Genomic DNA, 72,089 nt, shown 5'->3' on the forward strand with positions numbered 1-72,089 from the left:
AAATCACTTTATCCACACATATATATAACCTTCCCCTTCCAAACCTTGTTAATATATGCTATATCACATGAAATGCACTATCGGCGTTTTTATTTCCTTTCGTAATCCTTACACAAAGGATTATCACACAATATGCCTTTTCCTCATGTTTACGGGTTTTGAACAAAACCGAGGCTAAAACCTCATCACAATCACTATCAACTATCGGGACCTCCACAGTCTTAACACATATACACCATCCCCCTTCTCCAACTCTGATCTTTGACTATCGGAGCAATAACACATGCTTTATGTTAAAAGGCATGTACCATATAACTATCGGAAATATTAACTATTCGACAATACAAAGGAAATTCCCCTCTGAGCAACATACACAGACCTCAAATACTATAGACCGGCGACTATGATTGTCATCGGGTCCAATCACTACTTACTCCACACTTCTGCTGCGCCGAAATCTGATGGGTCCGAGCCTCGATATTCCGATAATCACTATCGGATATTGCTCATGCACCTGAGCAAGCAGAGAAGGTGGCCTCAGACAGAGTGCTTGGTCTTGTCTCTTTGCCTTCTTCTACTCCTTGGTTTGTCTTACCTTGACTGGTCTCTCTGTTTTATATTGGTTGCCCCCTCAATCACTCTCTCAGTATCTGAATCCTTCTGCTTTAAACCTCTGACTACCCAATCACTGATCGGGTTTGTCAGCGATATCGCCACATCGCTCGTCGGAGTATGCTGGGCTTATTATCGCCATCCCTTGGCACCTTTGAAATTCAATTGCAATTTCAATCATAGTCATTGATCATTGATGATCCAATGGTTGCTGAGTATCAATTCTCGACTTCTCCGCTTGCCCCTTTTACTTGGAATGTTACACTTCTTTCTTCAATTTCTCGATGATTTGGCTTCTCTAAAGGTTTTGGCCTTCTAATCATTCGCAACTCGCTCTTCCTTCTGAGATTAAACTCCTCACACTCCTTTGATCTCTATCCTTCTTGTAGAGCTCTAATGGATTCAATGATCGATTTCGATTATTCTGAATCGTGCTCCTCTTCCTCTGCTTGTTATTCAGAACTACACCTTCCACTGCTCAGCTTCTATGAGCTTAACTCTTAAACGCATCATCGCTACGCCACTCCTCCAGAGCTTCCTCTATCTCTTCACTTGGACTTGAAATTCATTGTGATTCCTCTGAATCACTCCATCCCTCTGCGTCCTTCAGAATTCTGCCTACAACCTATAGAGCCTACAAATTCATAGTAAATCATTCATTAAATACTTCTATATTCTGACACAGACAGGAAATAAAATCTGTATATATTAATTTAAAAACAAATATTACATTCGAGACTCCTCAATCTAACTCACAAAAATACACAAGCCAGATTCTACTATTGGTGGCCTCTTCCCTAATTGAATGCGCAGGTTCACTATTTATAAGAATGCATTGGATTGGATCATTGGAGGATCCAATCAACCCTCTAAAAAAGCCCTAAAGCTCGCTACATGCATGCATATTTGGCAGATAAGTCTCCATGAGACTTTATCCATTCCATCTTTTCCTCTGTTTTAAAACAGAAAACTCTTCTTATCAACTTCCCATTTAATGCCTAAAAGCTCTCTCTTGTTCCTAGAATCATGGAACAATTTAAGAGTTGGATTTGACTTCTACCACTCATGTTCTCATTTATTTATTTTGAGAGCATTTACATATTCTCCCATTATCTAATCACACTTAAAAGCCTAAATATTACATTGACTTCAGACTTAGGAAAACTATTTCCTAAAATGCTTGACCCCCTATGTCTACTATTTATAATGATTTTCCTTGGGCTGAATGCTCCTGCATTAGACTCCCAAAGTAGAAAATATTCATGATCCCCTGATCATGTGTCTTCAGATCTTTATCTTCCTGGATCCCATACTTTGTTTTATAACTATCCAGATGCTTTTTCCCTTTGCTGTTGTTGTATGTATACTATCTTTTTCTCCATGTTCTTCTTCTTGTCAATTAGCTTCAAACTCTGATTTATCATCCTTCCAACTACTACTATTTTTCTCCATTTGAAGTGCTACATCATCAGCTGCCATATTTCTTCAATTTCTATGTCCAACATATCTTTGGGCTGGTCCATATTCTGCTCCTTACTTCTTTCTCTTTCTTTGTGTTCCAGGTTACTTTTGTTGTCTTCTATGCTAGCTTTGCTTGCTGCCATTATATACATTGCCTCCACTTTCGCTGTAGACATTGCCTCCTCTTTTGCTTTACTTGTTATGCTGACTCCTATGTTGACTCCTACTTGGCTTCCTGCCATTTTTCTTTACTTGCTTCATCCTTTGGTTTACTTGCTACCTCCCTATCATCCTTACCCTCTTTCATGATTAAATCATGATTGTTCAGCATTTTCTCTAGCAAATTAACTTCTCTATTCCATGGATTGAGTTCTTCCATAGAATTCTCTTCTTCTCTCATCTTTATTTGGTTGTTCACCTGTGCCAAATCTCCTCCAGCACTTGCAACAAAACTTGCATTCGTAAAACACTTGTTAAAATTAAAAACATAAGGCTCTTGTGCCTTATCTTCCTTTGGCAACAATTTAGTTTGCTACTTTTTTTTCTCCCTCTCCTATGTCAACACATCAGTATGCTGATTTGAATTCTCAATCTGTCTTATCCAATTATTAAGTTTTTCTACACTACACTCTCCATTGTACATGGGCAGGTCAAACATTACATCTAGCTTGAAGAGTGGTTTCTTAGATGTATGTTTGCAATTGCGATTAAAGTGAGGGGAACTATCACTTGAAGAACAAGAGGGAAGAGGCTCTTCTCCACCACCTTCGTGATGTTCTGATATATTTTCATCGACATATTTCTTCTCATGCCTAAGTGCCTTCTCATACTCCGAAAACAACTTGTCCACTTTCTCTCCCATATTCTAGAATACCTTACGAAAATTTTGTTCCTCTTCCCAATGAGCTTCTTCATTTCTCATGTTTCTTCTTCGTTGTGCACATCTTGCTTTAGGATCAAAGGACATAAGAATTCCTTCACCTTTCTGCAGCTTTTTCTAGGTTAGCATATGCTCATGCAATTCGAATCAACAAAGGCCTACTCTGATACCAAACTTGATCCAAGATATTTTACTTATAGATGCATTAGAATTACATGAAAAAGAGATTATAAACCATGGAAATTAAAATCACAAAAGACAATGCGGAAATAACATGATAAGAAAGAAACCATGACACAAAGATTTGACTACGGAGTTTGTCCAATTTGTACTACGTCTTCGGGCCGTGTTCAATTGTGGGGAGGCCTTCTTTAATTAAATGGAAAAAAAGGAGATAAAAGTACAAGAAACATTCAATTACATCCCTTATACCTCCAAGCTGCAAGTTGGACAAAGAATGGAGATCCCAACTTCAGAAATAGAGAGTACCATCGAAATCCTCATGAAAAATCGTGCAAAAATGCTTATCTGAACACCCAACCTAGATAATTAGGCTTTTTTGCAACCTCTCAGAACCTCCTTGCTACTTAACGTGAGGTTCTGACCCCCGCTACTAGCTTTGGTTACTGCTGTGTACCATGTTATGAACTATCGGCAAGTCTCCTCCCCTCATCCTATGCAGACTGTCCAATATATATATGCTGGAAGCTAACTCCTCAATTTTCGTGTTGTTCCAAACAAATGAAATGTTTTGGATGGTGACTTTGTTTCAGGCAGAGTTTCTTAGGACCATGAATAGTATATAGCAACAACCATTTCAAACATGGAAAAACAATCCACAGACTATTTAGCACATTAAACCTCAAATGTCAGATGAATACAAAGGATCAATGCACACTTCTTAACCGGCAGCTTTATCGGCGCTAATAACCCATCACAAATCGTAGTCAGCGTTTTCCATCGGCATACAGACCCAAGCGTTTACAATAGGTACCCTTCGATGACAGTGAACTCGAAAGGCTATTAAACACAACATATAAGATATCGGGTACGGAAGCTCATATCGCAATCAACAGGAACCAAGGTTGGTACAATATGTGACTATTTTCCCTAAATTTGTGAACTGCGATATCACAAATCGCAACATGATTCTATGATTATGATATATCGGATCGTAACCTAGATTTCTCTGGGGGATGATTCTTTTAACCTTTCCCTTTTTGCGATGTGTGATTGCGATATTGGAAATTGCAACCTGACATTACGATTGCAATATATTACAGTGTAACCTTGACTTGCTTGGGGTCGATTTTCTTTAACTTCGACTGCTTCATCTTGTGATCTACGATATGAGGGGCCACTTGGCGCTTCCCCATTCATTGAGAGTGTCTGCCACGTCATCTTCCTCCTTCCACCTATCCAAGTCAAACTTGATCTTTGAGTTGCTCTATCTTCTTCATATGAACTCAGACTTGAGCGTCGTTCACACTATTGGAATTAGGATGAGTAGCACTCCGATCCGATGCTAAGTATATAGAGTTTCTTCCAATTTGATTTTTGAGCCTTCTTACAATGCCATTCATACTTTCTAGAGATCTACTTTGATCAATGACCATGACCAATAATGAGAGGAATGCAACTATTCAACCAAGAAAGAAAGAGAACAAAGCCAAACACTAGATACAAAACTCAGTCAATGACTCTATCTTTGATACGATAGCTGGTGCATTGAAAACAAAATAAGGTTTGGAAATATTGAAAGTTATATATCAAGGCAATGATACAATAAAGACCATTAAGTTGCAGACTTTGAGAGCATAGTTTGAAACCCTAAAGATAATTGACATAGAGAATGTGGACCATTTCATGACTAGAGTCATGAGAATAGTTAATGAGATCAAACGCATTGGTGAAACCATTATAGATTATAAGATTGTTGAAAAGGTCCTTCGAATCCTGCCCACAAAATATGACATGGTTGTAACAACCATTATGGAATCCAAATATTTTAGCATTTTCTTAGTAGAACATTTGAGTGGATCACTTACGGTAAACCAAACAAGACTCGACTTGGTAGAACATTCCATGGCACATGCCTTTAAAGAACATCTCTCTCTTGGAAGAGGCAGAGGTAGAAAATATAGACGTGACAATGAGTGAGTCAAAGGCCAAGACAGAGGAATATGAGAAAATCATCATGCAAAAGATAAATGGAGACCTCCATGAAACCAAACACAGAGAAGAAGAACATGGAGAAAATTCAATGTTCAATTATATTACTGCAAGAGATTTGGGCATTATGAAGATGAATGCAGAGGGAAACAATCAAATCAACATAGAGGAAATACCCATCTCTCCAACAATGAATGATAATTCTCCGAGACGATGTTTCTTTTATACCATTTTCCTAAAGACACTCAAAGCTAGGACCTTTGGTTGCCGGACAGTGGATGCGACAATCATATGACATGAAACAAATATCTACTTTCTTATCTTGATGCTTCGATAACATCATAAATTATTCTTGGAGATAGTTTATGTATTAAAGATGAAGGGAAAGGTATTTTCCATGTTCTCACGAAACATAATAAACATAAATACATACCCAATGTTTATTATCTTTGACATCTGAAGCATAACCTTATTAGTATAGGTCAATTTCTGGAACATGGTTATGATATAATATTGCAAGGGAACACATGTCATATCTATGGAAAACCTCCCAATAGAAGACTGATAGCAAAGGTTAGAAAAACAAGAATAGGATGCTTCCATTGACTCTTAGAAGTCGAAAACTTTCATAGTGTTTTGTCCGCAATGTGTTAAGAATAGATGAGTCTCATCTATGGCATTCTAGGTATGGGCACATTCTGTAAAAAGAGTCTAAGTCTACTTTATAAACATTCTATCATTATTTGTCTCCCTGTTGTGAATGAAAAAGATTATGATTGTGAAATTTGTGTTCTAACAAAGCATAAAAGTGATAACTTTTCGAAATCTTCCACTACAACAAAGGAGCATTTAGAGCTAGATATGTGTCCCAATGCAAACACAATCCATTGGTGGTATTTTTTATTTTCTAGCCTTCATTTATGACTATAGCATGAAGATATGGGTTTACTTTCTGAAAAATAAATCCGATACCTTCTCAAGGTTCAAAGAATTAAAAGAAGAAGCAGAAAAGGAGAGTGGAAAGCCTTTAAAAGTCCTCACTTCAAACAAAAGAGGAGAACACAATTCTAATGAATTCAAAACTTTTTGTCAACAACAAGAAATAATCATGTGGGACAAAACAAGATATACTCCATTGCATAATGGAGTAGCAGAAAGGAAAAATCAGTCAATCATGAACATGGATGGATGTATGCTTCGTGAGAAGAAGTTTTCAAATGACTATTGGGATGAAGTAGTTTTGACAATAGTGTATGTTCTCAAAAGATCTCCAAAAATGAATGTCTAAGATATAGTACCTAAAGAAGCATCGGATGGTAAAATGGTAAAGGTATCTCACTTTAGAATTTTGGATTAGTAGAATTTGCACATGTTCTAGAGAAACTAAGAAGGAAACTTGATGATAGGAGTGAAATATGTATTTTAATAGGTTATAGTGAGCAGTCAAAGGCCTATATACTTTAAAATCCAGTGACTAAGAAGTTTGTTTTAGGTAGAGATGTTAAATTTCATGAAAATAAATCTTGGTCTGATCATATTGATGAAGCTTTAAATCAGGTTGTCTACCCACCATAACTACCAAGACTATAGGTTGAAGAAGAACCACACCACTCAGAAAGTCGTACATCTTCCAACAGTGAATCAATAGTGATTCAAAATCTTCAGAAGACAATAAGAAAAAAAGAAGCGTCAGAGAAATATATGAGCAAGAGAATGAGTTTCATTAGAAGAATATGTTTTCCTTTCTTTCATCAGAACCAACCCATTTTGAAAAATAAGTTAAAGAAAAACATTGGGTTGATGCAATGAATCAAGAAATTGTTGCCATAGAGAAGAGCTACACTTGGGAATTAGTTGATCTCCCAAGAGACCAAATGAAATTTTTTGTAAAATGGGTATATAAGACGAAGTGAATGAAAAAGGAGAAACTGAGAAACATAAGGCAAGGCTGGTTGCCAAAGGATTCTCACAATTGTTTGGTATTGACTATGGTGAAACATTTGCTCGAGTAGCATGGTTAGACACTATTAGAACTATTTTATCCACAACAACTGAACACAAATGGAAGGTCTATCAACTAGATATAAAATTTTCATTCTTAAATGGTATATTAGAGGAAGAAGTTTGTGTGGAGCAACCTCCTAGTTTTGAAGTTCCATGATAGGAGCATAAGGTATAAAGATTGAAGAAAACCTTGTATGACTTGAAATAAGTTCCAAGTGCTTTGTGCAGTCACATCAACACCTATCTCATAAAAAATGGTTTTCGCACAAGCAGCCATGAGCCAACATTGGATACCAAAACTCATGAATGTAAAACTTTTATTGTATTCATTTATCTAGATTATCTTCTTTATACACAAAATATGATGTTAGAAGACTTCAAAGAAATAACGCAAACTAAGTTTGATATGATTGATCTAGGAGTCATGAAATACTTCTTAGGCATTGAAATTCAACAATTTTCTAATGGCATTGTTGTTTGTCAACAAAAATACGACACTGACATCATCCAAAAGTTCAGAATGACCAATTGTAAACTAGGTGATACACCAATTTCTCAAGACACCAAGTTGAGCAAAGAAGATGCAACACCACAAGTTGATCCCACAATGTATAAAAGTCTAGTTGGTAGTTTGTTGTATCTCACTACAACTAGACGTCATATCATATTTGTTGCTAGTTTTGTCACTTGATTTATGCAGTCACCTAAGATTTTTCATTGGAAGGTTGCAAAAATGATCTTAAAATATATTACAGGACCAGAGTCTATGATTTGTTCTACACACATTCTGAAAATTTTTCACTTTCAAGTTATAGAGACAATGATTATGCCGGTAGTTTAGATGATCACAAAAACACCTCACGGTATGCTTTTCATCTTGGAACCAATTTGATTGCATGGGCATACAAGAAACAGTCAATCATTTCAATATCTTCTGCAAAGGAAGATAATGCAGCTACAGATTCAGCAACTTTTCAATTAGTGTTGTTGAGGAGATTATCGAAATATATTTCAAATGTTCAAATGGATCCAACTCCTATTTACTATGATAACAATTCAACAATTTTTTTATTATCAAAAAATCATGTTTTCTAGAAAAAGAGCAGGCACATTGACACACATTTTCATTTCATCCTTGATCTTGTCAATGATGGAGACATAGTACCTCCTTTATGTGGTTCCAAAGTTTATCTTGCATATATTTTCACAAAGCTATTGGACAAAAAAATATTTGAATTTCAAAGAGAGCAATTAGACATTGCAAGTGATTCTACTTATAATAATTGAGATTAGGAGAATATGTTGACATATTAATCTCACCTTGTCCTAGGTGGCATGCACATATTCACTTCTATTATCTGCTAAGTATCCTAGTCAATCCAAATTTACTTTAATTTAGTCTAGTTTCACTCTAATGATTTATTCTTGATACTTTCTATATAATGTATTTAACCGTTTTAAATATTTTTAAATTTAAATATTAGCAATGGGATTGCCCTGCGTTAGACATTTGTTCATACTTTTGAAGCTAAACGAATTTATTTCATAAATGCAGCACACGTCTCTGTGCTTATATGCTTATATTTATATTCTGATAACATAATATGCGAAACAACTGAGACTAGAGTCTCCGTTTAATATTATTTAAAATGGATTTCACATTTATATAATGTTTCATTTTCCTAACTGTTAAAATTAATAAAATATTGACGCTCTGGTGACATTTTTTAAATTTACGAATGGGGAAGATATGTATTGTTCTTTTAACAAAACATTTCAGTTTCAAAAATAATTTATTAATATTCTATAATTACACCATCGTTTATCAGTAGTTTTGCTTTAGATAAAAATTAGATCCTATATTATTACACATTCTTTCACATTATTCATGTTTCTCTTTTTTAAATGTTATCCTTAATTCGCTAGTTCTATTGCATTTTATTTAACTATGTTTAATTATATAAATGTTTGGTTTTTAACTTTTTTTTGTTTATATAAAATTTTATAAAGTATTATAATCTTCAATATTTATTTGAAATAATCATATATATAATAAATATTTTTTTAGTGAATGAATAAATATTATTTTAATTTATTATTTTTATCTTATAATTAAAAATTTTTGAATCCAAAAATCTAATTAATGTGATGACAATACTCACAATATTCATTTTCAATTCTTAATAAATTTTCATATTTTCTAATGATGACATATTTCTTATTTCTTATTTTTTTTAATGAGCAATTCTGTAAGATCATGAAGCTTATGTTAATTTTTTTTTTAACTTTGACAGAAATTATTTCAAAAATATCAATTTTTTTTTTCAATTTTCATTTTTAATTTAAATTTTAAAAATAAATTGTTATTAATGATAAAAATATTTTTTTATTTTTTCTTTTTAATTAATATTTTTATTAAATATATTTTAGATTTAAAGTTTTATTGTTAAATTATTTTATTTTAAAAGATATATTCTTATTAAAAATAATTTAAATTTTTATTATACAATAAAATAAATAAAATTTTCAAATTTGAATATAGTTAAAATTATTACAAATTTAAATTTATTTTAATAAAATATATTTCTATTTATAGAATATGGAGATTAACCAAATCTAAATCTATCATAGAATATGGAGATTAACCAAATCTAAATCTATCTTAATTCACATGAAAAAAAAATCAAATTCCTAATATACAAATTCTTTTTCCAATTTAAAGAAAAAAAAAATTAAAATTACACTCAAATATAATTTTATCGTGAAAATTTAATATATTCAAGTTTAAAATATTTATATATAATTACTTAATTTCAATTAAGTTATAATATTTCAAATAAGAACTTCATCAAATTATAATTATCTATATATATATAATTTCTATTAACTTATACTATTGCAAAAAGGAATATTGTATATATATATATATTTAAAACATGCCATGTTTTATGGTTATGCCTCTATATCTCAAAATCTAAGGTAAGGAAGAATGAAGAATTATTATTTTTTAAATAAATTTGTTTGTGTTAATAATAATGAAGAATGTTCTTTTATGAGAAAAATTAACTATATAAATCACAGGTTAATCATTCTGGTTAAGAGATTAATCAATATTTTTTCTTAGATAACAATGGTGACTAACTAGAACAAATGACTAGAGATTTTGCTTAATAATTGTTATAGCTCAATAAATTTTTCTTTTCAAAATTGTACATCAAAATCTAGACACAACTAACTTATTTTTATAAATTTTTATTTATAGAATAATCCACTTAAAAAAATTAAAATTCTATTAAACTTCTATGAGCAGGAAGATTTTCTTTTCAAAAACCAAAAAAATTTACACAATAGCTAACTTCAAAGCAAAAAAAAATCTTGAAGATCATCTTTATATATACTCTATAATAATTTTATATATACGCTAAATTCCTATCTGCTTATTTATATAATATTTAAAATGCAGAGGAGCCATTTGACATGGAAAAGGTGAATGTCAATGAAGGTCGTCTTATATTAATGTGTTATATATCTATCTATCTATATATATATATATATAAAATAGTAAACTCTTACGTCAAATAAAACAATAATATATAATGTTATAAATTTTATATTAATATATTAAGTTTAGATAAATATAATTTTTATATTCTATTTATTTACATAAAACTACGTAAATTGAAGAGATGTTTGAGAGAGGAAGGGTGATAACCTTGAAATGTTTCCCTTTTTTTTTAGAAGAAAAAACTATATATATTATATGAGACATATAAAGTTGCTGTGATACATCCTCGCGTACCTGCAATCTAAATTTTTACAAAATTCAAACTGCCTGTGATCTACATAGAGAAACATATATTTATGAAGCTAATCTACAGCTATCTGATACCAAAATTTCTATATTGGGAACTGTCTTGCAGATAGAGAATTAAAAATCTGGTAAAACAAAATCACTGATCTGATAAGTAGTATCATCTGATACTATCTCAAGATGCCAGTATCCAGGAGCGGAAGATAGACCCATTTTAGAGAGGGAATCAGCTATAGAGTTCTTATCCCTGTAGATGTGATGAATAGAGCACTGCTCCATGTTGCTCCAATAAAAGTTGATTCTGTCACGCCATCCGGATAGATGCTGAGCCAGAATGACATTTTTCCTGTTAACCGAATCTATCAGAAGCTTAGAATCTCCATAGATGGCCACCTGTGGTATGCCAAGGAATATACAAAATTTTAAAAGACCTGTGAGAGCCATGGCTTCTGCCAAATTGTTGGAACCCTGTCCACCATGCCAGAAGGAAGAAAAATGTGATTTTTCAGATATCTTTATGTGGAATCCACATCCACATCGACCCCTTTGAGCAACCCCGTCAAAAAATGTTGTATGCTGTTGTTGAACAGTAGGAGAAGATCTGGCTGAGGGATTGCAATTGTTCTTTGTTTTCTTCGGTGGGAGCGATTCCAGATATACAGAAATTGAGTCAAATGATTTAGCAAAAGAAATTTTTGAGTTGATGAAGATACATGAGTTCCGCCATTTCCATATAAACCACATGGATAAGATACAAATTCTACGCCATAGGATATTTCACTTACTGCATTCTAAGAACCATCCCTGGATCAAAACATTCATATCTAACTTGAATCCATAAACTCTTTCTAACTCCTTCCATATGAGATTTGATTGCTTGCATTTCAGAAATAAATGTAAATTTGAATCCTCATCTTCTCTGCATAAAGAGCAAAAGTTAGGTCCGACCCATCCCCGCTTCATTAAGTTCTCCCATGTCAGATTTCGATTGTGAAAAGCGAGCCATGAGAAGAGGATCATCTTCAAAGGGCAGCCATCTTTCCAGAAGATAAGAGGAAAAATTGGAGATCCAACAGAATTCTGTTTTATCAGCTTCAGGTAAATACCTTTGACTGATATTTCCTCTGCCTCCTTAGGGATATTCCAGGTTAAGAAATCAGAGTCTCTTGTCCTGAAGAGTCCGCCGATCTGTAGCCTCATCTTAACGCTAATCCATTGTTGTGCAAGCTCTTGAGGAATATGTAATTCTTCTGGATCTTTCCATCGAGGTATTGGGCCGAGCCACTCTGCTATCAGCCTGTCCCAATAAAAAATACCAATTCTATGGAAGTGATGAAGAAGTGACTCCTGTATTTCAATATTCTTAGCTCCGCAAATGAATTGGTCTCTACCTATAATGATCTTATTTCCTGATTGAAAGCACCAAATCAGGTGCTGCAAGCAGAGTGGCTTTATCCTTCGGAAACTACGCCATATTGGGGGTCCCTTAACTGTTCCAATAGAGCCTCTACGATACCAGTATAGAAAATTCTTATTTGCAAGATATTTCAATTTTATCAAATGACACCATGGCCCATCACCTTGTATAGCTCTCCAGAAGGACTTGCACAGGAGGGCTCTACCAAAGTTCCTCAAATCTGATAGCCCCCAGCCTCCCATCGACTTAGGTAGGGAGATTCCAGCCAGATTTATAAGATGAATTTTATGCTTGTCAGCATGACCCCCCCAAATGAAATTTGCTGAAAGACTGTTCATCTTGTTAATAATACTCACCGGAAGATGGAAGAGGTGCGCCCAATAAACAGAGAGTTGATTAAGAATAGATTGTACCAAAATAATTCTCCCGGCCAAAGAAAGGCAACGATACTCCCATCCAGAGATTTTCCTGTAGAATCTGTCCACTAGCCAGCCCCAATCGGTTCTCTTATAACCAATCGCTTTGATTGGGAACCCCAAATATTTAATGCCGCTGCTGAAGTGATTAGATTTTATACGAAACAGATCTGTTAGCCATATAACGTCTTCCATCCTGAGATCCGAATGGTATATAGCAGATTTGTCTTGGTTCACCAGTAGTCCCGTAGCCCTTTGAAATTTATCCAATATCATGTGAAAATGCATCCAAGTTGACCTGCAAAACATGGCAAATAATAATATGTCGTCTACAAATAAGTTATGGGACACAGATATATCCCTGCAAATTTTTAGTGGCTGCCATGCTTTCTCTTTAACAGCCTTCTGAATATGTAAACTGAGAGAGTCGATGGCCAATATAAATAATAAAGGGGAGAGTGAACATCCTTGGCGCAGTCCCCTCTCTGCACTGAAAAAAGGAGTAGGAGTACCGTTTATAATAATAGCATAGTCCACAGGATCGACACAATTCATAATCCAGGTGATCATATTGCTCCTCAATCCGATTCTTGCCAATAAACATCTGATATATCCCCAGTCTAATGAATCGTATGCTTTTTTCAGGTCTACTTTAAGAAGGACCGCTTCTTTTTTCTTTGAGTGAATTGAGAATAGGGCCTCCTGAGTAACAGCTACAACATCATGGATGCTTCTTCCTTTAAGAAAACCATACTGATCTTTTGATATAAATTCTGATAATACACCTTTCATTCTTTCGGATATGATCTTTGACATGATTTTGAAGCTGGTGTTACATAATGAAATTGGCCGATAGTCATTAAAAGATTGAGCTTCCTTTTTTTTATGAGGGTTATATAAGTGGAACACAATTGCCTGCTGATAATTCCTTTTTGTCTGATCTCCTCCAACATCTCTAATAGATCCTTCTTGATATGTTCATAGAAGTGAATAAAAAATTCTATAGACCATCCGTCTGGTCCGGGGCTCTTGTCCCGGCTGAAGGATTTCATTGTCGCCAATAATTCTTCCTCTGATATAGGCTGGAATAGCTGGTCATTCTCATCGTCATTAAACATCACCGGGTAAACATCAATACCCCATAATATATCCTGAAAGCTACTATGTTCTTTCCTTTGATATTGATTTCTGAAATGAGATATGGCTTCCTTTGCAATGTCTTCTTGGGAGTCAAGAAGTACTCCATTCTCCGCCTTAATTTTCCATATGGCATTATTGAGTCTTTTGGCATTTGCAAATCTCTGGAAAAACTTCGAATTTTTATCACCCTCTTTCATCCATAAGGCCCTGCTTTTCAGGCGCCAAAAAATTTCTTCCTTCTTCAGATACAACAGCTTCTTTTTATGAAGACTCTTTATGTATTGTCTCCTTTCAAAAGATATGGAATTATAATCTAAAGATTTGACTGTTCTATCTAATTCCATTTGGATGTCGATAAGTTCTTTACTATCTTGCCTTCTTTTCAGGTTCTGCCATTCTTTTACCACTTTCCGGATATTTATCATCTTTTCCATAAAAATCTGCTGATGAGATATGGATCTGGTATTAGAATAGTTGTGCCACGCTTTAACAATGATTTCATTAAAATCATGATCCTCAAGGCATTGTCTGTTAAATTTAAATGGGATTCCTTTTCTGTTGCTCCAGGACATCCATCCCATGACAATCGGCCGATGGTCTGATATAAAGGAATTTTCAACCTCAGAGAAAGGCGAACCGAGGATATCAACCAGAGAGGCATGAATGAGGAACCTGTCAAGCCACTTTGCAATGAAAGCCCCTTCGCATCTTCCGTTGTCCCAGGTGGGAAGAATAGAGGGCGGTAGAATGTCAATGAAATTTCTCATCAGAAATTCATTTCGAATCATAGAGGCGATAGGATCCACTTTCTTAACTTTCCCCCATATTTCATCTGAAGAGAATGACATATTAAGATCGCTTGCAACCAACAGAGAGTCTATATCAAAAATTTCCAATGAAAATAGGCGTTCCCAGTATTCAGATCTGTTGCGGAAAGGAGCATATATGTTCAGGATGTTGATACGGCAACTAAGACCTCTAACATGAGCAAAGATGAGAATTCCAGCAAGGTAGCTATACGCCTTCGCGCGAATCCACAGAGGGTCCCATAAAACAGCTAGACCACCAAATTGAGCTCTAATTATTTCTTACTGAAAAAATGTGTGGAAAGTTGTTATAGTGAATTGGAAACGATAAACGTCAAAATTTTGATCGAAAGAAATTGATAAAAATTAACGTCATCCCTAAATTAGTTGCCACTGCTTGAGTTTTTTTATTTCGTTACATAAAAATCAATCAAGAAAATAAAGTAGCATAAGATCAATCAAGAAAATAAAGTAGCATAAGATTTTTGCTTTAAATTTTTTAGCCGCTCTAGATAAGTTTCCAAAATATTTTCTAAATATACAATCCCAATAAATTCATAACAAACCTATCAAGCAGGTGCACAATATCTCCTAAAGTGTCACAAAGAATTGCACATGGCTGAATAAGCTTTAGGCCAAAGGCCAAACTATCTGGACTTTTAATGTTTATTAGTCCTTGCCTACGGCACTGCAAGGAAGTGTCACAAAGAATTGCACATGGCTGAATAAGCTTTAGGCCAAAGGCCAAACTATCTGGACTTTTAATGTTTATTAGTCCCTGCCTACGCCAGGGTAGGGACTCTAAGATCGATTCTGCGTTGAATCGATATTAATTTGCATTGACCAATGTATTTAACGAACGTTTTCGCCAAAACAATTGTTTTAATTAAAGTTTAATTTTAGAGGTCTTAACTTTAGAGGTCTTATTGTGGAGTCAATATTAATTTGCGTTGACCAATGTATTTAACTAATGTTTTCGCCAAAACAATTGTTTTATCCAAAGTTTAATTTTAGAGGTTTTATTGCGGAGTTATAGAATATGCAATTGGAAAATGGGTTTTATCCAAAGTATGGATTCGCTTTAAGATTTGGCTCTGTTAGCCAAAGTTTTTACTGTTCATGTTCATGGTGGCGCCCATGAGGTGGGAATGGAATCCAAAGTATGGATTCCCCTTGTGATTTTTATACAAGTCTTAATACCTTTATCCAAAGTTTTTGATACTCATGCCACTTGCCATATTTGGCACCACCTGTCGGCACCACCTGTTAGTGTTTCACCACCACCTACCAGTGTTTAACTTCAGACGTATTTCACTTCAGTGGTATCCTAAGAGATAGTCGGCGTAGAAGGCTCAAGCAGAAACTAGGGCCACTCTTTCACTATTTCATCGCAGCCTGCCCAGAGGAACATGGAGTTTGCAAGATTTCAATTCCAGCCTTTGGATATGCTCTGTTGTTGCAATTATCCCCTGCCAACAACTCCTGCCACCTACAACCTCTAGCTTCCACTGCAGAGATGTTGGTTCTGCAAATACAACGCTCGCTATTGAGCAGGTCATAAATGATGCCTTGCCTGTACTTGAAGAAAGAAGAAAGATCTATGTCAGTGCACATCTCGGGCACGCGTTGATCTAAAAATTTAGATACTTGCATTATTGATTAATTACATCTCTGCCATTAAACTTCCTTAAACTTAAGGAAGCTTAAAGGAATGAATTGAAGCAAAACTCAAGCAAGCTTCATTGATGGTGCTTCTGCAAAGGATTGAGAATAAACATGTACAACATTTGAATAGCGGGCTGCGGCGCAAAACTGTCGGTTTGCTTGAGAGAAGCTGAGGTATGAAGAGCATGAAAACCCCAAAGGAGAATTTGTCAAGATTTGGAATCATGAGACCATGAGCAAGATATTTGAGTGCCATATATCCCTTCCCATCTTTATAGCAAAGAAACTCGAGAATGAAGAAGCCAAATTGCTTCCCATCTTTATAGCAAAGAAACTCGAGAAGTCAGTTCTTTGTCCATTGATTTATGGAGCGCATGAAGAGAGCGAATCCATCAAACACTTATGTTCTTTGTCCATTGATTTACGCAGCGCATGAAGAGAGCGAATCCATCAAATACTTCTGTTGGATCTTTGCCCAAAATTCAGGTATAACGCTGGCTATTCCAAGAGCGATTATGTCAAACACTTCTGTTGGATAGTTGTCCAAAATTCAAGTATAACGCAGGCTATACCAAGCACTAGTTGCTCAAAATTCAGGTATAACGCGGACTATGCCAAGCACCAGACAAAGTAGGTCTAAAGCCTGCTATTCCAATTCTGCCAACTTCATCAAGAAGGGAAAAAACAAGTGGGTAAGCATATGATTTACTATTGAATACTAAGTATGCATTTTCTCCCTAAATTATAACAACTATTCGTCTAATTTTCTAAATATTTCAGTGTACATTTCTGAATTTGTCTGTGCATTTTCTAGGGGTTTCTCCCTCAAGTTCTGCTTGAATGGTTCTTACAGTGAGGTGTAGAGCCCCCAATATTTTTGGGGAGCACAATAGGAGAAAAAGCTATCATATTACATGTAGCCAGTCAGAACTGTGGCTTTTCTTCATTGAGTCGTCGAAATAATACCCTAACATACATGTCCAACATCCTTTATAACAATATTTTTATTTATGAAAAATGAATGTAATTTTCTAAAAGCAGAGGCTGAGAACATTTATGTCTGGGCTGTAGAACGAGAATGAGGAGAAGAGGTTTCGCCTTTCATACTAGTTTTTCCATGCATGATGGAAGGGACAATAGACTAGCTTCTGACGACCCCATGACCTCCCAGGATATCAACATCGAATCCTCGATCTAGTGAGTATTGAAACGTTGACTGAAATAATGAAGGGGAAAAATAAACAAGAAAGAAATACAAGAAATCTTAACCGAATAACCAAGACAAGAAACTGAATGGATTGGAAATTTTATTCAACAATGATTCACCGTCTTACATTTCATGAGAATTCGATAGTTTTATGTCACCAACTACTGTTATATAACTAACTATTTGTTGGCATTATGATTCAAGTGTTGTCCTTGATGGCAACTCACTCAGAGGTTGGTACAGTTGCTCAGAGGTTGGTACAGGTGATGGCAACTTAATCAGAAGACAGATCCTAGTACAGCTTGCCAAGGAAGTTCATACACGCAGGTTCATTAAGCCCAAGTCGCGTGTACACGCAGGTTGGCTTCAGTAAAAGAGCGTGTATGTGAAAACGTACCTTTGGTCCATGGCGGTTAGTCCTTGGAAGTTGTGCCTATGGTTTTGGACCATGGTGTCTCGACGGACGTGTCGATCCCTAGTTTCGAGGTTGATGGTATTGTGTTACTATGGTTTTGGCTCTTGGTATTGAGCAAGGCCTAAGGCTATATAAGGAGAAGATCACTAGGCCAAAGAGAGCAAGTGTGAGTGATGAAGATCTGAGAAAGTGTGTGATCCAAGTGCTGGTTATGGGTTGGTGATCTGAACCAAGGTTTCACCCATGTGGAGGATGATGAATGATGGAACGAGATCTCAAGGCTTGGAATGATTATCTTCATATGGTTTGACTCTGGATAGACTAGATCTACTGACGCATGTTTATTATTATGATCTGGGTTGGGTTCATCCAAATAGCGTATACAATGTGAAGTATGATATTTGAATATGGAGCTGGATCTGGTTGTTGCTATGATTGTCTAGTTATTGTTGATAGGGTTACAGTGATTCAGAATTGGGTGTTTCAGTGATTAATGATGCAGGTTGTACTACAATGATGATTGTCTTATGGATCCAGTATGAAAATGTATGAAACGTGGTCCCGGGTAGCTCGTAGGCCGGCACCTACGTACTGGTAAACATATCAGCCAGTACAAGAGCCAGGGGGTTGTAGCTCCCTTCCACTAGCAGCTGGAAAACGAGTAAAGAAGCATTATGTAGGTAGGCACCTACGTACTAGTAAATGGATCGGCTAGTACAAGAGCTAAGAGGGTTGTAGCCCTCTGCAGGTTGTAGCCTGCGTGCTGGTAAAGGACTGCACCAGTACATTGTAAAAGAAGTTCTCATTAAAGAAGAAAGAGACAAATTGCAGCAGGTGGTTTTCACCCACATTGGGTTTCCACCTTATATCATGGTGTTCATGTGTGTGGCTTTTGTGTGATGATCTGTTCTGTTATACTGCACCTGTTTACTGTTAATATGCTTAATAATGTTCTGATGCATTTACTGAAGATAATATTAACTGAATCATAAGATCTCTGGATATACGCTAGTTGCATTAGACACAGTCGCGTGTACACGCGGGTTCACTTAACTGAAGTCGCGTATATGTTTCTGAGTATGAAATTGAAAAGTTTTATCTGATCTGATAATACTGATTCACCCCCCCCCCCACTCAGTATTATTTCCAACAATTGGTATCAGAGCAGGTCCTTCAGAGAAGCTTGATCGCTTGAAGGAGATTCGTAGAACAATGGGAAAGAAAGCGCGTCAGAAGAAGAAGATAACTCAAAGGAACAATGACAACCTGCCGTTGAGTGGAAGCAAGTGTTCAGATCCTGAAGCATCTCAGATTGAAGATGGACAAGCAAATAAAGCATCAGATCAAATCATAGATCAACAAGATCTACCTAGCAAAAGGGAGAATGCCCTCAAGGAAGAAATCATCAGATTAGAAGATCAGTTAGAATGTGCCTCCAGAATTCGAGAAATGCTGCTAGCACTGAATAAAGAGCAAGAAAACGAGATCCTCAAACTAAGGCATCAGTTGGATGAAGGAAGGAAAGCTGAAGAGACCTTGGAGAAGCAATGTCTTGAAAAGGAAGAACAACATCAAGTTGAGGTAAATATCTTGAAAGGTAAAATAGAAGAAAAGGATAAGCTTTTACGATTTCAAGATAGTACTAAAGTCTTGGATGATATTCTTAATAGTCAAAGATCTCCTGCTATCAAGACTGGTCTTGGTTTTCGTGGATATGTTAAAGGTGAATCTAGTTCACAAAGTAAAGCAAGAAACTCTAATGAGAAATCTGAAATGCCCAACAAGGAACAACCAAGGAAAGAAATTCCTCAAGGAAGATTCTTTACTCCTAACTATGGACGTGATAGACGATTATTTCCTCCACTGAATAATGTTGAATGTTATGTATGTCATAATCTTGGACATGTTGCAGCCATATGTAGAAGAAGAAGGTTTCAAGACCATCATGCAGAAAGATCATCACATTCGAGGTACTTTAATGGATATTGTTTTTCTTGCAATATGCTTGGCCACAAAGCTGCTGATTGCTACAGGAGGAATATGAAACATGTAAGATGCTATGCATGTAACAAGTTTGGACATAAAGCAAGAGATTGCAGGAACAAAGCTCATGATAAGAAGAAATCATCAACATGCTTGAAGATATGGAAGAAAAAGGAAGTTCAGTCAGAAAAATATGGCACAGCACAGGGTACTCAGCACAGCACAGACATAACAAACTCAGGGGGAGCTGAAGGTGTAAAACTTCAGTGTTCTAATTCTCATACGCAAGTTTCATGAAGGAAAGCCGCGTATATACGCGAGTTACAGGCTGCAATGTCGCGTATATGGAGAAAGGGCAGCAGAACAGACCCAGGTTCAGTCATGGTTGGCTCAGGCTCAGGGGGAGCAGAACAGACTCAGGAAATGGTTCAGACATGGTTGGCTCACACTCAGGGGGAGCAGATTCTTCAAATAATTCATTGTTGGCATTATGGTTAGAAGTTGTTGATAAAGTCTATGAAGCTAAATGATACATCTTGCTGTTTAGGAATGGTATTGCAGGCTGATGCTTATGGTACAGATCATGATGCTGCTGGTGGCTTTCATAAGTCTTGGTCTAGATATTTCATCACTATGTCATGTATCTCTTTGTGATATCTCTTTTATGATGTCAAGGTCATGTAACGGCCTATGTTGGTTTCCCCACTATGCCTGGGATGAATGATGAAATGTTTATGTATTGTCATGAGTAAACTCTTAATGTATCTCCACATGTTTAGGTGGATGAGTCAAATCCCCACTAGGTTGGGTGATGAATGTATGTATTGAGTCTTTGGTGATAGGAAGGTCTTCTATAATGTATAAATCTTTGTTCTTCTTGAAGAACATCTTTTGCAGATCTTGCCTACAGTCAAGGGGAGCATGAACAGCACAATTCAGCAAGAGCAGGATGGATAGATTGGTACACTTTGGCATACACAAAGGGGGAGCACATTTGGAGATTTCAGCATGTACTCAGGGGGAGTATGGATAGCAGTATGGACAGCAGAAGGTATACCAAAGAAGAGAATATCTTGGTCCGCCCTTTGCCCTTGATGTCAAAGGGGGAGAGTGACTTTGTGTGGTGGTTGCCATCAAGTCCAAAGGGGGAGATTGTTGGCATTATGATTCAAGTGTTGTCCTTGATGGCAACTCACTCAGAGGTTGGTACAGTTGCTCAGAGGTTGGTACAGGTGATGGCAACTTAATCAGAAGACAGATCCTAGTACAGCTTGCCAAGGAAGTTCATACACGCAGGTTCATTAAGCCCAAGTCGCGTGTACACGCAGGTTGGCTTCAGTAAAAGAGCGTGTATGTGAAAACGTACCTTTGGTCCATGGCGGTTAGTCCTTGGAAGTTGTGCCTATGGTTTTGGACCATGGTGTCTCGACGGACGTGTCGATCCCTAGTTTCGAGGTTGATGGTATTGTGTTACTATGGTTTTGGCTCTTGGTATTGAGCAAGGCCTAAGGCTATATAAGGAGAAGATCACTAGGCCAAAGAGAGCAAGTGTGAGTGATGAAGATCTGAGAAAGTGTGTGATCCAAGTGCTGGTTATGGGTTGGTGATCTGAACCAAGGTTTCACCCATGTGGAGGATGATGAATGATGGAACGAGATCTCAAGGCTTGGAATGATTATCTTCATATGGTTTGACTCTGGATAGACTAGATCTACTGACGCATGTTTATTATTATGATCTGGGTTGGGTTCATCCAAATAGCGTATACAATGTGAAGTATGATATTTGAATATGGAGCTGGATCTGGTTGTTGCTATGATTGTCTGGTTGTTGTTGATAGGGTTACAGTGATTCAGAATTGGGTGTTTCAGTGATTAATGATGCAGGTTGTACTACAATGATGATTGTCTTATGGATCCAGTATGAAAATGTATGAAACGTGGTCCCGGGTAGCTCGTAGGCCGGCACCTACGTACTGGTAAACATATCAGCCAGTACAAGAGCCAGGGGTTGTAGCTCCCTTCCACAAGCAGCTGGAAAACGAGTAAAGAAGCATTCTGTAGGTAGGCACCTACGTACTAGTAAATGGATCAGCTAGTACAAGAGCTAAGAGGGTTGTAGCCCTCTGCAGGTTGTAGCCTGCGTGCTGGTAAAGGACTGCACCAGTACATTGTAAAAGAAGTTCTCATTAAAGAAGAAAGAGACAAATTGCAGCAGGTGGTTTTCACCCACATTGGGTTTCCACCTTATATCATGGTGTTCATGTGTGTGGCTTTTGTGTGATGATCTGTTCTGTTATACTGCACCTGTTTACTGTTAATATGCTTAATAATGTTCTGATGCATTTACTGAAGATAAGATTAACTGAATCATAAGATCTCTGGATATACGCTAGTTGCATTAGACACAGTCGCGTGTACACGCGGGTTCACTTAACTGAAGTCGCGTATATGTTTCTGAGTATGAAATTGAAAAGTTTTATCTGATCTGATAATACTGATTCACCCCCCCCCCCCCCCCCTCTCAGTATTATTTCCAACAATTGGTATCAGAGCAGGTCCTTCAGAGAAGCTTGATCGCTTGAAGGAGATTCGTAGAACAATGGGAAAGAAAGCGCGTCAGAAGAAGAAGACAACTCAAAGGAACAATGACAACCTGCCGTTGAGTGGAAGCAAGTGTTCAGATCCTGAAGCATCTCAGATTGAAGATGGACAAGCAAATAAAGCATCAGATCAAATCATAGATCAACAAGATCTACCTAGCAAAAGGGAGAATGCCCTCAAGGAAGAAATCATCAGATTAGAAGATCAGTTAGAATGTGCCTCCAGAATTCGAGAAATGCTGCTAGCACTGAATAAAGAGCAAGAAAACGAGATCCTCAAACTAAGGCATCAGTTGGATGAAGGAAGGAAAGCTGAAGAGACCTTGGAGAAGCAATGTCTTGAAAAGGAAGAACAACATCAAGTTGAGGTAAATATCTTGAAAGGTAAAATAGAAGAAAAGGATAAGCTTTTACGATTTCAAGATAGTACTAAAGTCTTGGATGATATTCTTAATAGTCAAAGATCTCCTGCTATCAAGACTGGTCTTGGTTTTCGTGGATATGTTAAAGGTGAATCTAGTTCACAAAGTAAGGCAAGAAACTCTAATGAGAAATCTGAAATGCCCAACAAGGAACAACCAAGGAAAGAAATTCCTCAAGGAAGATTCTTTACTCCTAACTATGGACGTGATAGACGATTATTTCCTCCACTGAATAATGTTGAATGTTATGTATGTCATAATCTTGGACATGTTGCAGCCATATGTAGAAGAAGAAGGTTTCAAGACCATCATGCAGAAAGATCATCACATTCGAGGTACTTTAATGGATATTGTTTTTCTTGCAATATGCTTGGCCACAAAGCTGCTGATTGCTACAGGAGGAATATGAAACATGTAAGATGCTATGCATGTAACAAGTTTGGACATAAAGCAAGAGATTGCAGGAACAAAGCTCATGATAAGAAGAAATCATCAACATGCTTGAAGATATGGAAGAAAAAGGAAGTTCAGTCAGAAAAATATGGCACAGCACAGGGTACTCAGCACAGCACAGACATAACAAACTCAGGGGGAGCTGAAGGTGTAAAACTTCAGTGTTCTAATTCTCATACGCAAGTTTCATGAAGGAAAGCCGCGTATATACGCGAGTTACAGGCTGCAAAGTCGCGTATATGGAGAAAGGGCAGCAGAACAGACCCAGGTTCAGTCATGGTTGGCTCAGGCTCAGGGGGAGCAGAACAGACTCAGGAAATGGTTCAGACATGGTTGGCTCACACTCAGGGGGAGCAGATTCTTCAAATAATTCATTGTTGGCATTATGGTTAGAAGTTGTTGATAAAGTCTATGAAGCTAAATGATACATCTTGCTGTTTAGGAATGGTATTGCAGGCTGATGCTTATGGTACAGATCATGATGCTGCTGGTGGCTTTCATAAGTCTTGGTCTAGATATTTCATCACTATGTCATGTATCTCTTTGTGATATCTCTTTTATGATGTCAAGGTCATGTAACGGCCTATGTTGGTTTCCCCACTATGCCTGGGATGAATGATGAAATGTTTATGTATTGTCATGAGTAAACTCTTAATGTATCTCCACATGGTTAGGTGGATGAGTCAAATCCCCACTAGGTTGGGTGATGAATGTATGTATTGAGTCTTTGGTGATAGGAAGGTCTTCTATAATGTATAAGTCTTTGTTCTTCTTGAAGAACATCTTTTGCAGATCTTGCCTACAGTCAAGGGGAGCATGAACAGCACAATTCAGCAAGAGCAGGATGGATAGATTGGTACACTTTGGCATACACAAAGGGGGAGCACATTTGGAGATTTCAGCATGTACTCAGGGGGAGTATGGACAGCAGTATGGACAGCAGAAGGTATACCAAAGAAGAGAATATCTTGGTCCGCCCTTTGCCCTTGATGTCAAAGGGGGAGAGTGACTTTGTGTGGTGGTTGCCATCAAGTCCAAAGGGGGAGATTGTTGGCATTATGATTCAAGTGTTGTACTTGATGGCAACTCACTCAGAGGTTGGTACAGTTGCTCAGAGGTTGGTACAGGTGATGGCAACTTAATCAGAAGACAGATCCTAGTACAGCTTGCCAAGGAAGTTCATACACGCAGGTTCATTAAGCCCAAGTCGCGTGTACACGCAGGTTGGCTTCAGTAAAAAAGCGTGTATGTGAAAACGTACCTTTGGTCCATGGCGGTTAGTCCTTGGAAGTTGTGCCTATGGTTTTGGACCATGGTGTCTCGACGGACGTGTCGATCCCTAGTTTCGAGGTTGATGGTATTGTGTTACTATGGTTTTGGCTCTTGGTATTGAGCAAGGCCTAAGGCTATATAAGGAGAAGATCACTAGGCCAAAGAGAGCAAGTGTGAGTGATGAAGATCTGAGAAAGTGTGTGATCCAAGTGCTGGTTATGGGTTGGTGATCTGAACCAAGGTTTCACCCATGTGGAGGATGATGAATGATGGAACGAGATCTCAAGGCTTGGAATGATTATCTTCATATGGTTTGACTCTGGATAGACTAGATCTACTGACGCATGTTTATTATTATGATCTGGGTTGGGTTCATCCAAATAGCGTATACAATGTGAAGTATGATATTTGAATATGGAGCTGGATCTGGTTGTTGCTATGATTGTCTGGTTATTGTTGATAGGGTTACAGTGATTCAGAATTGGGTGTTTCAGTGATTAATGATGCAGGTTGTACTACAATGATGATTGTCTTATGGATCCAGTATGAAAATGTATGAAACGTGGTCCCGGGTAGCTCGTAGGCCGGCACCTACGTACTGGTAAACATATCAGCCAGTACAAGAGCCAGGGGGTTGTAGCTCCCTTCCACTAGCAGCTGGAAAACGAGTAAAGAAGCATTCTGTAGGTAGGCACCTACGTACTAGTAAATGGATCGGCTAGTACAAGAGCTAAGAGGGTTGTAGCCCTCTGCAGGTTGTAGCCTGCGTGCTAGTAAAGGACTGCACCAGTACATTGTAAAAGAAGTTCTCATTAAAGAAGAAAGAGACAAATTGCAGCAGGTGGTTTTCACCCACATTGGGTTTCCACCTTATATCATGGTGTTCATGTGTGTGGTTTTTGTGTGATGATCTGTTCTGTTATACTGCACCTGTTTACTATTAATATGCTTAATAATGTTCTGATGCATTTACTGAAGATAAGATTAACTGAATCATAAGATCTCTGGATATACGCTAGTTGCATTAGACACAGTCGCGTGTACACGCGGGTTCACTTAACTGAAGTCGCGTATATGTTTCTGAGTATGAAATTGAAAAGTTTTATCTGATCTGATAATACTGATTCACCCCCCCCCCCTCTCAGTATTATTTCCAACACTATTCAGTATACAACCGTCTATTTACAATTTTACCTAATTCGTTGTCAAACTAACAAACTCCACCTTGACAACAATTTTCCCATTCATCATCTTTCATGCAAGCCAAGAGAAGCTAAACACCACCGCAGCTTCTCTACTGTAACTGGCTTTGTGAATATGTCTGCACAATTTTCTCGTGTATGGACCTTTTTAAGAGCTACTTTTCCGCCATCGATCACATGTCTCAGAAAATGATACCTTACATCAATGTGCTTGGTTCTGCTATGATAGGCAGGGTTTGTAGCCAAGTGAATAGCGCTTTGACTGTCACAAAGTACATTCACTTTCTCTTGCGTCCTTCCAATCTCATCGAGTAGACCCTTTAACCAGATTGCTTCTTTACTAGCATCTGAAGCAGCTATATATTCAGCTTCCGTAGTGGACAACGCAACTATTTCTTGAAGTTTTGACATCCAACTAATTCCTCCACCTGCAAGAGTAAAGACATAACCTGTAGTAGATCTTCTTTTGTCCAAATCACCTACATAGTCAGCATCTACATATCCGCAAACTGATCCTTCACTACCATTAAAGACGATGCAATGGTCTCTTGTGCCTCTTAGATATCGAAGCACCCATTTCACTGCTTGCCAATGTTCTTTACCTGGATTTGCCATGAACCTGCTGACAACTCCAACTGCATGTGAAATGTCAGGTCTTGTAGATACCATTGCATACATTAAGTTGCCTACCGCGTTTGCATATGGTACATGAGACATATACTGCTTTTCTTCATCAGCTCTAGGACTCAAAACCAAAGAAAGCTTAAAATAGGAAGCTAAAGGAACATTAACAGGTTTCACATTATTCATAGAGAACTTTTCAAGTACCTTCTCCACATACTTCTGTTGTGACAACCAAAGCTTACCATTTTTCCTGTCTCTGTGTATCTCCATGCCCAAGATATGTTTTGCTGCTCCAAGATCCTTCATATCAAATGTCCTAGAGAGTTGAGCCTTTAACCTGTTGATCTCTTCCATGCTTTTGCTTGCAATAAGCATATCGTCGACATACAAAGCTAAGATAATGAATATGCCATTGAAACTTTTGAAGTACACACAATAATCATACTCACTTCTTATAAAGTTCTCGCTCACCATGAAGGAATCAAACTTCTTGTACCATTGTCTGGGAGACTGCCTCAGACCATACAATGACTTCCTGAGCTTGCAAACTAATCTTCTGCTACGACCTCGTACAAAACCTTCTGGTTGTTCCATATATATCTCTTCCTTCAAATCACGATGTAGAAAAGTTGGTTTAACATCTAACTGTTCTAACTCAAGATTAAGCAATGCAGTTAGTGCCAACATAGTACGTATAGAAACAAGTTTTACAACTGGAGAAAAAATCTCATGAAAGTCTATACCTTCAACCTGAGAATACCCTTTTGCTACCAGTCGCGCCTTATACCTTTCAATACTACCATCAACTTTCTGTTTCAGCTTGAAGACCCATTTACATCCAACAACACTTCTCCCTTCAGGAAGCTCTACAAGGTCCCAGGTATTGTTTTTGGCTAAGGAGTCCATTTCTTCTTGCATAGCCATTTTCCATTTCTCGCTATCTGTATCATCTACTGCTTCCTGATAACAAGAAGGTTCCCCATCTTCAGTAACCAAAGCAACAGATGAACCAGAATCTTCATACCTTTTGGGAGTTTTCCTTTCCCTTGTAGACCTTCTCAGAGCGACTGGTTGCTGAACTGGTTCAGAAACTTGCACGGGTTCAGAAGCTTCAACGACTTCCTTTGTGTCTTCAACACCTTTGTCTCCAGAAGTCTCTCCTACCTTTCGACTGTCACCGAAAGATCTAGCCTCCAACTGAACTTGTTGACTTGGCGATATGTGTTCCTGTTCAATTCTTTCAACATTTGATTTTAACAAAGAGGATTCATCAAATGTTACATCTCTACTGATGACTATCTTCCGCAACGTAGGATCCCACAACCTATATCCTTTCACTGCATAGTCATACCCAAAAAAGACATAACATTTCGACTTTGGATCTAATTTTGAACGCTGATTTTTCGGAATAAGAGAATAAGCATCACAGCCAAATATCCTCAAATGAGAATAGTCACAAGACTGACCTGTCCAGACTTCCTCAGGAATTTTACAATCAATTGCTACTGAAGGTGACCTGTTAACTAAATAACAAGCAGTAGATACTGCTTCTGCCCACAACTCCTTTTGCAAGTTAGCATTGCTGATCATGCTTTTGGCTCTTTCCATAAGAGTCCGATTCATACGCTCAGCAACACCATTTTGCTGAGGAGTATAAACAACAATTTTATGTCTAACAATGCCCTCATCCTTACAATATTGTTCAAATTCAACAGAAGTGAACTCACCACCATTGTCAGTTTTTAGACATTTAATAGATTTGCCTGTTCTTTTCTCTACCATTACTTTAATTTGTTTAAAGACATTTAATACATCAGCTTTCCTTTTTAGCATATAGACCCAAACTCTACGAGAGTAATCATCAATGAACGTTAAAAAATACAATGCACCTCCATATGACACAACAGGGGAAGGCCCCCACAGATAAGAATGAATGTAGTCTAAAACATATTTACTATTATGATTGCCAACTTTAAATCTCTATTTACACTGTTTTCCATACACACAATGTTTACAGAAATCTAAATTCAAGGATTTCAGACCAGGAAGAGATTTACGTTTCATCAGTATGTGAAGACCTTTCTCGCTCATATGACCCAAACGCTGATGCCACAGACGAGTACCTGCTTCTTCCTTTTCTGACGCAACCGCTGCTTCACCGACCTGAGTACTTCCTTTTAACCTGTAAAGATTTTCGACCTTTTCTACCTTCATAACCATAAGGGCTCCTTTGAAGACCTTCAAGATGCCATCGTGACCTGTAAACTTATAACCATCTGTATCCAACACTCCCAAAGAGATAAATTTTTCTTCAAATCAGGTACATGTCTAACACTAGTTAATGTCCTAACTGTGTTATCATACATCTTAATCCTGATATCTCCCATCCCAACAGTCTGACATGACATATTTTTACCCATAAACACAAAACTACCATTTACATTTTCATACGAAGTAAACCAATTTCTATGTGGGCACATGTGATGCGAAGCACCAGAGTTTAACAGCCAGCTATCAAAACTCTGAGAGACATTACATTCAGCTAAAGTTTCATCTATCATACACAATCCTTCAGCAGATAAAACTTCGTCTACCATACCTGAATCAACCTGATTCGCTTCGTTCTTCGGGTTTTCGGATTCCTTCCATTTCCAACAGTCCTTCTTCAAGTGTCCAACTTTACCGCAGTTCCAACATTTTTCCTTACACTTCTTGCCCTTTGATTTCGACCTGGAAGACCCCCTTGGTTTTTCTCCTCTTTCCTTTGAGTGTCCTCTAGCGACCATGGCTTCTGATGCAGCTGTTTTAGTGCTGGATTTCCTTCGTACTTCTTCAGACAGAAGAGCTCCCACGACTGATTCAAACTTCAAAGAATTAGCAGAGCTGAAACTGATTGAAGTTACGAAGTGATCCCATGATTCAGGCAAAGAACACAGCAAGGTTATGGCTTTATCTTCTTCCTGTATCTTGACTTCCATATCTGTTAATTGACAAATTAGTGTATTAAAAACATTCAAATGTTCTGCAACGTTTGAACCTTCTTTCATTCGAAGACTGTATAACTATCGTTTCAGATAAATTCTGTTGGTTAATGATTTTGTCATATAGAGGTTTTCAAGTTTTTCCCACAATCCTGACGCCGTAGTCTCTTCAACAATGTTGAAGAGAACTTCATCCGCTAGGCATAACCGGATAGTACTGAGAGCTCGGGCATCCAAGTCCTCCCAGTCTGAAGTAGTCAAGGTTGTAGGTTTCTTAGTTACCCCATCCAATGCCTTGTGCAACCCTTGTTGCACAAGAAGATCCTTAACCTTCAGTTTCCAAAGAGCAAAATTGCTCTTTCTGGTGAATTTCTCCACCTCGAATCTTGCATTTGACATCTTGGCCATTTTTCCTCCTTCCTAGGGTTTCAGTCTTTCTAGGGTTTTTGATTTTAAAAAAATAATCTTAGCCTCTGGTGATTTAAATAAACAATGAAACCCTTCCTGAACCCTTTCTTTTCCTCCAACTTGTATAAAAAACCACCACTTTTTTTTTTTAAAAAACTTGATTTGATTTCAATATTTCAATCTGTTGTTTTGTTTCAAAAAAAAAAAATTCAACAGTTTTTTTTTTAAATTTCAAATCCTGTTTCCTTTCACCCTTTGTTTTTCACAAATTTCTGGAAAAAAATAATTCTTGTATTTCTCTGATTTTCTTTCCTCCAAATTCAAATTCCTGGAAAAAAAAAAATTCTCAATAAACAAATTTACCCGGTTCCACAAGCCAGGCCTCTGGCAGCAATACGCAGCCTCAGTCTTTTACGCAGAGATGGCCTTGCACAGAAAACTTCTGCTTTTATCAACGCAGAGAGCAGATTTGCTGATCTTCCAACGCTCACAGCACAGCCGTTCTTCAACGCAGATTCACGCAGGGTCTTCACGTCCTCACTGGACAGCCTCCCAATTCGCAGGGTCTTCACGTCCTCCAATTCGCCTTACAGCCTCCCAATTCGTAGGGTCTTCACGTCCTCACTGGACAGCCTCCCAATTCGCCTTACAGCCTCCCAATTCGCCTTTTGTTCAACGTTTGGGCACAATCTTTATAAATTTCACACGACACTGTAAAGGGGTCGAGCCTTCGCTGCAACCATAGCCAACCACAGCGGCTTTGTTCACACGATACTGCAATGGGGTCGAGCCTTCGCTGCAACCACAGCCTCCGGTGGTACACTGTTTCCACAGCAACACTGTCAGGCACTCTCGGCACACAATTTTATGTGGGTTTGATCACACACGTCCACAACAGCTTCGTCAGGCTCCAGGGGGTTCGATCACACACACCCACAGCAGAATTCTTCTACAGCGTTAATGGAGTTCGAACCAGGATCACTTATCACCTCCTTGGCTACGCTCTACCAAACCTCGCGCTCTGATACCACTTATTGAAACGCTGACTGAAATAATGAAGGGGAAAAATAAACAAGAAAGAAATACAAGAAAGCTTAACTGAATAACCAAGACAAGAAACTGAATGGATTGGAAATTGTATTCAACAATGATTCACCGTCTTACATTTCATGAGCATTCGATAGTTTTATGTCACCAACTACTGTTATATAACTAACTATTCAGTATACAACCGTCTATTTACAATTTTACCTAATCTGTTGTCAAACTAAGAGTGAGTAGACACAAGAGTGAGAACTATGCTAATTCCACTATTGTAAGTTCTGCCCTATTGCTGGCAGAAAAGCCATCTCCGAATCCCACTCAATTTGGATAACAAAAACTTACCAAAACAAGAAGAACAGGCAGATGTGCAGGCAGAAAAGGTCAACAAGATTTGTTTATACTATTTCCAGGCATACAAAGTAAACAAGCAACAAGCAAGTAGAGAAATGGCTTACCATGTTATCGGTGGTATACTTGAGCAGTCTAGAGGAAACCGTAGTGCCGAGAATCTGTGTTGTCCATCTTGCAGTTTGAGCTATCACTTCGTTGTGTTGTCCATTTTGCAGTTTGAGCTATCGCATGCGAGACAAGTTGCAAGGTAGTGGGCCCAAAGAGTTAGACAAATTTATGGTAAATTTGTGGGCCCACACCATAAAACGTAGTATTTTATTACTACTTTGTATGTGACATCTCTGCATGCACTCCAAGTGTCTTTTGCAAAGGGAGGTATGTCTTATTACATCTAAGTGCTACTCCTTTGCCAAAAAGCCTTTCTCAGAGTTTACCCAAAGTTCCCAGTGTACGATCTTAGGATTGAGACGTTGCTTGGATGATTCCAATTCGTTGGTCTAATTAGAGATCTATCTGAATATGGCAAACTGAGAAGCCAAGGAGGATATAAGCATGTCAGGGCTTGCACTTCTGAGGGCAAGGATTGCATGTATAGAACTAGGTTGATTATTTCGTTTGAAGCCTTGGCATAGATCCAAACCCCAATCTGCAAAAATATTATATTTTATATAATTGTTGAACCAACTGCTTTAACTGTTTCTCGTGAATTCGAAGCTTAGCTTAGGCATCAATTTATTGTCATCGCTGCTAATGCTGCTTCAACAGTTTTTTAACCGATTCGATATAATTGTTGAACCGATTGCTTTAACTGTTTCTCGTGAATTCGAAGCTTAGCTTAGGCATCAATTTATTGTCATCGCTGCTAATGCTGCTTCAACAGTTTTTTAACCGATTCGAGCTTCATTCCGGAAATTATTCGATGTTTTTGATGGTTTAAGTTTTCCCTGTGGATTCACAACTAGTCTTTTACGTCATTTGTTGTTTCTATTGCTTCTGTTACTAAGGTGGTTGTTCAAATTCAACACTCATTTTACCCATTCCTTATCTTTGATATAGATTAGCGGTTGTTGCTTCGGTTGCTTTCAATATTTTTCTCTTGTGAAGTCGAAGACCCGAAGACCCATTTTAGGCATTTGTTATTTCAGATTTGGCATTATTAGGTTCTTGTTGTTATTGGTCTCTTCATTATCTTGCAAACTCAAAGGCTTATTTTAGGAGTTTGTTACTGGAACTTTTTGTTGTGAATCGCAGGACCATCTTAAGTGTTTCTTCTTGATGTTATAGCTATTGATGTTTTAGCTTATGTCGTGAATTCCAAGAAAATCTGTAGTGTTTATTATTGTTTCTTGTTTTAGTTTTTTCTTATGAATTCAACGCTCATCCTGGGCATCACTAATTGTTTCCTGAATTGGCAACTCAGATTGTAAGGCAGCTTGCGGAGAAAGATGCAAAGAAGCATCGCACCAGAAAGAAGCATACAGCTCTTAAACATATGTTTAAGAACTTGTGGTACATGCTGTGCCAAATGCAAGTGTGTTCCTCCTGGTACTTATGGAAACGAGGATATATCCCCATCCAGGAAACGAGGATATCTCCCCATGTTATGCCAGACTGAAGACACATGACAGCAAACCTAAGTGCCCTTGAATATGATATAACTACATATTTGATATATGCAGTGTGATTATGCACTGTGATTGTACACAATTTCAACCATGCACTGTGATTATGCACTGCGATTGTACACAATTTCAACCGCAAATGCCATTTTCTTATCAAACATTTAGTTCAATGTCACGTAAGATCCATTCTGGAACTGTTCAATCGTGGGAAAATTCTCAGAGTCAATGTACCCTGAACCATGCACACAATTTCTGCCTCAAATGCCAATTGTGTGCCTCAAATGCCTCATGACTAGCCCGTATGTTATTTTATTTACTTATTTCAGAAGCAAATGTAAGGACATTTAGAATAAAGCTAATTTATAATCTAATTGTATTAAAGAATCCCATTATTTATGCATTTTGCAAATTGTACATGTATGCCATTTTTTGGCAGTTGATTTCATTTAGAATAAAACCAATTTATAATCTAATTGTATTAGTGTCACACCTGAATATGGAACACCAAGAATATTGTCATCGAATCTGGAAAAAGACATCAAACGATGAACAAATATTGGGGAAACACTCCACAGAATACCATAGCATGGGGGAGGGGGAGCGAAACAAGCAGAAAGAGGAAAATAAATTACCTGTAAAAACACTGGAAGAAACAAAGGGTGGAGGCTCGTTGATTTTTCATGCTTTCATGATCTGTATGCATCCGCAAAATGCCAGATGCCAAGGATTGACAGTGAGCGATACTGCAATTGCCACCAAACACAAAAGGCGGAAATGTAAAAGGCACAATGACCAAACAACTATGGATCAAAAGGGATTACGATTACGAAGGTTAATATTAGCCCTTGATTTCCCTCTCTTCATCCCAGTTGTTCAAATGCTGCCATGGTGGTCACATGCACTCTATGTGAAGGGGCTGAGCATGGCATGAGTTGGTTGCAGGGGGTGAGCATGGCATGAGTTGGTTGCAGGGTTAATTTTCCCAAGGCAGAATAACACAAGCGAGTTCAAGTGAGTGGATTCAAAGTGGTCAACACAATATTTTCAAAATTCTATGTTAGCCATAGATTGATGAATATGTTTATACCTTTTCTGTCTAAATAATCTGACCTTGTTTTAATAATAAATTTTTTCTGAAGATTAAGCTGAGAGGACAATGATTTTTTTTTTGAAGATTAAGCTGACAAGATAGGATTTTCGGTATGTGGAAACTGCACTTTTTATGTGACTTATTGATCCAATATAAACTGCAACTTTTCCAAGAATTATTGATCCAATATAAACTTCAATTGTTCTAAGGTTCCATATTCAGTATGGATAACTTGGAAAATGCTACTTTTCTTTAATGATTTTATACCAGGTAATGAATTATGACTGAATTTGAATATGTTATGCTAACTTTTGGTATCTTTCCAGACTTTTGTCTTAGTAGCAATTCTGATCTTAGAGTTGGTTGTCTAACATTGTCCACGTATTCATGAATTATGATTGAATTCTAACATAGTTTGCTCACTTTGGAGATATTTCAGTCATGCTTTTTGCAGTTCTGATGTTAGAGTAGGCTGCTTAACCCTACTCGTTGCATACAAGAGAATTTGGTTTAAAGTGGAATACCTTTATCAGATCACAAGCTTCCTTGTGCATAGAGTATAAAATGCCCAGTTGTTCATAGCATGGAGATCAAATATAAAAATAGCTTATGATTTTGGTTTATGGATGGTTTTGATTGGGCAGATTTTGTTTTAGTACTAATCTTGTTCTAACGTAAATACCCAATTGTTCATAGCATGGAGATCAAAATACTCCTTTCAAAGATATTTTCTTATCAATCATTCAGTTCTGTTTTAACTCAGAGCCTTTCTGCAATTGTTCATTCGTGAGAGGATTTTCAGAGTTACTATATTCGATAGATGTAGATAATTTCAACCTCAAATGCCATTTTCTTATAAACATTTAGTTCAATGTTACCTAAGATCCATTCTGGAACTGTTCATTCGTAGGAATTGGGAATTCACAGTCAATGTACCCTTTACCATGCACACAATTTCTGCCTCAAATACCTCATGACTAGCCCGTATGTTATTTTATTTATTTATGCATTTTGCAAATTGTAAAAGGGTTGCAGTTACCAGCAAGTTTCTCAATCCCGGCAAGAACTACCGCTATGACAGTGGCTCCCTTGGTTTTTTTGCGATTTTCAGTGGCTCCCTTGGTTTTTTTGCGATTTTCAAGGGTAATGATATAGCACACTATAATCTCAACTAGGCATTAGATAGGTTAAGGATAATAAAGGCATGAGGCTTAAATGAATACATAGAACTTATTTTGCGATTTTCAAGGGTAATGATATAGCACACTATAATCTCAACTAGGCATTAGATAGGTTAAGGATAATAAAGGCATGAGGCTTAAATGAATACATAGAACTTAAAACCAGCACGTTTTTATAAATCACAGCGTATATCGTCTAATGTGATGGACCTACAGGTAAAGTATGGCAAGTGAGAATGCCTTTGGTGCGCTGTTCGCAATATATTAGTTTGGCCATCTTACCCACGAATCACTGGTTTCTCCTCTGCTTTTCTTCCCCTCATTTATTCCAAAAGCTTTTCCTTCACTACTATGAGTGGCCATGCAATATTAGTGACATTATTACCATTCTATAATTAATATATATAGTCTCGTCTTTATAACTAACTATACAGATGTTCGTACAATATGAGCTTGTCTTAACCTCGTCACTACAACATCATTGTTATGAGTACAACGTCACATATATGTACATTTTCAAATAACATGAAATGGAGAACAATTTGCCCGCAAAAATTCATCACTGACTAATCTATTTTGAAATCTCTTATTTCAAATTTACGTGAACTGTAATCAGGTAATTTGTGCGAAGAAATACCTGACCAGTCTAAAGTGGAGAAGGCATATTTTAGAGTTACCCCATTTTTATAAAATACAGAATTAGGTGCTTCTACTATAGCCATTAGAGCTGGAATTTGGATTCCTCCTCTTTATTAACGGGACAATTTTTTTGGGGATATTTTAGATTTTTATATTTCTCATCAAAAACATTAAGTGTAATTTTTTTTTTTTTAAATAAGGTTTTGATAATAAATAAATATTTTCTGAATAAAATGTTGAATAAAAAATTATCTTTCAATAATACAATCATATTAATTTCTGGTACATATTTACCATTAATATAAAAATGTCGATAACACACAAATGAATTATTGAATCCTAAATTTTATTATTACTTTATAGTTAATAATCATAATATATGTTATCTTCTAAAATATATACTTTATATCAAAATTTCAGAATAACCAAATTCACAATCAAATTAAGATTAAAATTAATTGTTAAAGATTAAAAAGACTTGATTGTAAGTCTCGTTAAATTATTATAACCTAATTTTTAGTAGAAAAGACCATTCAATGGGGCCTACTTTGGCAATCTTGATATATTTTAATCTTAAAACAAATCAGGAAAATGACTAATTGATTTTAAATTAATAACTGTTGAGGCAAAGTACAACATAAAGACAGTGGATAATTTTACACTAAAATATGTCATAAAACAATGTTGTAGAATGATAGTGACACATGGAAAATAATTCACAAACTGGTGAAAAATATCTACATATACTACCCCTAAAGAATGAAGTGAGTATCTAAGTTTTTTGTGTCAAATTCATCACCCTTTTTGTTATTTTCGCGGGGCCATTTTCTAGAGGTTGCAAAGTGGATCAACATTATGGAATTCTCTTGAAATCCACTGAAACATTGGAGTGGGAATGTTTCTTTATTTAAATTTTATTCTCCAATTTTATTGATTCGTACTTTTTTGAAAATAGAAAATGTGAAACATTGGAGTGGCAAGGTTTCTTCATTTAAATTTTGTTTTGTTTTGGAATTCTATTGCATATTTAACTTTTGAAAATAGAAAATGTAAAATTGATTAAAACCCACTCACATTAAAGCTCTACATAATTTTAACATAAAAAAATTAGAATTTTATAGCATAGTAAAATTTTTAGAATAAAAAATATAAGATTGATTAAAACCATCTCACATTAACACTCTACATAATTTTAACAAGCAAGAAAGAATATACTCAAACCAACCTAAGCAAATTTTTGAATGGTTTAATGGCCTCCATCCAACCACAAAGGTATTAATGCCATGTTGAGACGGAGGAGACTGCCTCCAAGGTTGCGTAGTCAGACAAGTAATCTCACATGGAGTTTAATGATTTTTTCTTGGCACAAATACATGGAGGAGGGCTTGATTTTACAATGCACGAAAATTTTGGTATACACAAGTAATCTCACATGGAGTGTAATGATTTTTTTTGGTACAAATAAATGGAGGAGGGCTTGATTTGGGCACATTCAAGCATGATTTGGAAATAAATCAGTCAATTTCACTACAAGTACTCCATTGATACACTAGTTGAAGATCATAAATTCTGCAATATAATGTGTCAAATTAATTTCCATCATACATTTTAGTAGAGGAGAGAGGCGCAAAAATAGACATCATTCATATCAGCGTACCTGGAATCCATAATGCCTAAATAAATAGATAAATGTGACACCATAACAAACCCGAGTCCAAATGAAATACAACTTGATATATATTATTAAAAATATTTTCTAAAAATAATAACCCATAAAAAATAAGTTTTGTAAATTTCATTATTAAAAATATATTCTGAAAATAATAACCCATAAAAAAATAAGTTTTGTAAATTTCATTATTAAGAACATTTTTTGGAAAATAATAATCCATCAAAATACCTTTTGTAAATTTTAAAACCCATCAAATAAAATAATTATGAAAAATCTTTAAACATCAGATATAACCAAAATACCCTGTAACGAGCATTTTGCCCGTTAAATCAAATTCTAATCCTCATAGGCATAACATAATTACGGGTCGAATCTCATTCTTCCCTTAACAATATTATCGGTGATGACAACTGTAAGTTTGAAGCTCTCATGATATCTCCTATAAAAATTCTATATTTATTAGATGCCATATTTATTAGTTTGCAACAATGATTCTGCACATTACAAGCTTCATTGTTCCTGGTTTCCTTCAATTTAAATATTATCAATGAGATAGCCGTGTTATGTGCTCATGCTTTTCAAAGCAAAAGGCAAATTTATTACATAAATGCAGCACATATTCATATGTTTATATTTAGACATGTTCCCATAACTTAAATATGCAGGCTGTGTAGAAATTGCTTAGAGGAGTATTTCCATTTAATATTATTTAAAATGAATTTCACGTTTTTATTTATTTTGTTTTGGCTTTTACATTATTAATTTTTTAATAAATTATTCTGCTATGTTCAAAATAAAATTTTCGTCCTATGTTTGGTCATATCCTTTACCTACTTTATTTACTTTCGCTTTTACTTTTATATCTATATATATAACTATTTTTTTATTTTAATTTTTTTTATCATATAATTCTATGTTTTAATAAAATAATATAATTCCCTGTTTGATCGATATTCGGTTTTCATTTTCAATATTTTAAAAAATTTGTTTCTTAAACTTTTTATGGTTTCTAACAATCATATCATTCATAATTTTTACGCCGTAAGGCGTTTCCCTCTTAAATGAACTCCCCCAAATGCCTTTTTTTCTTAATCGTAGCCGTTAGATCTTTTGTTAGATGATTGAACAAAAATCAGCCGTCTAATTTAATAGAAAATGTTTTAAAACATTAAAAACACCTTAAAAAAAACGTAATGCTATTAGTTATCGAACCGTTTACCCTAACCACGTTATCGAACCCGTCCTGCGTGCGGATATCCGCGTTTGATGCAGAGTAGGGTGGGGGTGTTCAGGAGGGCGCAGGAGGAGTCGCTCCAGAGGAGGGCGGGGACCTGCAGTGAAGGGTTCCTGCAGAGGACAGCGGGGACCTACAGTGAAGGGTTCGTGCAGAGGACGGCGTAAAAATGACGACGAGGCCTGCAGAGGAGGCTGCATGAGGGCAAGAATCGATCCCTGGACCTGATGACAGTGGCGTCGCATGGAGCTTCAGAGTGTATTTTTTTTAATACACTTCGTCAAACTGCTAATAGATCAGAAGCTGATCTGCTATTGGTTTTAGACTGGTAGCGCAGAGTAAACGCATTTGACTCAGTAAAATTGTTTGTTAATGCTTGTTATTCATGCAGGTCACTTTATTTCAGTGTCTTATGTGATTGCTTCCATTGATATTTACATATTTGGGTTTTGGATTCATCCCCAAGTTGTTGATAGAATTGCAGACTGTCACAGGGGAAAGTTGTTATAGTTTTGCTTGATTTGTGATACATGGGTCTTCTTCTCTGTGGCACCCATTGGGTTTATAAGGTTGTCTTGTTATTGTGAATGGAATTTCTGTTTATGCCTAGCCGGGCTTCATGACACTGTATTGAAAGAGTACATGTTGTTATAGTTTTGCTTGATCTATGATACATGGGTCATCTTCTTTGTGGCACCGATTGGGTTTGTAAGGTAGTCTTGTTATTGAGAATGGAATTTCTGTTTCTGTCTAGCTGGGCTTCATGACACTGTATTGACGGGGTGCAGTTTTTTCTTGATAGTTTATAGATTTGGGTTTTGAGTTTAATCTCAACTTGTTGAAAGAACTGCAGATGGTCAGGTTGGGATAGTTTTGCTTTATTTGCATACAAGGGTGTTCTGTTTTTTATTTTAGGGTGGACGGGGCACCCATGTCACATAGATTCAGAAGGTTGTGTTGTCCAAGATGTTTACAGGGAACGAAATTTCTATTTAAGAGTATCCAAGGTTTGTTACACTGTTTTGGATCAGTATACTTTGGCATCTTTGCCTCCATTAAATGTATCAGTATAGAGCTTGGACAAGCCTGATGTGACCTGACTTGAATAATCTGTAACAGAGTATGGTTTCTAGTCTGATTGGGGAAAGTACTCTGTGACAGAGTATGGTTTCTGTCTGATTGGGGAAAGTTCAGTTCTCTTGGCTGATTGAGTTTTTCCCTTATTGCCTTGAGTAGTCGATTAGGAAACTCAGGGAGCATTCGGGAGACTGCAAAAGTAGGAGGTTCATGCATTGGGCATAGGAAAGAGCTTAACAATTTATGTAGTTTAATGGTGTACTACTTTTAAAAGCTTCTGAGAGGAGAATATGATAGGACAAAACCATCAATAACTTGTTTTCAGACAGTGCAGACTCCCCAATCCACATTGAGAATGTCAGTGACCCAGCTCTAAATCAAAATATCAAAAACATTCATTCGGATGTGGTTTACAGAACAAGGATGGCCATATTTACAGGTAACCTCATTACTCTGATTATATTTTTTATTTTCAGTCTGAGTTATCCTGTTTCTATTGTTTGAAATCACGGATTTTGCATCAAAATGGGTAGCATGGCCCTGGTCATATGGCATATAAATAATATGATATTCATATGTTTCAAGATTTTATTGGTAGATGAAATTTGTCAAGAACTTCTCCAATTTTTTTATTAATTGTCTTGCATTGAATTGATTTATCAACCCAGAGCTCTGGAACAACTTTTGTAGCACCCCAAATGCATTGTCCCCTGCTCAACGATGTGAAGAGAACTGCAGTTTACCCCTATCTCTCTACTCTGAATTACTACACACGTTCCATTTGACCTCATGCAGCAAACATGCTCTGATCACATTCATACATTTAGTCTTCTTGCTGACATTTTGGTCCATCGTTCTCATCAAGTGGGTAAGGAGGACGAGCATACTGAGAAATGTGAAACCTCGAAAGCCATTTCGCACATGTGTTGCAGTGATAAATATTATTTTGGGTGCGATTAATTTGGGATTGGGGATTTGGATTTTACAAGAGAAATTGGGAATGGGTTTGATTTAACTCCCTTGCACAAATGGCTTGTACTTTTAGTGCAAGGATTGGCATGGTTTACACTCGGATTAACAGTAACGAGTGGGCTAACGCGGTCTGTAACGACATTTGTGCGTGTTTGGTGGATCGTGTCATTTTTGCTCGGAACAGTGGATTGTGTTTCAGCTGGACTGAATTTCATCAATGACAGAGAGCTTCCCTATGGCACTATTCTCTCCCTTGTTTCATGGACAACATGTTGCTTGATGCTCATTTATGCTGCGAAAAAGGATTTGAAGAGTTCATAGGATGATCTTCTGTTAGAACCCTTTCTAGGCAGGGATTACCGAAATCATGGGTATCTCAACTCCAGCCAGAGGTTTTCTGAGGAAGATCAGATAACATTGAAGTTAAATTCCATTGTAACTCCTTTTGCCAAGGTAGGATTCTTCAGCAGGATAACATTTTGGTGGTTGAATTCTCTTTTGTCCAAAGAAAAGAAGAAGCCTCTAAAAGAAGATGATTTGCCTTGTGTGTGTGGAGATGATCAAGCAAAGAATAATTATACAACAATTACAGAAGAGCTGTTGAGGCAAAAACAGAAAAACCCATTTGGCACTCCATCAGTTTTCTAGGCTTTGGTTTGCTGTCACTGGAAAAATCTGGCAAGGACTGGGTTCTATGCTTTTCTCAAAATACTTACTCTGTCTTTTGGACCACTTGTTTTGAATGCTTTTATTGGATTTTCAGAAGGTAGACAGTCATTCAAATATGAAGGATTTGTTTTGGCAGGAACACTCTTTATTGCCAAGACCATAGAGTCCATATCTCAAAGGCAATGGTATTTTGGCACTAGAGGGATTGGTCTGCAAATGTGTTCTTCACTCGTTGCAGCAATTTATCAGAAACAACTAAAGCCGTCCAATGAAGCTAAACAGGTACATACAACCGGAGAAATCATGAATTATATGGCGGTAGATGCTTATCGTATTGGCGAACTTCCTTTCTGGTTTCATCAGACTTGGACAACAGTACTCCAGCTTATATTTGCTTTAGGCATCCTCTTCCATGCAATTGGATGGGCCACACTTTCGGCCTTGGCAGTTATCATCATTACCGTTCTTTTTAACTCTCCATTGGCAAAGTTACAGCATAAGTTTCAAACTGAACTCATGTCAGCCCAGGATCAGCGGTTAAGGGCTACCACAGAAGCTCTGGTGCATATGAAAGTACTGAAATTGCATGCATGGGAGGAACGCTTCAAAGAAAGTATTGAGAAGCTGCACAAGGTAGAGTTCAAATGGCTATCTGTGGTTCAGTTTCGGAAAGCCTATAATTCGTTGTTGTTTTGGTCATCTCCCATTTTGGTTTCGACTGTAACGTTTATAACCTGCTATTTTTTTAAAATTCCTCTTACTCCAAGCAACGTTTTCACGTTCATAGCCACTTTGCGCCTTGTTCAAGAACCAATTCGACTAATGCCTGATGTAATTGCTGTTATCATTCAAGCAAAGGTCTCATTAAGTCATATCATCAAATTTCTTGAGGCTGCTGAATTACAGGATCGGGTGGTTGAGCGTGTATTTCTTCATAACTCTGACCACTCCCTTCTTATCAGTTCTGCAACACTAAGTTGGGATTCCAGTTCATCAAAGCCCGCATTGAGAAACATAAATATGGAGGTTAAACATGGCCAAAAATTGGCAATTTGTGGAGAAGTTGGATCTGGAAAATCAACTCTTTTAGCTGCAATACTTGGAGAAGTACCAAAGTTAAGGGGCAGTGTGAGTATGAATTATTTACCTCCTTACCTTAACATTGTCAACCATTTAAATTGATTGATTCTCTTTCTTATTGTTCTCAACCCTGCCTCTGCAGTTGCAAGTCTGTGGCACCCTCACATATGTTTCTCAGACTGCATGGATTCAAACTGGAACAGTATGAAACAACATATTATTTGGGCATCCCATGGATGAGCAGAAATATCAGGAAGTTATCCTGAAGTCTTCACTGGATAAAGACCTCCAGAATATTCCCTTCGATGATCAGACTGAAATAGGAGAAAGAGGTGTCAATCTCAGCGGTGGCCAGAAACAGCGGATATAGCTTGCCCGTGCCTTATATCAAGATTCTGATATTTATCTATTGGATGATCCTTTCAGTGCTGTTGATGCTCATACAGCTACTAGCCTGCTTAAGGTTAATATGGCGATTTCCTTCTAATATAAAGGTTTTTAAAGTTATTATGTAGCTGTTACTAATTTTCTTGTTGCACCTTTATACAACAATGATTTTCATTTTCTTTAGCTTCCGCAGATCCTATTAATCATGGATTTTGATGTGTAGGAATACATAATGGGAGCACTGTCAAACAAGACAGTAATCCTTGTAACACACCAAGTTGATTTTCTCTCGGCATTTGATGCTATTCTGGTTAGTAAACAGTTGTCCTAGCCATGTGGAAGCTGTTTTTTTGCTTGTATAAAACATTTTGACAAAGTTTTTCAACAGATTGCACATAATTATAACTCTTGTAATTTTAACATATCTAATGCTCATAGCTTTGGCAATTTTTCTTTGAATTTCTACACTAAAGTTTCTCTCTTTTGTAGTTGATGGTAGATGGGGAGATTCATCAAACTGGGAAATATCAGGAACTGTTGGTCTCGAGTGAGGTATTTAGGGAGCTTGTGAATGCACACAAGAATACTGTTGGTTCCAATGAATCAACAGCCACGATGCCATCCACAAAAGATGAACCGATTAATGACGAGAGAGAAATTCAAAGGAGCAAATCACAGAAAGAACGACTGATTTCAAATAGAGCTCCCAAGGGGGATCAGCTAGTTAAAAGGGAAGAGAAGGAAGTTGGGGACACTGGTTTGAAGCCATATATTGACTATTTGAAACAGAATAAAGGTTTCTTATATTGTTCTTGTGCTGGTCTTGGTCATCTTATATTTCTGATTGGGCAGATTTCAGGAAATATTTGGATGGCTGCAAAGGTGCAAAGTCTTCAAGTCAGTGTATTAAGTTTAATAACAGTGTACTCAGCCATTGGGTTCACATCTATATTGTTCTTATTCCTTCGGTCATTGCTTTGTGTTATTTTGGGGCTTGAGGCATCAAAGTCCTTCTTTTCTGAGCTTCTGAGTTCTTTATTCCGAGCACCAATGGCATTTTTTGATGCAACTCCATTGGGAAGAGTTCTGAGCAGAGTAAGTATTTTATGTAATCACCATGGGCTTCCTTCTTTTCTTTTCGCTCCTTAAAACAAAAAGTGAAATTTGATGTACATCAGGGTAGTAAACTACTGACATTTATCTTCCCCACCTCCTTTTTCAGGTTTCTTCAGATTTCAGCATTCTCGATGTAGACATTCCTTTCTCTTTTGTCTTTGCCATGTCGTCTACCATGAATGCTTATAGCAGTCTTGGAGTTGTGGCTGTTGTAACATGGCAAGTTTTGTTTGTAGCCATTCCAATGATTTATTTGACCTTTCAACTCCAGGTAAAACGCCACTTCACGCAAGTTTCTTGAGAAGACTCTGTACTTCACTATGAATATTGTGAGAGAAGCTATAATTGATTTTTTGTTTGTTCAATTTAATCAGAAATACTATTTTGCCTCTGCTAAAGAACTGATGAGACTGAATGGTACAACGAAATCACCTATTGCAAATCATTTTGGCGAGTCCATAGCAGGAACAATGACCATTAGGGCTTTCAAGGTTGAGGATCAGTTCTTAAAGAAGAACTTAGACCTTATTGATAAAAATTCGAACCCCTTTTTTCTACAGTTTCTCGGCAAATGAATGGTTGATTCAGCGTCTAGAGATGTTAAGTGCAACTGTTCTTTGCTCCTCTGCTCTTGCTATGGTTCTACTCCCAAAGGGCAGCTTCAATCCTGGTATGAACGATGAAACTAAGGGTCGTCTGTGGGAGATATCTGCTGTTACTGGATGCTTTTATGTATACGATGATGATGCCTAACATTTGAACTGGTGCAGGTTTTGTTGGGATGGCACTATCATATGGTCTGTCATTGAACATGTCATTGGTTTCCAGTATTCACATCCAATGTACACTTGCAAACTACATTGTTTCTGTAGAACGCATCAAACAGTACATGCACATTCCTAGTGAGGCACCAACTGTTATAGAAGATTGCAGACCACCAGATAGTTGGCCCTCGCATGGGAAGGTGGAATTGCAAGACTTGAAGGTACCTGAGTTGTGCATTCCAACAAGATGAATGTGTTAACATTTATTTTTTTAACTAAAATTTGAATGGTTTATGATGTTTGCAGTCGAATATATTTTGATATGTGTGCAGATTAGATATAGAGCCAACAACCCCCTTGTTTTACGGGGCATTACATGTACATTTGAGGGAGGGCAAAAGATTGGCATTGTTGGGCGAACAGGAAGTGGGAAGACCACTCTCATTAGTGCTATTTTTCGATTAGTGGAACCTGCAGGGGGTAGAATCCTTATAGATGGTTTGGATACTACCTCTATTGGGCTTCATGATTTGCGGTCGCGCCTTGGGATTATTCCTCAAGAACCAACTCTTTTTCGAGGAACTGTTCACTTCAACTTGGATCCATTATCTGAGCACTCAGATTTGACAATTTGGGAAGTATGTAAATGCTATTCAACATAACATCTCATTGAATTTATCATATGTGGAATGACAATAGTAAATAATGCTTTGAATTTATTTTCTTTCTTTATTAAGGTTCTGAACAAGTGTCAACTTGGAGACATTGTAAGAGGGAAGGTGGATGGCCTAGATGCACCAGGTAAATTTTGTATTAAATATATATTTTTAAATGTCATGGAATTCTTTGACATGAGGCCAAGAATTTGGCTGTTAGATTTGCAAGTTTTTCGTGGCACTAAAAGATCAATAAAATGCAGTGGGGGACGATGGAGAGAATTGGAGTGTAGGACAAAGACAATTATTTTGTTTCGGACGTGCATTGCTAAGGAAAAGTCGAATCCTTGTTCTAGACGAAGCAACAACATCAATAGACAATGCTACAGATGCCATTCTCCAGACAATAATTAGAAAGGAATTTGCAGATTGCACTGTAATTACCGTTGCACACAGGATACCGACTGTTATGGACAGTGACATGGTGGTTGCCATCAGTGATGGTAAGGCCCTGTAATTGTATCTTATCTCTGTGTTGTATGCATGGATTGGTTTCAACTGAATTTGTTGCAGTTGAGGAAATGGACAGTAGTGAAAGTGAGTCTATTCATTTCTACCTAATTTGAATGCTTTTGATTTGAATTCATGCAGGTGAGATGGTGGAGTGTGATCATCCATTGAAGCTGATGGAAAGGGAAGGATCGTTATTTGGAAGGCTTGTGATAGAGTATTGGTCCCACACATCAAATGCTCTTCTTCATGCAACAAGCACTAAATGAATAACCTTTCCGTCTCTCTGCCCAGATCATGAGATCTTTGGTCGATGCTTTAACTCTTGCATGAAGGGCTAATTGTAGCATTGGTGACCTTATTGTTCAATTGATGTATTCTCGTGTTAGATAAGATCTCATTGTAACAGCGATCAAAATGACGGGTCTACGAAAATCTGGGAGGCCAGTTGTTTAAAATTAGCTCATCTGTTGTTGCAACCTGAATTTTCGTTCATAAAAAAATACTTTGAACAATGTGTTTTTGTGCACAAGGGCCTGAAAAAGTCTCTGTTGAAATTTCTAAGTCTAACCTGTTAGAAATTCTTCCTGCACTATCTGGTTTATTTCACCTACTTGTTTAAATTTTTAACAAGTTATTTAACCATATAAATACTGAAAATAAACACAAATGCAGTCTCAACCATCTAAAAATCATCAACAGAAAGAATAGACAAACACACAAGTGACACCATTATTTTTGGACAATCTTCCCGGAAAAACCCAACTTGGGAAAACTGGTGCAGCAGTTCTGAGGGTTTTATTACTAAGCAGCGCTTCTTGAGTACAACTAGGGTGCCAAACTGGCTCACTCAACAGAGAAATCAATCTGGCAACCATACCTCTATTCGGAAGCAGATATTCAGCAAGTCTGCTCCACGAAAATCTCTTTGACGCTTCTCAGAAGCTCTGAGTCAGCCCTCCTGGCCTCTGCATCACTCAGAAGCCCCCTGCGTCAGCCTTCTGCTGCTCTGCGCTGGCTCTCTGGCCCTCTGCGTCATCCACGCAGGCCCTGCGAGCCTCTGTGCAGTCACTCTGGCCCTCTGCGTGGCTCCTGCTGGCTCTGCGTAGCCTCCTTTGCTTTTGTCCTGGTCCTTTGGCACTATCTCTGCCTCTCTGCTATGCACTCATTGCCCCTCGCTGCAACTCAGATTACTTGTTCGAATTTTCTCAGCAAACCCTGCTCCAGAAAATCAAACTGACTAATAAATCTTGGTATATCTCCAACTGACCCTCAAGCCTCCTCTTATACTTTTTATGTCGAGTTTTCAACGGCCGAGATTAAATCTCTAATCAACGGTTAAGATTAGATTGGGCTTGATCCATGTCTTTTAGAACATTCTCACGCAATTTTATATTAATACCCATTAATATTTTAATTTTCCTAAGTTTAGACTTAGGAACTCCATTAAAACTATTAATTATTTTAATATCTTTCTAACCGGGTGGAATTTCCCCAAACCAATTCTCGGTCTTGGAGATCTCATGTGTTTCAGCCTCTCCACCAATTTTCATGGCTGGAGCACATCCGATGCTACCCCAAATCAACAGTTCCTTCTATTATGATGCAAGTTTGGAAATGGTTCACCTATTTGAACCAAAATGGGTCTTGATGGATTGATTATTGTTGGGATTTGAAATAAAGTAGATGCAAGTTCTTTTCCCACCTTTCAATAGACTGTTATTGTCTGTATGGAATGGATGAACGCTCTATTTTATTATTTATGTGGAATGGATAAGGGGTCTTTTACCCTCTCTCAATGATGTTATGAAACTTAAGTTCTCTAATTATTTATGAGAATCATAGGTTATGCATTCAAGATGACGATGTGAGAACCCATGAGGTGTAGATCAGTTAGTTTGCATGGGATTTAGTTCCCACCAAGTCACAAGTTCAAACCTCATGGGGAGCGCTTGAGGATGGAGGCCACTTTGGGGGAATTAAACTTCCGAAGGGACATCCAGGCTCGGCCAAGTCCCGCACTTGTATCTTGGTGATAAGCATCCCATTGTGGGTGGATCAGTCTTCTTCCATCCAATAAATGGGCTAGCCTAGGGCTAGGCTTAGCATAGCCAAAAATAAAAGAAGATGAGGATGTGAGAATCGTAAGTTATGCATCTAAGATGATGTAGCTTTGTCTTAAGCTACATTGGTTTTTAATTGGTGAATACTGCATTCTGTTTAGCAAAGCATTTGTGACTGCTTGTGTCAATTTCATAGAGTTTGATCTGTATGGAAATAGACACAATTTGTATTGTCCAAACATCTTCATTCTATTTTTTTGAATACACTTTGTCAAACTGCTAACAATTTTAAGGTGAAGAAAGATCAAATCACTTCAGGTTGCTTAGTATGCCTAGCATAGTAGTTTTCTTTGTTTACATGTATTTCCATGATTTGGCAGAGATTTATGTTGCACTGGTTGTGAGTTGTTAATGGTTTCAGATGTGGATTAGGATTAAATATCTCTTCGAGGAAATGTAATGGTATGCTGGATTGTATTTGAAATATTTGTTTGGTGAGGCTTAGTTTGATGTTGAATTTGTGTATCTTTGGATCTCAAAATCTGGAACTATCTTATGTTAGGTTTGTATTATAAACAATGACTGAAAAACTTCATTCACCTCTTTTTTATGCATGTCATGACGTGGGTGTCGTTTGGTATTGTGTTGTGATCCATGACTTGTATAATGTGCTAACCAGGGGTTGCTTTAGCATGGTAAATGTGTGGCTGACACATACAATGCTTGCTATTTTGTTTTGACTATTTTACTTGTCCTCTGGAAGGAACTTGCAAAAGAAGAATGGAGATCAAGATGGGAAGACCAGCTCTACAATTTAAAGCAGAGAGCTAATGTTAGAGATGTGGGTCAAGCATCATCTTGGGGTGCCAGGATGCACCAGCAGAACTATTCGACTTCCAATTGATCAATTTGCTAGCTTTTCTAGATGCACTTATCATACAACAGACAAAGTGAAGAGAGGCTCTGTAACCAGGAGAAGCTGCATCAACTTTAGACCTTTTCTGTTGTGGCTTGCCCTGTTTATACTTACCCTGTTGCACTGTATGCTTGTAGATATGCAAGTTAATAACTGAGAATACTTTGAAATTGGTTTCAAAGTACGAGTTTAGTGAATGTCATGTTCTAAAGCTTATTGTGTCCATTCTATTTAGAGATATCTGAGGCTAAGGATGTGTTGACACTTTAACCTCTAGGTGAAGGCTTATCATCCAAAGATCATATTGTATCTACACTTTCTTTGTATCATAAATATGTGGTTTCACTAAGATCAATAATTTTCATAATGGAGCAATGCCAACAGCTTTGGGACTTTATAACCTGAATTTTAGTAATTACCTTTGCTGATTTGATATGTCGGGTCTTAGGCCATCCAAACCAGCTTAAAATTTTAGTTATAACTTTACAATTTTCCTTGGAATGTAAATGAATGGAATGTCAACTAAAGCACGAGGCTTACGGGACTATACTAAAGTTTTCTTGGTTGCTTCCTTAAAGACTATATGTTATATAAGAATCACAAATTGACAGAATGAGTTCAACCAGAGCGGGAGGCTTGCAGTACTGCATTGAACTTTTATGCTTGCGTCATTTTAGATAATATATGTCATATAAGCATCACAAATTGATAGAATGAACTGCTGGTAATGGAGTTGAATTAGACATGCGGGTTACATTTACTTTGATATAATAAACTTCTTGTGCACTGGTGTTTAGATATGATTTGATGTGCTAGTGTAAGAGTGGTTATTGTCATTGTAAGTAAGGTGATTATACTAGCAAATTTGTTATTAACTCGGCAGCAAGTGTGGCCTCCCCTTGTATGGGAATAATACAATGAAATGTTGCTGACTATCACCATTGAGAACAACCCACAGCTATATCATCAATTATTCTTAATACATACACATTTTTCTTGTAATTTTGCCCAGCCCACCATAGAATTTATGTGCATGTTGAAGGTGGCTGCTTATTTCAAATTGGGGAACTTGGCTTAAAATTATGAGTTCCAAACTTAAATCCTATTTCAATGAGCTGGCTACACATCTAATTTGTTGAACTTCAACCTTGGGAACTAAACGGATGCTGACTCTTTTTGCTGTGTCGTTTGTTTCTTCTTTCTAAATGATGATGTGCCCAACCACATACTAGCACTTACAGTAATATATTCATCCAAATTTGTCATACGTTTGCATATTTTGTGCACTGTATGGGCTGCGATAGCTTTATAATTTTTGTACTCTTTAGACATTCTTGCAAGGGGAATGTGATGGCCTTTTTATTTTTGTACTCTTAGACACTCTTGGTAGTGCCAAATGGTACTTTGAAATATTGTTGTTATAAAATAATAGCTACATTGCACAAGCATCTAGAATGCCGGAACATTGGGAAGGTGGATATGATTGTTTATAACATCAAAGTTTCTTCACATTGCACAAGTATCTAGAATGCAGGAACATTGGGAATGTGGATATGAGGGTTTAGAACAGTAAAGTTCCTTCCAAATTTACAAGAAACGTCAGGTTGGGAGTGGCAATACTATAAATTAAATAATTATGAAAAAATATTCTGAATCACAATACATCTTATAGTGAGTGGTGCATTGATATATCATATTTCAATTTATAAAATGTTTGAAGGTATTACTTACCAATGTTCAGATTACATTCATACCCTGTTTGAAGGTATTACTCACCAATGTTCAGTTTACATTCATACTCTGTTTGAAGGTATTACTTACCAATGTTCAGATTACATTCATACGCTGTTTGAAGGTATTACTTACCAATGTTCAGATACATTCATGATAGATGAATGTAATCCACGTATATTTGGTTAAATTCAAAACTGACTGAAATATAATGCCAATATTGGAATGTTATGCTTCTTATAAATGCATATACTCTACTATTTATTTCAATCAAAATGTGGGCTATTTCTGAACTATTTTGTCTCCTAGGAATGCTTCAGATTTTAGTATTTAAATTTTATTTCAATCAAATGCCTCCTATCTGTTGGAAATGCAATATGGTATATACTATAGTATATCAGACTTTACTATGTTAGTATACTGAACTATTCAACAAGTTACAATGTCGTATCGTTTCTTTCACCTCTTCCATTACAATATAATAGTATTTTCTAATAACACCTTAAATAGGTAGCATATGGAAAAATTACATCTCGGAAGAGGTACAAAAACATGTTCACATAAACAAAAGCAACTACATGGATAATGGATAACCTCTACATGACATTACTATTATTTACCAAATAGCCATATTCGAATACACATAACTAATCATTTCAAGTATAACTCATTATTCATCCACCCTAGCTTTCAACAATGTCCATTCACATGTTGCTATTTCTCCACACACTAATATTATTTACAAAATACCCATATTCAAAATACACATAACTATTACTTTCAACTCTAACTCATTATCATCCACCCTTTTTTTCAACAATGTCCATTCACATGTCGCTATTCTTTCACAAACTATTATTATTTACAAAATATCCATTTTCAGAATACACATAACTAACTATTGCAATTGTAACTCATTATCATCCACCCTTGCTTTCAACAATGTCCATTCACATGTCCCTATTCTTCCCCACTCTATGCTATTCTTCCCCACTCTATACATGTCCTTATTCTTCCCCACTCTATGCTATTCTTCACCACTCTATGCCTTACGGGGTTTCCTTTGGAACATAAGGTGCAAATGCTAGTTATTCATTTTGTCGCATTCATTTAAGGTCATGAAAACCTATATTGTAATTCAAGAAAAAATATCCCCATCTTAATCCGCCGTAAAAGCCATATAACTATGAAGTAAAAATATTATTATTTTAATACACATTTCGCCGTTCACATCAAGAATCAGGCAACTGTTTTTCATTCTTTATTTTCCCCGTGGATCGATTATTATGAGGGAGGCTAATAAGACCTTCACCATCGATCATTATATGCTCCAATCTCCTAAGAATGCTCGTAAATTGAAAAGAAAACAAACACGTGTGTCCGGGTGCGGTCAGTCTGTAGTTGATCAACTAATTACAGAAGAGGCGAAGCCTTCACCGAACGTTGAACTATGGTACCGTGGCATTATTCGTCTTTCAACTCCGCTGAATCGTTGGGCCCTCAATTTAATATGGAGAAGGAAAATAATGGGTCATTTGCAGAGATAAGTAATCGAGTTGTTTTTTTGAAATTTTTGGGTGGTTATTTCGGGTTTAATTTCTTTAAAATATTGCATGAATTATTGAAATCACAATTTTGATGATGGGTAACCTCTGCACAATTTAAGTGCCCTAGAGTTTTTCAGAGTGGTGAATCTATATATACAGTCAAAAAACCACTTTAAATAACACAAATCAATATTTTACCTTAAATGTTTGGGTGACATTAAAAAGTCCAAAACATCACACTAAAAACAACTCCATAAATAATTATATCACTTCCCTTGGTTTTGAAATGAATATGCTGTTTGGCTCATAGAAAATAGCTACCTTGTTTGCAAAGAACAGATATTAAAAAAGCACAATAATTATTGCATTTTGGGAAAAGAGAACCTATACAAAAGAAGAAATAGCTGCTAAGTTAGTTTTTGGAGTTCTTACAAAAGAGATATGCATTTGGTTTCTTCGAAAATAAATAAACATGTGCTTTTGATTTATTGAAAAGAAATATTTGTTTCCCTCCATGAAAGAGTAGTTACCATGTATTTATTTTCGTGGAACAAAAAATGCATTTTTGCATCCATGGGAAGAACAACTAGTTTGAATTTTTTTGGAAAAGAATATTTGTAGAGGTGCACGAAATTGCCATGATGTATATATAAAAAATAAAAATTAGTTAATGGTTAGTATTTTTAGAATAAAACATGACATGTTTTTTGGTGCTTAGTTATATAGGTTGTTCTTCCATAAAAAAAACCTATTATGATAGATTTCTCGGAAAGAAAGATATAATTATTTGCATCAAGAAAATGATATAATTATTATGTTAAACTTTTATGAAGAGAAAATTTAAGTTAATATACTACAACAGTTAATGGTTGTGTAAATTACTAATTCTTTACTAAAGATTACTTTATGTAATAATGATGATTTATCTAATCATCATTAAAAAAACATGCAAGTAATTCATAAATTTACATGTTGGAAAATGTTGTAAACTATTCCCTAACTCCATACATTTTCATGAGAACTCACGAAAACTATTACCCAAACATTTTAAATTTGAATATATTTTATTTAAAAAAAAATTATACTTCTAACTTTTTATTATTAATTTAAATTTTAAAAATAATTTATTAATAATTTATATGAAGTTAAATTTTCTTTTTCCAATTTTTTAATTTAATGCTTTTAAAATTTTACAATTTTCCCTAAGAAAGATATACTCTTAACTAAGAACCACTCTCAAAGAAGATATACTCTTAACTAAGAACCCTTTAAATTTTCATTACATAAGACAATTTTCAATTGTTATTATAATTGAGATGAACACAAACCTACATTCGTTTAAATAAAACAACATATTTCTATTTATCAAATATCAAATTTTCAGATTGAGCATTATTAACATTAATATTAATATAAATTCATTTCAGTTCACATTTAAAAAAAATCCCAACAGTGTATTTTTTCCTCCAAATTTTATGAAAGAAAAATGACAAAATTACACCGGCATACAATTTTATTCTCAAAGCTTAATATAATCAAATTTAAAATATTTATATATGATCCATAAATTATTTTTATTAACCTATAATCTCCCAAAGAAGAACATAATATATTCTCTTTAAAACTTGATTTGAGGTCAGTATAAAAGATGAAAAATATTTATAATGGTAATGAAAAACATCTAACTAAATGGTTAACGCGGTAAAAATAATCAAAATAGATATGGTTATGCCTCAACATCGCACAATTTGATGCTCAAAAGAATGATGCCCCAAAATATAGATTTGTTTATGCCTCAATAGCAATGAATATTGTTCCTTTATTATTCTTGTTACCAATTTGTTCCTTTATTCTTGTCATGAATTAATTATGTTGAGAATTTGACGCTAAGAAGAATGATCCCTAAAACTATAGATTATTTTATGCCTCACAACAATTAAGAATGTTCCTTTATCCTTGTACTCACTTATTTCATATATTTTAACAATCATGAAAAATTTTCCATTACCCTTGTTGTCACTGAATTAAGAGAGTTTACAGATGAACAAGTACGTGACGCAATTTGCAATTTGATTCACTCTTACATTTCTGAATGGTCGTACGTGATGCGATTCGCAATGAAGTAAGATAACACGTCGATGAAACGCTAATGGGTTGACGAAACACCCTTTTTGTTTCGTGGTCGCTCACACCGCCGAGGAGACCCCTCTCACGACACCTTGACAATGTGTGTCCCTTGAATCCCTTCTGTCTCCGAACAAAACTTTCCAAATTTCTTCCTCCAACTTCTCCATCTCCCTCTCCATCCATGTCACCGTCGCCATCACCATAACGCAAACGGCCATTTTCCACCCCACCCGACACCATCTTGTCGACTCAACAACTCGCAGAGTTCATCAATGGCAATGTTTACAGGTGGTGATCCAATTTTAAAATTTGTATGCAAAATTTATGGCTCAACATAGTGGGTGATTTTTCCAATATAGCATGCAACGGAAGATAGAGCTTCTCCCAGAGGTTTTTTCGCCAATCCCTGACCCCTAGAAGCCCCATTTCATTCCATCAAGCGCCCAACAAAAAACCATTCTCCATTTTCAGGAATTCGCCTGCCATTTTCAAAGAGGAAACCACGCGTGGATTCTTGCCGCAAATTCCATCTACGATCAGAGATGGCATTTTCAGAGAGGAAATCACGTAGATTCTTGCTGCAATTTCTATCTACAATCTACTACGCGTAGAATTTCAGAGCTTGAAGTGTCGATCCCACGCCCGAAAGCTTCATTTTGTTGAGTTTTTGCCTACTGTTTTCAAAATGTCGTCATCATCTCTCTCATTATTTTCTCTCTCGTCAAGTGCATTTCTGCTCAGCGAAGCGAGACAGAGAAAATTGCGACGAAAGGGTTACCATTTTGCAGAAAGGGTTACTATTTGCAAAGGGTAATTTTTTTTTTTTACAAATTATCTGCATTTCCTAAAAATTATCTACATCTTCTACACATTTTCTGCATTACTTTTTCTCTTGCTAACAAATTTGCGGGATGTTGTTTCAGGGTATCGAACAATTTGGGCTAGTTAGAGCATGCGAAGCAAAGGTATCTAGTGAGCAGAGGTAATTTCATACCAAATTTCATTACACCCAATTTCTGTTGCCACTTATTCCATTAAAAAGAATTCAGTGAGTTGTTGCAACAGTGACAAGCAAGTTGTCGCAAGCGTGACAAACGAGTTTATGAAATGATGACAAGTGAGTTGCCGCAATGACAAATTATATGGGTTTTTGTTGCGGCAACTCAATGATCATCATTGAGGCAACTCGTTTTTCATTGTTGTTTGTAATTTCTTCGAATTTTTTTTTGTAATTTTATTATTAAACACAAAATTACAATACACCAATTTGAATTCAAAATCATATAAGTATTTTTTCTATTTATGTTAATTGATCCATGTAAACGTTTGCAAACACACATTTATACCATTGCAACATTACCCCCATTTATACCATTGCAACATTACCCCCATATTGGGCATCACACCTGACTAAATTATTATTAGATTTTAATTAAATTTTATATTTGCAATAAGGTAGTAGTCCTAACTTTATCAAATGAGGTGTCACAAGCCCCAAACTAAAGAATATGGCATGTCCATGTGGACTGCATCATGAAATAAGTAGGGTTTTTGATGCTATTTAGAATGAGATTTTATTGCATATTCCTTCCATTTAATTCTTAGATGGTATGACTTGACCATTAATTCCATCACATTAACCATTATGCCTCAAAAAGTGTGATATGTTTAAATGGTTCATTCATCAAGCAAACAATTATGCATAGAGGAATAAAGAATGATGGGCTTCATGAATTATTTGGTATTGCTTCCAATTTTGTTTCATCTAGTTTACTATAACTTTATTGTTGGTTTATTCATTTTTATTTTCTTGTTATCTAGTTTGGCTCAACATCAAACATAAGTAAAAAATTCCAAGCTACAATTAGGGAAATTCATGTGCAATCTAAGAGGCCTCTTTCAATTTTTTCTCTCTAACTCGGTAGCTATCATCTTGGCTCCACACCATCCGCCAACCATTATTTTTGTCCTTCATTATCACCTCACCTTTCACTAGTACAAGATGAGAGATTAGTGACTTTGCGACTAAAAATGTTAGTTACCACAATTATTTCAAGTAAATTACTACTAAATTTGAGAAATGTTAAGTGACCCAACTAAAAGCAACTAACTTAAACAACTAATTTAGTGTAGGGTTAAAATAAGCAACAAGATAATAAGTGACCCGACTAAAAGCAACTAACTTAAACAACTAATTTAGTCGAAGACTAAAATATATGACTAGATAATAATTGACAAAATAAAAAATTATTAATGTAAATGATTACTATAGTCCAAGAATATAAATATGAGAAAATAACAACTACAACAGGCATACAAATTAGTCATTTATGCTAATCATTTTTAATGATGTCACTCTCGAAATGGAAAATTACATTTTTGATAATTGCATTACATTTCACTAAATTTTAACATTGCAGATACATTTATTAACCCCCTTAAGGTTTCCTTTGATTCCATCGAAGGGGCCTCTAAATCCTTCTACAATGTTAAAGTTTAGAGAGCCCCCTAAATTTGTTTGCAATGTTAAAATTTAGGTAGATGGATTCAATGACCCCCTTCAAGGGGTCTATGAATCCATATATAATGCTAAAATTATAACAATTTTATACAATATAAAGTATAAGTTTACAATATATAATAATTTTATACACCCTTTGGAAGAAGGGACAAGAAAGAGAGTTTGAAACTTTAATAGGAATTTGTTCCTCACATCTTAGAGAGATGACACACTATTTGTTGTGGATATTTTGTGGTGTTGTTACATACCATGGTTGATTATTGCAGTAGATTCATAGAGACAATGATTCTATTAATTTGAATTTAAAGTATGTTGATTTAAACTTTGTCGCTGAATATAAATATAGTTTATTGTAAATCCATATTATTCTATAAATAATTCTATAGATGCATGCATTACAAAAATATGCACAAATTCTAATAATGCATTAACATTTTTAGAATGTGCACACACTATTCTTAGAAACCCATAGATACTCACCATTCTTGTTTCTCTTTATGTAGAATAACATGCCATGGCTCCCATATCGAAGTTGAAATCCCAATACCCCTTAAAGAATATCTATATGGTTGTTTGATGATTACTTCATATTTCTTGAACTCTAGAAACTTTATTTAGAGCCTAAGGCTCTTTCCTCCTCCACAAAAAGAGTGCATTCCCCATAATCATGGAAACCATACCAATGGTGACAAAAATCCCCTTAGAAGCCAAATATCCTAGAGATATCATGTGTGATAATTCAAAATATTTTTCTTGTGGGACCTTATTCCATGTTCAGACTTTTCTTATCTATAAGGACAGATGTCGTTGCCTCCAAATCCAAGTCAAGAAAAAGGATAAGAACATGCACTACATAGAAAAAACAAAAGTCCAACACTTCAGAGAAGGTAGGCATCGAAGAACGAAGAAGATCGACTAGGATTTTGGATCTTGGTGCAGAGCCCAATAGTGATAATAATAAAAATTTGGAGATGGAGCCTGGTTACTCTGCAATTATTGAGACACCAAGAGCAACCATGAATTCTTCACCAAGCTCACAAAGTCTTGAAAACCTGAAGAAAAGAAAGAAGGAAATGATAAATATGGCTATCATAAAAATTGCAGTTTATGAGTCAAATTTCAAGAATAGAAGTAATAGAGGTAGCAGATGAGGGTGAGTGTTTGAATCTCGGAAGCAGTGATTTAGGAAACGATGCCTCAATGAATAAAACACGAGTGAACAAATCCATGCCACTGCTAGGAGGGTCAAATTGCAATGGATGGAATAAGTATCGGAAGATATCACTGCAAAACGATTATTAAATTAAGCTCATACCAACTTCTTGAAGGAGATAGCCAAGCTCATATGCACAAATCTACTAAATTCCCTCTCTCTTGCAAGTTTTTTTCACTTTTTTTGGTGTTGTCTTTCGTGTTTACCCCATTTTTTTTGTTGAGGCGAGTGGGGAGCACATATAATATAATTAAAAAATATATAAATTACACAAGGCCAAGAAAAAATAAACATGGGGTAGTGATTAGGGTTTATCGAATTCTTCTCTATTGAAAGTTCATTTCAGCATAATTAATGCAACTGTTTTCAATAAATTATGAAGATCCAACACCCCAAAAGGCACTAAAAGGGCCTCATGTGACTTCTCTATCCTTAAAATAATCTTTCGAAGAAATATTCTAATATCCCTCTAAACGATAATGACAATGCTGGTTAAGGTAGTCAATATTTTTAAAATAGTAGGAAAAACTTATCATAACTCAGTTGTCAAACTAGTAATGGGACAACCATTACTAATAGCTATCTGTGAATGCAAGTTGATGCATCATCATTATTCAAGGAAAACCACACCACTTGGAATAACCTGCTAGTGATCTCTAAGGAGACAAGATTTCACATATGTCAAGTGCCTCTTAGTCTTGGGTTGTTAACCTGCTTTCTTCCATTTGAGGAAGTTGAACTGTTAATCAAACATAAAAAAATTTAACTTATACTCCAAGACCAAAGTACTCAATATGCTTGCAATCTATTTTTCTTTTTATATTATTCTACTTCTTTTTAATTGACTTCTCAAAGAAAAATAGAAACTTATTTATGTTATTCTTTGGTTTTTTTCCTTTTTAAAAAAAATTCTAAGCTAGTTGGGCTAAAATATAGCCTTGCATTTAGCTGGCATCCACATTCTCTCCTTGTATGTTCATGGACTTGAAACTGGTTTGCATCATGAGGATATTTCATATTTACTCCATTTTTGTTGTCGAGGTCAGGATGGAATGCATATAATCTATTTTTGTTTTTAAATAAGTTACATCAAACCAAGAAAAACTTAACTCGGGGTAGTGTGTAGGGTTTACCAATTCTTCTCCCTTGAAATTTCATTTCAGCATAATTAACATAACCATTCTTAATAAATTATGAACATCCAACACCCCAAAAGGCACTAAAAGGGCCTCATGGTGTCTACCTTGCCCTTAAAAGAAGTTTCCAAACAAATATTCCAATATCCCTCTAATCGATAATGACAATGTTGGTTAAGGTACTCAACATTTTTAAAATAGTTTGAAAAGTATATCATAACTCACTTGTCAAATCAGTAATGGGGACAACCATCATTGGATGCTATCTATGAATGCAAGTTGATGCATGACCATTATTCAAGGAAAATCACCCCACTTGAAATAACCCGTTGGTAGTTTGTAAGGGGGTAGGATTTTTCTTCTACCAAGTGCCTGTGGTTCTTGGGTCGTTAACCTGTTTTCTTACATCTAAGGAAGATGAGTTGTTAACCAAGAAAAAGCAGTTTTAGGTTGTATTCCAGGACCAAGGTACTCAACATGCTTGCATTCTCTTTTGCTTTTCATATTATTCTACTTTTTTTAATTGACTTCTCAAAGAAAAGTAGAATATTATTTACAATATTCTATTGGTTTTTTTCCTCTCTTTGATTATGAGGTTGTTGGGCTCAAGGATAATGCATATTTTTTATTCTGATCTGGTTGGACTCAAGGCTAAAATACAACTTCACATTTATTTGGTCCACATTCTCTCCTTGTATGTTCATGTAATTGGAACTATTTTTCATGGTGAAGAGCTTATTGTGTGATGGAGAACTTATAGTATCTCTTCCAAACTAGTCAGGAACTTAAGAAGCTGAAAGGGACAAGTATGTCTCTTTTTATTTTATAATTTCTGCTACTAAGAACTATGAAGTTGTTTCATACTTCTTTAATATTCACATGATCTGGAATGCAAGAGATTAAGATAGAGTAGTAGCTGGGGAGATTTCTAGTCATGATATCTCAAAAGGACATAGCCTGTGTGGGTGGCCCACTTTTCAAGATCCAACTATCCAAACTAGGCCCAAGCTTTAGAACTATAGGATCCTTGCTTTTGATTTGTATTAATCTAGCCTTCTATGTTCATGTTCATACTCTTGATTTAAAAATAGATAGCTTTGGTTACATGGGATGCAACCTGTTTGTCATGCCCTTAGACCCTACTCCTTTGAGAATCATGGCATCAACATCACTACAATACTAATCTATAAAAGCAACATCTGAACATTCATAGAAAGAATAGTGGGGAACAAGCGTTTATGGTGGGAAACCCTCACAGGGAAGAAAATCCATTGCAATAAGCTCTTCTACATTCATCAATGGAACTGCTATAGATATGCTCTGGCTCTAAACAAAATGTAGTTTGTGGCCTTTGTGGTTTTCTCAGTGCACTTTGTCGCCTCATCGAAAATTAAACCTTAATTACGTGGTTGGTCATTCCAACTTTCCCATATCGACTTCAACAGTCAATTTGATCTGTAGCTTGGATGAGAAATACAAATTTCTCTTTGTCATCGACTATTTATATTTTTGTGTACTCCTAATGTGTGTCTGGTGTTGTTATCACTACAAAATAACAATTCATTTATGACATGCTATGCATCTTCTCTTGTCAAACCTCTCTTTACCTTTTAATTTCATTTTTTTTAATCCCTAAAAAAATGGCTATATAGCTCTAAGTATTCCTATTACAATACTCTCACTTGAATTTTTTCTATTCACATTCCTCCTTAAGTTCAACATCATATAATAAAGAATCTTTCCAACACATTTAAATGACATTGCATGTAGAATGGTTTCTCTCTTATATTGGAAAATATTTATGGGGCACTTCACATGTTCAAATATTTATTTCCCTTCTTGCTTTATAGAGGCAGGTATGTCACATTTGTCATGGAGAACTACTTTAATCTTTCTAGCAAGCATTACCAACATCTTCTTACTACATGCTTGCTTGTCATGTCACAAAAGTCTTCTCCATGATATCCTTGATATTTTTTTATATCTATAAGCTTGGTTGAATCCATTGAAATTATATGCAAAGGAAACCTCATTATTGAAGACTAAAATTTGTTGAGTGATGCTTTCTCTGATGGTTACCATAAATGTACAAATGATTTCATGTCAGTGGACATTATTTTATCTTTAGCATTATTCCTAAATGAGAAGAGGTGTTCCTTTTATAAAATGTGATCCATTGCCACTGATTCAAGTGGCAAGATTTTTCCCTTCCTTTTATGGTTACTAGGAAAGTGATTTCTTGAACACTACTACTTTCATCTTTGGACTAGAAAACCTCTTCCTGCTGTATGGATTTGTATGTGAATTTCCATGTTCATGTTTGTTTTTTGGTCTCAGTGTCTTGTATGTCTTTGTTACATTATGCATTTTATGCTTTGCTGTAGTAAGTAACCTACAACAATTTATTATCTCTTTAATTGTAATTTATTTGTCTTTCTACTCTACTCTCATTCATTTCCATATTGATATGTGTATAGTAAATAATTTACTCCTAAGTTGCAAGATATGGGGAAACAAGTATGCATTTCTGAAACAGAAACACACTAGAAATGTGACACCTTAAAAGAGGGGTTTCTTATTGTTAATGACATCATTAAATAATGCCACAGTCCTCACTTAGTATCTATGGGTACAAATACATGAATCAAGAATTTAAACCTTTACATGGCTCGCAGGATTGGACTTCATATTGATCATTGGCCTAGTTATGAGAAGAGACTTATTTCTTGTCATCTTCATACTAGGAGCCATGAATCCACACAGATTTAAAATGGAGTCTGGTAATTTCTCTACTGAATAAGGTGGGGTTAGGGTCACTTTTCATGGAAGGTGTTGATGACAACCCAGGATGCCATCGCTGTGTGGTCTGATGTAAGAATTCATGCCACTTTAATTTGGATTGTGTCTGGTTTGTTGTTTCTTGTTTGTTGTGAGTTTGCAAGCGAGCCCCCTCCTTGGAGTCACTCCAAAAATGGAGTACTCTTGAGGAAAAAGGTATGCTTTAATATGTGATTCAGTGGAATGGATTATCCTTGGTCCTTCCCCTAGTGAGCTTGCAATCTTCCAGTTTCAATTCCATGTTTAGAAGCATCCACTGTTTTGGAACACACGAATCAAACAAATTTGTTGGGACATGAGTGTGTGGTAATGCAAGTCACATGGAATGTTTATTTCATATTTTGAGTTATTGATTTGTTGGTAAATAAACATGTAATTAATTTTGGAGAAACTATTGCAGTGGTTTGTTGTTATATTAGGTATAGTAAGAATAATCTTAACACTAAGTGCTTAAAATAAATGGAACATATATCATATGGATTTCAATTGGGAACCATGAACTTAGATGTGGATATTTATGTTTGTGCATACCTAATGGATTAAAAAGAGCTCATGAAATTAGAAGAGTTTTCAGAAACCATGAGGAGCATATTTAACGCAACAAGATTTCTATATTTGCAGCTACTTCAAAACTCCATGAAAATGACCATTAGGTCAGTTCTCAGATGGAAGAAATTATGGGAGCTCTTGTGGAATTTAATAAAAAATCAGTTGACTTAGAAGAAGAATGCAACCTTCTTAGAAATATAGTCCCTTATTTGACCAAGGGCAATCAATATGGGGCTTCTCATAAAAAATTTCCAATAATTCAACTTGAGAGGAATCAAACGAAGATGAAATTGTGTGCCAACTTTCCAAGGATGTGAAAATAATAAATCAAGGATTTAACGCTTTGTGTACAAGGATGGAAGAAGTAGTCATTTTTCATATCCTATGTTTTCAAGTTATTAGAACTCTAGGTTTATATTACATAATATATGGTTACAAGAAATATTGGGAAATTTTGTATAAAGATAGAGACATGTAATTGGCATAATTTTTGGTTTGAAAGTTTTGTAACATAATTGTCATGTAATCTCACTTTAGGTAGTACTGCAATTTTTATTCATATAAATGTCCACAATTTAGGTTCTAAAATAATAATGTTAATAACATTAATCCCATATTAGATATTTATATGCATTATGAAGCATCATGCTAAAGGTGTGTCAATCAATTGAGGGTCATGTGGAAGTGGAAAATGAGTGAGAGGTCATGTGGATGTTTGAGCAGACGGTTGGCCTTTGTATCTCTTAAATTGTGAACAACAAGTCACTACATTGATTACGGGAGGATCACAAGAATCTGGAATATGCATTCTCACAATTGAGGAAGAAGATTTCAAGAGGCATCATTATTATCAATCGCAAATTAGCACTTGGAACCTCCTTTATTTCTTGTTAAATACCTATTCCTTTTTCAAGATCTGCTACCATTGTTGAAGATGGTGTTGAATTTATCTCAAAGTTTGGCAAATTTTATATGGGTTTTTAAGATTCAACTAAATTCGAATTCCATGCTTCAAATTTGGCAAACCTCGTGTTCCTTCAAATTTGCAGGTTGCAGATATTTTGATGAAGCCCCTGGAAAAGGGGAAGTTTGAGATGCCAAGGAGACACTAGGCTTGATGGAGAACACCTTCCTTGTAAAGAGGTAGTGTTATACTTTTCCCTATTTCTTCATAGTCGTGTCTACATTGACATGTCACACTTATGTTGGTTCTATGCATAGAATGAGAGAACAAAAATAGTAACAAAAACCTCTATGTGATGCAATGGATATAATTAGAAGTTGAGGCTCTTTTTAGCATTAGCCAATTTATATTTTTCTAGACTTTCTTTTATATTTTCAGAGAAGTGCTTTTATGTAAATAGTTGTGTTGTTTTTCCAGAATTAGAATAGTTGTTATTTCACCTGTTTTTATATTCTATGAGGGCACTAATACCTAGGAGGTTGCACGTACTTTTATGTGCTAATTACTCTAGTTGTTGGGCACTTCTATCTCAGCAACTTACAATTATTTTGGGTGCACTATACCAGTTTAAATTTAGGTTTTGGGTTCACCTCTAAATTTACGGTTTCTAAATTTGTGATCCTTTCTTCTTCATTTGTTAAAGAAGCTAGGGTGGATGATTTCATTTATTTTATTTTGATATGAGTACTTGTGTTCTTTCGAGTCAATAAAATACAGATGTAGAATTTAGAATTCATATTTTTCTACTTGTTGTCCATGATTTCAGTGTGATTTGTTTGTGGTTATGACATTCTGAATTCATTGTTTATTGGTGTTTAATTTTTAAGCTTCCTAGATCTTATGGTTTAAATTTTGAGTTCAGGATCTGATTAACATTTGAAATTTATCACTTCCCAAAGGTGTACTTTTCTTTGTTGTTGAAATTTTACCTATTCACAGTTCAACCACACATTCATTTAGTTTATATGTCATTTGTGACCCCTCTCTCATTTTAGGGATAATATGCTCGACGAAATATTTGATATTATTACTTTCTATACTTTTGAGTCCCATTAACCCATTTTGTTCATTTGTACATTAATGAAATTTCATATAATTTATGTATATTGGAATGAGACTATTGTTTCCTTTGCCTGGAATCTTCGTTCCTTTTCTCTATTCTAGCTACCTTGTTTATAGGATTCAATATATTCCTTATTTAAGTTTTATTATGAAGTGTTTTTTAAATGGAAACTTGTTGGTCTATCCATGTGACATTGGGTCTTGGAAAGTGATACAAGCACAATAGCTAACAACACAGGGAAAAATAGTTTTGTCAACTATGTTGCATTGAAATAATTTTTGGGTTATTTTTTTTTATATGAAGGCAACAAGAAGGTGTGCTAAATGCAATTAAGAATGTTGTGGATAAGAATATTCTGGTTCTTTTCATTGGTAGGAAGGTGGAAGGCATACATCAAGTGTGATTAATTTCTTATGCAAGTATGCATTCCAGATTACAACAGTAGGGATAATAATGTCTCCTACTTAGAAAATCACCATTTTTAGGACACCATTACCATGGATTTTACAAATTGAGAAGAGTATGTTTCATGCCTCAAGAACCAATGCAAAATTTTTGAACATCGTTCAATAGAAGAAAGATGTTACATCTTGTGGGCCCATATGGGATGACTCATAGGATCAAATAGTATTAAAATATTTGTAAAAGAAGAGGGATTTAAGAATAAAGTTGGGACTTTCACTCCCTCATTTTCATCTTTGGATCACATAATCCTCTTCATATTCTTTGTGAAGATCACTTTTCTATCACTTTAATGACAACAACTGGTTTCTCTGGGGTCTCTTGAGGAATTTTAAGTATTCAAAGTTCAAAAGGTTTGAGAAGGCAGATTGGAGTGACTGAATTTTCAAGGAATCTTTGAGTGACATTTTCCATGTAATGGACACTTAAACCAGTTTTTGCGTAGAAATCGCTTGAGGATCAACTAACACTAAACAATTTTATTGGCCTATTGTTGAGTAGTATATAAGCTAAATTCCTTGTATAATTCTAATACTATATATATAATTACATGGGAAGATCCATGAGGAGAATCTAAACACTGGAAAGTTGTAGAACTTTACCACAATATATTTCCAAATGTACGAATATCAAATTGACTTGCTTCGAAGACCAAGCTGCAACTCATGGAATCTGTGTATATTTTCAAGGAAAATTAAAATAAATTTCATTGTTCCGTTTATGATATTTGGAATCACGGATACCATGATCAAAAATGTTTTCATGTATAGTTGCAAATTTTTGAGACAAACTTCTCAACTGAAATTGACAAGCATTACCTTCATAAGGGATGAGAGACAAAACCTGACATTCACACAAAGAATGTAAACTTTTGAGATGTGATGTAGATCAATAGCTGGAAATTGAAAATATCTCTTGATTTTAGGAGGGGGAAAAACTTCCATAGTATTTGTTACACATAATCCTTAGGGATTGTGATGATTTTTAATTTATAGGAGTAACCTCAAGAGTTAGAATAGGAAGAGACATCGGACCTTAGAAGACAAAGCCAAAGGTAATTATTGTTGAGAAATTGGAGTTGTGGTTGTATTCTCATTAACAAAAAGAAAAGGAAAAAAATGAATTTAAATTAATTACCCACAAGTGGCCAAGTCAACCCTCATATAACAAGTCACCCTAACCCATTGGGGGCACTTATTTGACCCTCCTTTGGATACTATTTATAAGTGACCCATCCTCATTTGTGCATCTATTCACATTAAGAATTATCTTTGTTCCAGAAAATGAGGAAGGAGGAGAAGGCAAAAAATCAGAAGAGGAAAGAGGATTGCTTGGTGGCTAGGCATTTGTGGGAGATCAGGTTGTCGCTTGTTTCTATCTTGATGTCTTGTTTTGACTAGATGAATTGATGAACATAATATTCTCTCATAAGGAAATCTTATTAGGTTTTCCCTTTTGAAGTTTTTTCGTGCTCATTGACCATAAATTTGGTGTCTCTTGCCTCACTAGTTTATTGTGATATATACTACTTCTCTATTATTATTGGTTGAAATTTTATTATGTTTAATTCATTAATGATGTAAATGCTATATGAAGTTAATAATAATAATTTATCATTTCAAGTTGTAATCTATGAGGAAAATTGCTCTAGTTTATGTTATACTATAAAAATCAACAATATATGTATGAATGTTTGCATTAATGGAAAATCAAAAAAGTTTGGAGTTATTCCTTTGTCCAATGTCCATCATTGACATTAAAGCTAGTGCTAACTCCAAGCTTTGCTTCATTCTTTGCTGGATTGTCTCACATTCATATTCTTTTCTATGGAAGACTATCAACTTGTCATGTTTTTTTCTACATCTGTTTCGTTGTCAATGTGTGAGTAACCTTTGTATCCACTCTCTCTCCTTGTCCTAAACTATAATTGTTGCTTGCTCATTTCCTATGTTTAGTTATCAAAAACCAAACTCTTTGTGTGCTCATGCTCATAGCCCATGATGGCTCTTTCACCATTCCCTATGTAGCTCATAACATCCTTTTCTTAGTATCTCTCCACATGCTCAACTCTCCTCACACAACCATTTTGTACTTTTTTTTATTTCTTGTAGTTCTATATTGGAATTGGATGCTTGATTTGAGGTTTCTAGAGAGCAATTTGTAGACTTTTGGTGTCAGATGTGAAACTGTATTCTTCGCCCCTTTCACTGCACTTATGAAATAAGAGACACATACCGAAAATTTATTTCCATGTGGCTTAATGAAACAACACTGATTGATGCTCCTTATCTTATATGGATGCAAATCCACCTTGTGACCACATAGGTCAGAAATTCGATTCCCTGGAATAATGAGTAAAATACTGACCTTTTCCACTTGGGATTCTTGCTTGCATGGTATTTTTTCTCATTACCAAGGGGGTTTGAGGATCCCGTCACATAAGAACAATGGGATGTCCTTTTAGGGAAATAGCTGGTGTGCATGGTGGAGGGGATGCTTCTTCACAAGCCTTAGTCTGGAATTTGATTCTAGAAGCTTAATGCAATCACAATATTAAATGTTCTTTTCAGTTGTGTTGCATAATCGAAATTCTCAAGCCTCCATTATTGGAGTATTTTCCCTGTTAAATATGGTATGAGAATCTCGGTGGGTTGTTTCATTTTCTTTATTGCCAGTTGCAAGGTTCCTAACATGACTGGGATTTCACATTATTGTTGATTTGGACCTCATTCTCCCTTGGTGAACAAGGTGTATTGTCTTTTAAGTTTTGTGAGAAAACTATGGCTAAAGAACAATTTATTTTTTGATAGGATTTTTGGGAATAGGAGCATCATTAGTGGTATAGCTAGTGTGCTCTTAATTGGGCCTAAAACTCATGAATAAGTTTTTTTTAGTGGGTGTTTGTCTCATGATCCTTATTGATGGTCACTTTAAAATGTAGTTGCACATGTGGGGACTATTCTAGAGGTAATGGAGATGGAAAATTTGGATTCCCTTCTATGTTTATGTGATAAGGATATTTATGGTATGGTGATATATGTCATTGCTACTTGTGAAAAAAAAGAGGAGGGTGAAAGAATCCATTGCACATTAGTTGTGCAGTTGTAGTGCATTTGGAAATAACATTCATCTTTTAAGCAGAAGGCTTTGGGGTGTTTTTTGTGCCAACAAGGATTAGCTTTCAAGTGTAGGTTTTATGAAGTTGGTGTTGCAGATTTTTCTTGAGTTTTGTGTGGAATGTATGAAATAGTGGAACATGTATTTTGGAGATGTTGGATTGTGAAATTGTTTTGGTCAAGGTTTCAGGAAGTATATGTTTTCCATTGCTTGATTTTTTTTTTTTGGGAGGCACTTAGATAGTTAGGAATAGTTGCAAATCCTTGTGTCTCCTAGTATGTTTTTTGTTTGTTTTCCTTGTGGTACTTAGTATTGTTGGTTGTTGGATATTTTTTGAAAAACTGATGTAAAGTTACTGTTTAGGTGGATCCTTCCCCTTTTAGTTGAGTGAACTATGAGAAGTTTTAAGAAGGATTTGGATTTGCTTGTGAAAGTCATATTTAGTGTATTTTTTCATGATGTTGAGTTCCTTTCTCTTGGCATGAAGGATCATATGCATTTTTTTAGGTTTTTCTGGACAAAATTTTTCTAGTATCTCTATTATTTGTGTGATGACCCTCTGGTCTATTTATTTGTATCATGAAGTAGTATAGGTAGCATTTAAAAAAAAAATGGGTCACAATTATGAGGCAAATTTGACTAGTGCCAATGCAAACAATTTTCAGCTTTGCACATATTTAAACCCTCTCCGAAGGCCATTAGTGAGGAAATGGTCCCAAAGTACATGTAGTAGGATCCATATTTTCTACAACAAAGTAGAACATAAATGTAACATTTTGGATGTAATGTTCCACCATTGTGGGCTATAAATAAAGAAAATTCCAATGCCTAAAGGAAGGACACTAAGACAACAACCATCTGAGGTCAAACATCCACTCAGAAAGCTATCTAAACAATGCAAATTCATCAAGCACTATCTCTCATCTACCAATCCATCTCAAACCAACTAGGGGTTGAACATGATCCATGTACCTCAAATCTCATGAAGAACCACAAGCATGCTGTAAACACTTTTGAAGTAACCTCGAAAGTTAATTGGAAATACTAGGTATGACGACACCACAAAAAGCTTCTACTCCATGGATTATTCTTTGATATTTAAATCTAGGGATCTTTGTTTATAGTAGTAAAAACAAATAGCATGGGCACTGCTTGAGTCTTAAAATAGGTAGTGAACCTTGCTTGTAACTTGTCATATATTAGACATTAAAATTGAAGTGCCCCTCAAAATCAATCTCATAATGATGGATCAACTGACAAGTCCTCTCAATCCATGGGATGTAGTGGTTCATCTCAACTTTTAGGTGTGCAACCAAACCCATAGTTGGCCCAGTAAGACCCAAGGGCCTTTCACCTCTTCCAACAACCTAGTTTTCTTAATGCAACATTTTGACTAACAAAAAGAAAAATTTTAATAAATATTTTAAAATAAAACTTTGTCCATCTCATATAAAGTTTTGTTGTATCATCCATTGAAATTTCAACTCTTTGCAGTGTTTTCATCTCACCTACTCCTTTTGTGCACTCTCACCTAGAAGGAATAAATATAACAGTGTGATTATACTAAATTTGAGTCACATAACCTTTCACTTGTTGGGGGACTTGGGAATTTTATGGTTGATGTCAGTGCATAAATATTAAAGTATCCTTATATTTATGTATGCATATGATGTACAATGAATTTTTCATTAGACGAGTAGTTGTAGATCTAACTTATAGTAGGACAGATAATTTCTTACATTTCTAGTTTCTTTGAGGATCTGATATTCTTCTTCTAGTCAATCCACTTCTTGTGTTTTCTCAATGATATTTATGCAACAATTAGTTTATTTTAAATGTTGATTTTCTTTGACCAACAACAACTTTATGCACTATCCAATGATTTTAAATGTCTCATTCTGAGCTCAAACTTCTTTGTAGAAAACAATTTAAATACTTTGTTCATAATGCTTGTTTGTTTTGGACATGTCACATTGTTCATTTATATGTGGCATTTTGACCAACAAAAGGAATTGTTGGAAATACTGAGAGGGGGGTGAATCAGTTTTTCTTTTCAATCATTATTTTTATCAGTTAAAAACATTTATATTTGGAACACAAAAATAGATAATAGGAATAGATGGTTTTATTAATGTGATCTTTGCAATAAATCAAGTACAATATATATATATATATATATATATATATATATATATATATATATATATATATATATATATATATATATATATATATATATATATATAGATATATATATATATATATATATATATATATATATATATATATATATATATATATATATATATATATATATATATATGGTTTCGATCATTTCCCAAGCACCAACTTGGACTCTTTATGACGTTCCAACCTCCAGAGCACCAACTCTGTCTTGTCAAGGCACCAACCTTGAATTTAGGAGCAGCAACTCCCAAGACACCAATCCCTTCGATTCTGAGGCACCAACATCAAGGGCTCTAACCCTGTGCTGTAACTATCTGGATCAGTTTGGCTGTAATTTTCTCCTTATCATATGTCTCAAATCCCTTCGGCTTCTCTATATAAATATCCTCCTCAATGAGATCATTGAGAAAGGTGGTATTCACATCCATCTGGTGGATTTTCCGCCCCATCTCTCTAGCTAAGGCTTGAATAGTTTTGATTGAGGAATATCTTATCATTATGGCCCATGTCTCCTCATATTCCACTCCCTCTACCTGAGAGAAGCCTTTCGCCAGAAATCAAGCCTTGTACTTCTTGGTGCTCCCATCAGCTAAACCCTTCAATTTTTATATCCATCTCGAACAACCTACTTCCCATATATACATTGTTCTTCCTGATTGAGTCATATTCCTCCACAATGACATCAACCCACATTGGTTGAGAAATGTCTTCCTCAAATGAAGGCTTTCACTCTATGAGCTAGATCATTAGAGCCATATACCCAATGTACCTATATGGTGACCTCCTCTTCCTACACTAATATGTAGGAGCTCCTATATTCTCCTGTGCATCATGTACCAATATGTCAACTTCTCTAGTTCTCTTCCTCACCTCTGTGGAAGATTCTGGTTGAGCGGGGGCCTCCACTCTACCTCCTGTCTACTCCTCTACATGTGGCTGCTCCACAACATCCTAAAACTCCACATGAGGCTCCTCCTTTGGATCTACAATATCCTCCTTTAGTGGGATACTTAACTCTCATTGTAGAGAGCTTCTCATAACCTTCTCCTTATCAAATTTTACAACGTGGCTCACTATTGTCAGCCTAAGTGAGGGAAAATACACCTTGTAGTTATGTGGTGTCTTTTTATATCCTACAAATATTTCCATCTCAGTTGTAGGGTCAAGGTTCTTCTTGCAATCATTTAAGATATGAAAATGCATAGTAACTCATAAAATTATGAAATGGGATTAATTTGGAATTCTCCTAGAGAAAGATTCTTCAGGTGTGATCATGACAAGATTTCTATGTGAGTTCCTGTTCTGTAAATAAACAGTGGTGTTGCATGGTTCTACCCACAGATGATGATCATGCAAATGGCTCTTGTTTCTCCCTCTATGCTTTTGTTCTTCCTTTCAACCACCGCATTTTGTTGTGGGTTATGGGGTGCTATGAACTCTCTTCTAATACTCCCTTTCGCACAAAATTCCTTGAAGGTGTTAGATACATATTCTCCTGCATTATCACTTCTTAAGGATTTTAATTTTTGACCAGTCTCCCTTTCAACCAATGCTTTTAATTAAACAAACTTTGAGAAGACTTCATCCATATTTTCATGAATAAGATCCAACATTTTCTTGAAAAGTCATCAACAAAAA

At 35.9% G+C, this 72,089-nt stretch overlaps 1 pseudogene; it reads left to right on the top strand.

The window, feature by feature from the left end:
• The first annotated feature begins 40,286 nt into the window (after positions 1-40,286).
• On the top strand, positions 40,287-46,532 carry LOC149205931 (ABC transporter C family member 10-like; annotated as a pseudogene).
• Positions 46,533-72,089: the final 25,557 nt, after the last annotated feature.

Source organism: Pinus tabuliformis, chromosome 1_2 (genome assembly GCF_031772625.1).
Source record: "Pinus tabuliformis cultivar Carrire ecotype Pingquan chromosome 1_2, CPIR1, whole genome shotgun sequence".
Taxonomy (NCBI): domain Eukaryota; kingdom Viridiplantae; phylum Streptophyta; class Pinopsida; order Pinales; family Pinaceae; genus Pinus; species Pinus tabuliformis.